This window comes from Fundulus heteroclitus, chromosome 1 (assembly GCF_011125445.2).
Source record: "Fundulus heteroclitus isolate FHET01 chromosome 1, MU-UCD_Fhet_4.1, whole genome shotgun sequence".
In the NCBI taxonomy this organism is placed as follows: Eukaryota; Metazoa; Chordata; class Actinopteri; order Cyprinodontiformes; family Fundulidae; genus Fundulus; species Fundulus heteroclitus.
In genome coordinates this window covers 9,771,187-9,843,275 of record NC_046361.1, presented here as the reverse complement: position 1 = coordinate 9,843,275, position 72,089 = coordinate 9,771,187, and the positions used below count along the sequence as shown (strand labels likewise).

Sequence of the window (72,089 nt, the reverse complement as noted above, 5' to 3'; positions counted from 1 at the left end):
TGGTGAAATGAGGAATAAGCACAGAAAAAAAAATACATGAGTTCTGAGTTAGCTTAGCTGAGCTGAGTTAGCTGTGCTTGGTTTGCTGAGCTTAGGCACCCACACACTAAATCTTACACCCTTCATCTCATTACACACACAACAATTTATAAGGTATATCATAAACACACGTGTCAAGTCTTGTTTTAATTATTTTTTTCCAGAATGTGTTTCATTTCTTCACGTTTAGACCAACAAAAAAGTGGTTTTAGAGACGGCCAACTTCAATTCCTGAATTAACAGGGAGCCAGTGAAGACGATCTAAAATTTAGCAATTGGGACTTTTCATTTTGAATGTCATTAAAACTCTCTGTGAAGCCCGTCGGATCAGCTGAACACTTTGGGGGGAATATTCGGTCCTCTCTGTTAAGTAACCATTTATAATCGTTCAGCTTATTAGTAATAAATACATGGATCAACATATTTTTCCATCACTCTAATTTTGGCTACATTGTTTCATTTGTGCCGTTCAGTGTAAGAGACCGTTTCTGTTGTGTTGCCGTCCAAACACAGACATCTCAGTCTTGTCTGAATTTAAAAGACAGCAGACTTGAAGTGCAAAAAATGTTTTTAACTCTAAATACATAAACCTACTGTTTAGACACCGAGGTTGGAATGATCCGGTCTTTAAATGCCACCTCATTTGTTATTGAAGAGATAATTCCCTGTGTTCCCGAATTAATTAACATAAATTCAAGATGCCAGACCTGTTGCTTTTCCTGCTTAACATAATATTATGTAAGGTTAATTCCCCACTCCTTTGAACCGCAGGAGAAAAGTGGAGTTGCTACCCACAGGAAAACCGGCCGAGGGTTCAAATGAAAACTGTTCGCTGTTGCGTGTTCTGCCATAACTGGAATGTGCTGTTCCTGAAAGAAAAAACTACTGTAGCTGCTGGAAGCTGCCATGCTTGTTTTTTTGTTTTTTTGGAACAGTTACCAGTTGCTACCCATGTTAGAGGAAACAAAGCAGGGGCTGCTGAGGATCAACCAGACAGCGTTACCGGTCACCAGACGTTTTGTTCTGCGACACATTTTAGGGAAAACAATAGGGAGACTTTGATAATTCCTTTCCGTCAGTAACACAGAGCCTTTCAGAGGTTAATGGGGACGTTTCGAGAAAAACTCACTGTAGCTCAACCAGTTCTTCACAGCACCGACAAAACAGCTCAGACCTATACTGGGTGTCTGAGCCAACCAGTAAACCTGCCAAAAACCAAAAAACTGGAATGGGAGGCAGCACAGACATGTAACCTCATGGCAGAAAGTCTCTCCCCAACGTCGCTGCCGTTTGGCTCGCTCTGAGTTGCTTCTGATGTCTGTTAGAAATGCTTTATGGGCCAAAAATTATAATTATTTTTGAATAATTATATAAATGTGGGAATTAGAACACAAAATTAGGTGATGCAAAAAATTTGACCTATTTCCACTCAATAAAACTGGGACTTTTAAGGTTGACAATTTTAGTCAACCAGCACCTCTGAACAAAGGTTTATTGAACGGATAACTTTGTCTTCCATCTAAACTACATGCAATTGTTATTAAAAAGCGAAAGATGAGAAATCATCCACAGGAAGATGTCTAATGTTATCCTAATATGGCGACAAAGTTCTGCGTATTGATGAACTAACCTAACCTGATATTTTACATCCTTGTTTCAGCCAAATTCTGATGGGAACCTTGGGCTAAAATGTCTAATTTTTGCCCAGCGTTTAAAAACTGCTGGGTTAAAATCTAACCAAGCTAAGTTGTTTTGCTAACACAACCCATTGTTAAATACTGATCCAGGCTTGATTTAGCAAAACAGAATTGGGTCATGGATTTGACCCAATTGATATGCTTGGGGGTTACGTTTTCGACCACAAAAAAAGGTTAGCAAAGTGACTAATGTGTGATGTTTAGAGCACTAAAGTGTGGGTTGAAAGGAATAGCCGTAGCCTTGATTACTAAACAAGTAATACTGGAGTTACATTTTCTATACCTTTTTAACCCTTACAATGGAGAGAGCTGGGACACACCCTGTACAGTCAGGATCCTTCACAGGGTGAACCGTCACATATATCAAAGGACAATTAAGAGCGGCTAATTAGTCTGATGGTGAAAGGAACCTGGAGTACCCAGAGAAAGAACCTAGAACGTCCACACAGAAAAGCCCCATCCAGGTTTTGAACCTAGAACCTTGAATGAATGATTTTGCAAAAATAAACCCTGTGATATACCTAATAGGATTCTTCATGACGGATAATTGGACCTGGGTCAGAAAATTCACACTAAACCTTTGTAAATGACTGATTCGATTTTTTTTTGTCTGTGTTTACTGGGTAAATTATGTTAAAAAATATGCATCAAACAAATCTAGAACTAGCTAGCTTAACAAGTAAAAGGCTAATGTAACCTTAAATGAACAGACGGTCTCCAGTTCTGTAGTGTTAATAAAGTCTTTAACACGACCCACTGACAACAACTGTGGTCTAATTTGACCTTTTTTTATATAATTCTCTCTCCATTGGAGCATGCTTACTTAAGTCTGGCAGAATGTGAATCTGAATCAGTAAGTCACAGGTCTCTAAAGGAGTCGTTAACCAAATCCAGTTCAGGAAGCGAACCCTCCGGGACACACGTATCTGAAACAGGAGCCTAAACAAAAACTTTCCCAGTGTTGTTGTCGGTTCTCTTCTAGCCTGCAACCAAATGAAATGATTTCCTCTTATTGCATTTCTGCTCATGTGGGTGACTTTCCCATAAGGGAACAGGAACGTCCGACCACGCACCCGGAACACAAAGCAAGAAATTCAAAATATCAGTCAAAACTCAACCCCCCATGGAGAAGTTGTGTCTCTGGTGAACCAAATGAACCAATACACCGTTTAGCCACGACAGCAAGAGCGGCTCATACTCTTCACCTGTCGGTAACGGTCACTTAGAACCACAATAACCACAGCGGCAGGTAGACCATCAATGTCCTGCCTCATGTTGAGACTCCACCAGAGAGTGAACAAGTTAATTTCTTCTACACACTGAACTGGTATAATAAAGTAATTTGTAAAATTTCTTTGAAGAAATAGTTTGGAGATGAATTTCAAACTATGAAACGTCTTCTATACGCCCCCACAATAGATAGTGAAACTCTTTACTGCTCCGATTGTGAAGAAATTTACATTCCTGCCTTGCCTCTTGCATTGAGCACAATTTGCTCACCTGCCTTGAATCGCATGTGGACTTAAATGACCTCCCGTTCCTATTCCATAGGGATCAACAGGACGTTAGCCACCCTTTGCAGCTAGAACAGCTTCAATTCTTCTGGGAAGGCTATCCACAAGGTTCTGGGGTGTGTTTATGGGATTTCTTGACCATTTTTCCAGGAGCTCATTTTTCAGGTCAGACACTGGTGTTGGACAAGAAGGCCTGCCTTTCAGTTTCTAATCTAATTATTCCCAAAGGTGCTCTGTCTGGTTGAGGACAGGATCTGTGCAGCCCAGTCATTCACATCAAACTGTCTCATCCATGTCAGACAATACTGTTCTCCTGGCAACCACCAAACCCCAGACACATTCATCAGATTGCCAGATGGAGAAGTGGGAGCCACTCAGCTATGGGAACCCATTCTCTACGCGCCGTTCCTGAGCTAATCAGAAGGCCACATGAAGTCTGGAGGTCTGTAATGATTGGCTCTGCAGGAAGTTGACGACCTCTGCACACCAGTTTAGGTTGCCTCCCAGTTTGTGGTTGGGTTGCTGTTGTTCCCAATTGCTTCCACGTTCCACGTTATGATACCACTAATAGGTGGCATCCTATCACAGAACCACGATGGGATCTATTGAAATCACGACCCATTCTTTCACAGATGTCTGTAGAACCAGTCTGCATGCATGCCTAGGTGCTTGATTTTTTACATCTGTGGTCATGAAGTGAGCACCAGATTTTGATCATTTGGCTGGGTGAGCAAATACATTTAGAAATGTAGTGTTTGTTTTAATATAATTTATAATTATTAATATTATATATTTTTCATATTATTTGTCTTAGCTATAAAGTCACTTATTCATACGCTGTAAAAATGACTGAGCAGAGTTCATTTTCAGTGATCAAAAGATCTGTAAAAATGGGGAGTTTTATTCCATTAAAAACTGCTGATAGTTTCAGACATGACGAAGCTATTCAGCCAATCTGAAAAAGTGTTGCTATCATGGAACCATTTGAGGAAATGGTATTGAGAAGAAATAAAAAGGGAGAAGTCTTTGGGGGGAGGGGGGGCAAAATCCACCAGCCATGGATTTAGCTCAAACTAGGCTATAAAGGGCATTTTTGAGATAATAATCTGTGGATGCAGAGAAGAATGCAGCACCACAGTGTTTGTTAGCAGTGAGAAGAAGAACGTTCACTGGAAAACACGGTGGAGGTGCTGTCATTACAGACTCAGTGTGAGCTGAGACCTTTGTTTGGACCTTTTAACAGTTCAATAACAGGAACAGCCATCAGCACAAAAACATGAACTATAAACTATACAGCTACGAGTCTAGATCTGGATGATAAGAGATGTTCTCCAAAAAAAAAAAAAAAAAAAGTCATGCAGTGTCGACAATCAGTAAAACCGAGCATCTAAATTTTTATGCATTTTATCAAGGAAGCTGTGATTTTACAAATTTATTGTAGATTATTTTCATGTTTTACATTCTAATTTATGCAGATGCTATGTTGTAGAAGAGCACTTTCATATGTTTCCCATGTAGAGTGGTGCAAAATATTGTTCACTGCCTAACAGATTTCTTCTACTTTTGCTTTTATGTCCAAAATTAATGATTGGGATCATCAAACAAGTATTTAATATCTGATAAAGATGACCTGAATTAACACAAAATTCTTTAAGGGGAAAAAAGCTAACCAAACCAACCTGGCCCCATGTGAAAACGTAGCTGCCCCCTAAATCTAATAACTAGTTGTGGCGCTCTGAGAAACAACAACTGACACCAAGAGTTTGCAGTGACTGCCAGTGAGTCTTTAAAATTCCCACTGAAGGATTTTGGTTCACTCTCCATTGTATAAATGTTTTAATTCATACACGTTGGAGGGCGTTTGAGTATAAACACCGTGTTCAAGGTCCTACAAAAGTATCTGAAGCAGATTGAATTCCAGACTTTGGTTAGGCCTCTCCAAAACTACAAATTATGGTCCTGCTGCAAAACCAAACAGACATTAGTTGTTTGTTTTTTTAAGTGATAAGGTCCTATACAGACGGCTGGACATCCTCCTGCAGGTTGTTCTGGTAGGGAGTCAAATTTATGATCTCATCAATTACGGCGAGGCGTCCAGGTCTAGAGGAAGCAAAGCAGCCCCCAAATCACCTTAAAACCACCATGTTTGACGGTCTGTTTCTGAAACTGTTGGTTTTGGGTCAGATGAAACACACCTTCCAAAACGCTCCACTTTTGTTTTGTCAGTCCAGAGAATATCTTCCCAAAAGTCTTGGGGGTGATCCAGACATTTCTTTTCATTGAATGTAAGACTGGCCTCGTTTTTTGTCTTTTTTGGTCATTGGTGGTTTTGGCCGTGGAACTCACCCATGGCGGTCATTTTTGCCCAGTCTTTCGTTCTTTATTGCTAAACCTTGAACACTGAGCTTACCTGCACTGCTTTAAATGTTCTGGATTGTTCTCTACTGTCTTAGAAATGGCTTTGTAACCCATTCTTGATTGATAGATGCCAATTATTTTGTGGGATTTTTTCACTGCTTTTTTATAGTTTTAGATGATATGTTGCTTCTTGAGATGTTTCAACCATTATTTCAATGTTTTGCTTTAATCTGAAGGTATTGATCATGCCTGGGTTTCCCATGTGAAATTGAGCTCGCTTTTCTAAGAAAAGAAAAAAACAACAACGACAAAATAGCTCATTCTGTTAATTAAATGGCAAAAGCGCTTTACGCTACCGTCATTCACACACACATTCACACCCTGACGTTGGTGAGAGTCGCAACAGCTGCCCTGGGGCAGAAGCCAGGCGCCATCGGGCCCTCTGACCACCACCAGCAGGCAATGTGGGTGAAGTGCCTTGCCCAAGGACACAACTGAGACAGTCTGAGCGGGGGTGTAGGTACCTACACAACCTACAGCAACCCGCTGGTTACAGGAAAAACTCCTCTTGTGCCACCGTCACCCAGTTATCCATGAGTTAACTTTGTTTTTTTGTTTTTTACAGATGGGCAAGTCAGTTTGAAAAGCATTTTTTCCCTTAATGAATTGAATCATCGTTTGAAAACTGATTTTTGTATTCACTCGGATGGCTTTGTCCTTTACTGAAATGTGTTTGGTGATCTTAAACATTTAAGCGTGACAACAAAGCAAAAAAAAACACTGTTTTGACCACTACTAAGAACCGTCTCTCTATATTTAAAGTTTGTCCCCCTCTCCTTCTTTATTTTCAGGGTCAAAAAGATGTGAGTCTAAATGTTCAGTTTCAGGAAACGCTTTCGCCATGTGCCTGCCTTGTTCAGGGGAGATAAATGCGGGGTTGTGTTAGGAAGAAGCTCTCGTCCCATTACGGGGTCAGTTCCGCAAACAAGGGCGCCCTCTGCCGGAGACATCGTGACATCATTTAATTTCAAGACGATTTTTTTCTTTTGTTAAGCTACACTATGAGTTCAGTTGACTGACCATAAAACGGATACGAGTATGAATGGACATGTAGACATAACACCATCAATAGGAAACTTATCCAAAGGTGATAAACTGACTGAGAGGAGACAGAAAGTGGTTTGCTGCTGGGTAATCATTACCACACAAAGTTGTTTCTGCTGTTTGTTTGTCTACCACAAGGTGGCGCTGTCTACACATAACCTTCACAATCAGGGGGAAAAAAGGAATGAAAATCCATCAGGGTGCCAGTAGCTATCCTTAGCTCCACATATTATTAGCAATATGACCACTCAGTAATAAATAGGCAGAAGGTGAATCAGTTTGAAAGATTTAAAAAGCGTTAAACAATAACTGGATAAATGTGAAGCTGAATGAATAAAGGTTGCGACATGTTTTGAACGTCAGGAAAGTTGGGCTTTTTCAAACCTGGTGCAGGTGCTGAATGAAACCCTGTCAGCTGTTTGTCACAGGAAGCCCTGCTGGGACACACGACCAGGACAAGTACAGCTCAAAGAATCAGCAGGCTGGGAAAAAAGATGACTGCTCACTTATTTCAGAAAGGAAAACATGCTATATAAATTCATTAGTTAGCTATGTCAAGGTCTTGTTTCTTGTCATTTTGATGAATATGGCTTACAGAAAATGAAAATCCCAAAATTCAGTGTCTCTTGAATATTGTAAAATAATAATAATAATAATAAGTTATATGATATTTTTGGAAAGTTGAGAAGAAGGAAAACGTGCGGTAGGAAGAGGTGCACCAGCAGCAGGGTTAACCACAGCCAAGAAGCTGGGGGAGCTTTGCAAGGAGTGGACTTAGGCTGGAGTTAGTGCATATACCGAGTACTGACGAATCCCACACATGGGCTATAAGCATCTTACCTGAGCTAAGGAGGAAAATAACAGGGCTGTTGCACAATGGCCTAAAGTCCTCTTTTCATGCCAAAACAGGCCCAGTCAAGTATTTAGTGCATGGAAATTAGCATAATTTGCAGGACCCTAACAGTTCAATTTAAAATATTGTGTTTTTTATTCGTCTTATGCAAAAAAATATTTTTCTGAGTCACTGAATTTGGGGTTTTCATTATCAGCACACCATAATCATGAAAATTACAATGATTTACAGCTTTTAAATATTTCATTTTATGTGTAACAAATCTGGTTCCCTCCAGGTACTCTGGCCTTCTCACACAATCCAAAACCTTGACTTTTAGGTTGATTTGTCTGTGTAAATTGGTCCGTATGTGTGAGGGCATGGTTGTTTGTCCTGCGTGCCTCTGTGTTGCCCTGTGACAGACTGACGACCTGTCCAGGATTTATCCTGCTTCTCGTCCAATGACTGCCACAGATGGGTACCAGCACCATAGTCGCTCTAATCAGATGTAACCTACAATCAGCTTTCAGAGCTGCATGCAAAACAGTATCTATAGCGGCAAATCACCCCGAACATACCATCCCCACAATCAAACATGGCAGTGGCAGCATCACGCTGTGGAAAGGTTTCTCTTCAGCAGGTACAGGGGACCTGGTCAGAGTAGATGGAAGATGAACGGATCTAAATAAAGTGCGATCCTGGATGAAAGTCTGATGAGGCAACAGAATACGACAGCCGGAAGCAGAGGTTCACCTTTCAGCAAGATTACAACCCTAAAGATGGTTTAGACGGGAGAACCAAATCAAAGCATATTCCTGTGTTAGACTGGCCCTGATAAGGCCTACAACTAACTACAAATGTGAATCTGTGGCACCTTTTAAAGATTGCCGTTCACAAACACTCTCTCTTGAACCGGACTCAGCCGGAGCTAGTTTGCAAAGAAGAATGGGCAACACTGGTAGGGTTATACCCTGAAACACCTAGAGTTGTAGCTGCAGCAGAATGAGGTTCAACAAAGTATTGACTCAGAATAAAAATGCACTAAAAGGTTTTCCACTTTTTTGTCCTTCTAGGATTGCCTTCGACCCCGTGGTTAGGTACTACATCGTGTTGTTCTGTCACATAAAATCTCACAAAAATATATTAAATATCGCGGGGAGGCCATGACAAAATGTGTCAAGCCAGTTCAAGCCAGTCAAGGTTTATATTTATGATTGGATTAGATATCCAAGTGTTGCTGCAGCTGAACCCTTCAGCACCCTCAGAGATTTGGCTCTTGGTTGAAAAGCTGCTTGTGGTGAACTCTTCCGTGGCACTTTCTGATGTTTCATCAACACGATCAAGGCAGTTTTTCTCAATTTGTTCTCAGACATTGATGGATGTGGCTGTCCTAAGGTGCGAAACACAGCAATGCCTGATTAAACCTCACATTTCAGAAAACAGAAATTACCTGCGTGTGAAAATTAGAGTTTTTTTTTTTTTTTTTTTGCCTAACAATAGAACTGGGAGATGTGTCTCACTTCAAAGAAAGAAAGAAAAAATCCATTGGGCAGAAACACAATCCCACAGCTAAAACCTGATTCAGGACAGAGTTGACTGAATGTAGCGCTTCCAGATACGTTCTGACCCACCAACACAAATCTGCAATGACAGTGAGTTCTGGGCAACTTACCAGCTCATATCATGTTTCCAAGGATGTTCAGTGACCGCCCTGTAGCCGTTCTCACTCACGGTTACAGTCCGCTTAAAGTCCCACATGCAAGAGAATCAAAGTTCACGCAGAAAACGAACAGCGAGAAAATTAACAAATCCAACGCAACATCTGATTTCCCACCACTCACTTTAGAGAACAATCAAACCCCATAAATCTACCTCAGAGCTACTCTACGCTCTCTTCCTCTTGTCCTTGTTTCTTTTTTAGTCAAAATAATAAATCATAAAGAGGAAAACCACTTTTTATTTTGTCAGACATGCAATTTCTCATTAATCAGCTATTTTAAACCGATCAATGTATCCTAGATGGGCTCTGATCACTGATTGGCAGGTCAAATAATGAAAGACTTAAAAAGTAAATGCACAGAAATCATCTTCAGATAAAGATCCAGCCAGCCTTTGAAAAACAGTTCCGTATTTATTGCAAAATATTTTTGTACAGAATTCAACAGAAAAAAAAAAAAAAAAAAACATCAACAGAGGAGGAATGGACAGTAAGGCCAACATCAGAACTTCGAGAGTTGAACTGTACAAACACCAACAGTAACATTTGCTGCTTTATTTGACAACTTTTATACAGAGACCGTTTAGCCGCGCTCACAGCAAAACTCCTTAAAGGAGGAAAAGAAAATTAAAACAATTTTACACGTTTTTCTTTAACATTATTGCCTCGCCTGTAAACCCTTCAACTAAGAACACCAAAAGGACAATCCTTAAATACTGAAACTTCTGTAAGAAACATGTCCCATGGTTGATAATGTGTCACAAAATATAAATATATATATATATATATATATTATATATAAGTATATAGCTGTAAAAAGCTCCAAACAGATCATGTTTTGGGAATGAGAGTAGCATCACCTGTCATGGAGGTTCAGAGTGTGACCGCTGAAGCTAGAAGGCTAACACCACAAACTGCAGAGATAATACTACTGATCCAAAACTACGCTTTGTTTCACTTTAAATCACGCCGCGGGAATAATCAAGCTCTCCGAGGTGGGATGGGGGTGGGGGCAGAAGAGTGCGTCTGTGTAGTAACGGGCGTGCATGTTCATGCACATCCTCATGCGATTTGGCACTGATGTAAAAGTTCCCTCCTCATAGTAAACCACGAGGATATTCTAGCTCTTTTCTTTGTATGTTTTTTTTGTTGTTGTTTTTTTTCGCACATAAAAAGGCAGCGTGAGACAGGATACATTATCTCCCCTACTAACATTCAAATGTACATCTTTAACATTGGCTCTCCCGCAATCTGGGAGCTACTAAAGACATAAAAACCCTCCTGTCTCTGGAGGTTCCAGATCTTTTTTTTATTTTTATTTTATTTTTTTATTAAGATCAAATTAAGATTTGACTAGATTTATTTATTTTTTTTGTCATATATGCATAAGCCCTTCAAGAAAACACACCAACACACTAAACAGGACTAAGCTGAAGTACAATCCAGAACTCCAGAGGAGAAAAAGGGACGGCTTGCTTCTGACATAGTTGACTGGTAAGACAAGCTATGGATCTTAGACAGAAACGTCACGGTTTTTGATTCAACATTGCACAATACACCCGATAACAACTAAAAGATAAAGAAAGCATTGATTAGCCTGTTTTAAAGGGGGGATCCAGTGACAAACCCAAAGGAGCAGACCAGCGCAGCCAGAAATAAAGTTTAGGGGCCCTTCTTGGATTTATTAGCGATATTTCATTCTGTTAAAGCAGTTCGCACCTGGCAATAACATCCGTCCTGAACAATCCCACCACACCAGGACAACCCTAAATACAGGTGTGACGCGTTTTTAAAACGTTTTAAGGACAGATTTCCTCAGACCACCTCAGTAGGATTTAATTTATCTGCATTAGTCTTAATTTTCCCCCCTTCAGGTCTGATCGACCACAAAGCCCATGTGACTGAAATGCAATCATCTTTGCCGCTGGCTGTGTGCACCGCCAGGGACGCTGATAGCCCCAAGGAAAACAGTGCTTGCTCCTCTGTGAGGTCCAAGTGGCTCACATTCACAGGTGGAGAGAGGTATATCTAAGCATTTAGTTTAGCAGTCTGAACAAAATCCCTCCTGGGAGATTGAGAAGTCCCCCCCCCCGCTGAGTTGACCCGATTCTGCTAGAAGAGCAGAGCTACATGGACTACTCCCCAATTAGAAAAAAAACAAAAAACAAACCCTTCTTTAAACAGTGTTGCCATAATCAGCAATGTTTTCACCAAACATGATTAAATAGATGTCTAGACTCTATAGATAAGATTTTCTTGGTTAGATTTTAATAAACTCAATAAAAGATGCCCTCACATAAATCAGTGTATATCAGCTGGAGTTAGTGCTTCTGCACTATATAGTTTGCTTATTTTAACACCTTTTCTGTTGTTGGAGTTGACTAAATCCACTGGGGTCACCAGATTATAAAAGGACTCATAAAAATCACATATAACCTTTCTATATGTGTCACATTTACGCAGCATAATGTGTGCACTGCAAAAACGGAACTAAAAATAAGTAAAAATTTTCTTAAAATTAGTGTATCTGTTCTTGATTTGAGCACGTAAATAAGATGATCTGTCAATAGAATAAGATTTTTGCACTTAAAATAGGAACAATTTATCTCCATTGTCTTAATTCAACTGCAGGATGTCTAATTATTTTAATTTAAGGGTCAAAATACTAATTCTATTGGCAGATGATATTATTTACCTGCTCAAATCAAGGATAAAAACACTATGTTTAAGAACATTTTGCTGATTTTAGATCCGATTTTGCAGTGTGTAGGCTAATAAAGGTGTGTGGAGCAGATGCTGGCTGCCAGCAAGCCGCCAGCAAGCCGCCAGCAAGCCGCCAGCAAGCCGCCAGCAAGCCGCCAGCAAGCCGCCAGCAAGCCGCCAGCAAGCCGCCAGCGCTGTGCACTTGGGTAAAATCTTTAGTGCCTGTGCGCTGGTGCTAAATTTTCTTCATTATTTACTCTCCATCTCTCTATAATCATGTATGTTAAGATAAAAACTCATAACGAGTTTAGCAGAAATAAGAAAGATATAATCAAAATGAATATTCACCTCGTTGACAACAACGTAGCTGTCTATTGGTTGGTTTGATGACGGCCCAGCTCCATCACGACTGCGTGTCGCATATAAAGCGGGTGACTGGGATCTGATCATTCAGGACTGATTTTAATGAAAAGTCTGAATGGTCGTAATTAGCAAGGCCTACTTTTACCTGAATCAGCCAGGACGGGTATTAAATATGAGGCCAGAAAGTTCTGGATTAATTTGTTAAAAGGAAACATGAGATGCTTGGAATTGAAAAGATAATTAACGTTGATCCAGGCCATGATCCCATTATGTGAATTTTTCCAATGTGAGATCAATAAAGCCTATCTTATCTTATCTTATCTTATCTTATCTTATTCCTTCATTTGGAAAAGTTTGCAACTTCTCGCATCTTTGTCTAGAAAGTTTGGAAAGGAAATGGAATATGTTGCAGAAACTGCCCTGCAACTATCAACGTTACAACTGAGATTTACGTGTGTGTGTTTTGTGTGTATTTTAGTCATTAACAGCAAATCTAATACTTTGTTCTTGTTACTTTTCTTCCCCTCGGTGAGCCACTACAACAATTGGACACAATGCGCTGTAATGGTGTTAGTGTGAGAGTCTGGGAAAGGCCTCTTTAAACATTTAGAGATATTCCGAGTGATTCCAAGATGCAATACCCTGAGTAGCGGACATAGGCTTGGGTTGAACCTCAGTAGAAATAAAACAAAAATCTTTTTTTGCTAAGCAAAAAAAAAAAAAAAAACATAACATCCCCTTTCACACATAAATAAAACTCTGTAGTCAATGGTATATTGACAGCCACAAACGTAACCCTAAAGTCAAGAAAACATTTTATGTGACCAAAAGTAATTTTCAGCTTTACAATATGCATAAAGTCATGCATATATAGTGTCTGTCCCCCACTGTAATACAGACAGAGGTGTTTGGGGTCTACGTAGAGAGCTTTCAGCTATACCTGCTCTCTGGAGAGCCTTGCGTTGATAATTAAGAGATAGTTGTAAATTAGAGCAATACACTTCACGGGCTGAGCAGAATGAGGACAACCACTCATCTCTGTGCAGACTTGTAAACAAAAGAGGCCAAAAAAAAAAACACAGAGGATGATGGGTAACAGACATCCACTTAAAGCAGCAAAGATGGGACAAACTACAACAGTCGTGGGAGGGAACAAGAGACACAAGGAGGAACCGCTTTTTTTTTTTTTTTTTCCTTTCCGCTGCTTCTTTACCAATCAGAGGATTCAAAGAGGAGGCGTCGCATCAACTCTGCCTCGCGTGATTCCTCGCAGGCTCAGCAAAGAGTCAGTCCTGCTGCAGGAGCTAAAATTAAAGCAATGTTCCTGCGCTGCTCGAGATGGAAACGAACCAACATGTAACAGTGGACTCTGAGCAATATTAAGCAGGGTCTTTTAGAAAAAAGTTGTGTGAATGTTTAATCAGAGGCGCGGGGAGGCTGCAGCGGCCAGAGAGGAGGGGGACGAGAGCGCTGCGCCTCTGCGGCCCTTCCCGCTCAGACAAACAGCTGGATGCGCTCCCGGATGGTCTGCCTGCAGATCGGGCAGGTCTTGAGCGCGGCGCTGCAGTCAATGCAGGAGGCGTGTCCGCACTGGAAGACCAGCTTGATGTGGTTGTCGATGCAGATGGGGCAGGTGATGCGCTCCTCCATCTGTCTGTAGCGGGACTGTAGCTGCTCCAGCAGGTTGTGCTGCTCAGAGTTCTCTGTGCCAGGGCTGCAGTCCACCTCCGTTTGGTCTGTGGAGAGAACCATCGGCAAGAGGTCCCTTTTTAGTCAAGTCAAGAGAAATGCATGCTGGTGGTGCATTATTGTGCAAGACGAGACGGGTCTGCTGCTCCTGTGAGCTACGGTCTGAAAGATGACGGGGGTTTAGGCTCCAGAAATGGCCAGTGGGACACGGCTGCTTTTACAGCGTCTTTCATCCATACGACTAGAACTTTGTAAGATTTTCCATCATTAGAACCACAAACCTCAGCCTGTTTTAGTGGGAATTTACAGACACACAGAGTATTGAATGATTGTGCAGTGAAAGGAAAATTATGCATGGGGTTTCGATTCCTTTTTTTACAATATCTGAAATCTGTGGTGTGCATGCAGCCACTATTCTCTGAGGAATTACCTTTCACTGCAATTACAGCTGTGGTACATCTCTACAAGCTCTGCACATTTAGACCCATTTACTTCTGCCCCCTCGTCCTTGTAAAATAGCTTAAGCTCAGTCAAACTGGATCGAGCACAAGAATGTGGTTTGATCTACAGCATTCTACTTTAGCCCGCACTATATTTTTAGGGTTTTCCTGCAGGAAGGTGAAACTCAGCTCAAGTCTTGTGGAAGGTTTCTTCTAGGATTGCAATGTATTTAATTTTACCCATCAACGGCAACCAGCTTCCCTGTACCTGCTGAAGGAAACCACCCCTGCAGCATGATGCTGCCCTCCATCGCCATGTTTCTGCATGGGGGGCGGTGCATTCAGAGTGATAAGCAGGTAGTTTTTCCCAACACGTTGCATTTTCTATATTGACAGTTTTAGTTGACGAACCAGAACCTCTTCTTTCACTTATTTAAACGTAACAATGCTACTCTTCCATAAAGGCCAGATCTGAGGGCACAAATAATAGTTGTCATATCATTCTTCCTCCTGAGCTGAAGCTCCTCCAGAGTCTGCATAGGCCTCTAGGCCTCTGTTAATAATGCTCTCCTTTCCTGGTCTGTCATTTGAGGCTAATCTAAGACGAGGATTGAAAAGTGCTGAAGGAGATCCTTGGGAACAACGTATATTATTTTATACCCTCAGTCTGCTTTAAACTTCACTGCCACTTTTCCCCTGACCTGTCCGCTGTGTTTCATCATCTTCAAGGTCCTTTTTGCTCATTAAAGCTCTCTAACAAAGCGCTGAGGTCTCCACAGAACAGCCGCATGTATTCTGAGATTAAATGACACACAGTAGGGGACTTTGTTCACCGATTAGGTGACTTCTGCTTACGCTGGCTTTTGTTTGGAGGCATCGGGAAAAGAGGGCCGAACACAAATGTACACCACACGTTTCAGAGTATGTCTGCAATAAATTTTGTCGATCGATCACATACAATTCTAATAAAATACAGAAATTTGTGGTTGCCACATGACTAAAAGTGAAACTCTTAAAGTAGTTCTTATACTTTTGCAGAGCACCGCATTTAAGAAGAAAAAGTTGAGTCTCACTGACGCTTTAAGATCGTCGCATAACAAATCCAGTTATGAAGGCAGACAACTGACAGTAGATTTATCTACTAATGACACAAAAATACTCAGACATGAACGGATGACTAGTGTCACGTCTGAAAGCAATCATGTCCCTATCATGTTAGGAATTTAACCCATAACAAAAAGAAAATGCCTGTGATCTCTTCTCACCTTGTCGTATCTTCTTGGTTATCGTCACCTGGCATTTGATGCATTTCTTCATGCGATGAGCGCATTCTGTTAAGACAAGGTGAGTGTAGCTGATTACATAGAAGACCAACACCCTCCCCAGCCCCACAGCAGCCTGCAGACTTACCTTCACAGGCCACGCTGTGCTGGCAGGGGCAGAAGAGAACCAGCAGAGCGAGCTCAGAACAGATGAGGCATTCACTGGGACCAGGCGGCGTGGGAAAAACCAGGTTGGTCATGGTGTTGGGTGTTGTGTGGACCCGCCGCATGCTCGCGCTGCTCAAGCCCTGTCCACATGTGATGGCCTGCAGACGCTGCAACCTGAACGACAGCAAACAGCCGAGAGAGCACATCAACATAAAACATTATTATTGTGGTAAACCATGCCACAATAATGGATTTGTTTCTAGAAGAATTTATCTTTAGAACCCACATTTAATCTCGACTTTGCTTTGATTTAGATTTTTACAATAACATATTAATTATTATTATTATTATTATTATTATTATTATTATTATTATTATTATTATCATCATCATCATCATCATCATCATTATTATTAATATTAATTTTATTATTATTATTATTACTTATATCAATCAGTGTAACATGCCGTGTAGCAAAAAGTGTTATCCTCTTTATGAGTTTCTATTGTTTAACTTTTTTTAAATGAAAGTATTTTTAATATCAGTTGAAGTTAACTGAACACAGAATTCAATATTAAAAATATATATATAGTTATTGAAGCAAAAAATGACTGGGCTAAGTTATGCATAAGATTTTTTTTTTTTTTTAAACACATTTATACGACATGAAATAGGTTAAAAAGATCCTAAGAAGCAAAACACAATGCCCCAACCAAAACAACAGTCACTATAATTTAGGGCTGGATGATATGGCCAAAACTGATATCAGGATATATTTCTTAATTTGTGTTGATACAATGTAATCATGATATCAATATCAACAAAATAAAAGCATCAGGAAGACTGCAAAGAATGCCCACAACAGATGCCTGAATAAATTTATGATAATTAATTTGCTGTGTTTCTAAAATAAAATTACATAAAATCCAGAACGTCAGTCAGTGACAGATGCTGTAAACATAGACTGTAACGTATATTGAAATATTGAAAATGTCATATCACTTTTAATGAATAAAGTTATATCGCAATATATATTGATATTGAATAATTGTCCATCCCTGCTGTCATCTCTCCATCTGGAAAGCGATGCAAAGCAGCTTTTAGGGTTTTGGGACTCCAAAAAAACAAAACAGTGAGAATGAATGTTGAGTATGTAACTCAACTACGGTTCTATGAATCCCAGGTGACAGCCAGAGATCCAGGGGAGATCAGGAAGGGTGAACTAATATAATAATAATAATTATTATTATTAATTATAATTAATTTAATTAATAATTAAAACTAGAACTATTATACACAAGTGGCAAAAAAATAAAACAGCGGTGAAAATTCCCACGACTTGCTGGCCAACCCAAAATTACGGCAAGAGTACTGCAGCTACTCACAAAAAAACCTGGAGCAATACCTAAGAAAGTGAAGGCCTCACTTTTATGTAACCATACGATGCTTGATGTAACCATAAGTAATGGTCTCAACCTTAATATCCTGATCTTTATTCAAGATTGTTCCCTTTCACGCTAGGTTTGTGAACATGTACCTGTGCTTCTCAGAGAAGTTCTTGATGAGCTGCAGCATGGTGCTGTCTGCCACCAGGTCCAGAGGACTTTTGCCTTTGTGGTTGGCGTAGCTGATGTCAGCACCCTCCTGGGCCAGAAAACAGGCGATACCCATGCCAACGTTTAGCTCGGCGTTCCCCAGGAGACCCGAAGAGTTCAGCTGTGGACATAAAAGATGGAAGACGAGAGGATAAGGAGAAGGAAGGGAGGAGCAAGGGGAGTGCAAACTAAAATCATTATGAGTCAGATTGGATTGTGTAGGGGAGAGAGAATACTTTCAAAACAAAGTCAAGCATGAAGGAGAACTAAGCATTACAAAAGGTACAGGAAGTTAAATGAGAGTGATCCGGATTTAGACGGTACATAAACCCACATCTAATCAGCACAGAAGAACTTAACAATTAATCTGCTGACAGTGGCCAAAACAGCCCTGAGCACTTAAGTCTAGCCACCTTCATGGCTGCGAGTGACTGTGTTTTTTTGTGTGTGTGTGTGTCGACTCAGAGCCCGGGATGCTGAGGAGCTGCACTGGAAGCGGTCATCTGAAGCGATAACGATGTTTTTCAAATGGCGACATATTGATCCTAAGCATGTACACACCTGCGTTAAATGGCAGATTTGTTTTAATGTATAAAATAAAAAAGTAGGGCTGCGTTAAAGGATGCTTACTTGACTATCGTAATTCCTAAAGCTTGATTTACATAACCAAAGATCGAGTTGGAGAAAAAAAGGTATTCACTGTCCTTACAGCCACCATTAACTCCTATTACTTTATTAATTTGCTGTTTAATGTTAATTTATTACTAGTATCAATATGTTGCATAACTACACAGTCCTGTAATTCAGGTAAGAGCTAAAATAATGCTTTTAACGGCAGCAATTCTAATTGAGATTGGAAAGATACGAATTCTAAATCTTAAGAATCGGGATCGAATCGATTCTTGAAATATGAATCGATACCCAGACCTAAAAAAATAAAATCAATTTAAAAAGACTACCATTTCCACCTTTATGTGACCAAAGATGTCTTATTCTGTAGAGTTCAATCAAACAACAAACAAATCTATTCAGAATCTATTTTAGACAAAGATGCACAGAGAAATCGGCTAATGACCGGAAATAGATGATTTGATCAAAACTAACCAGGATAGTTGCAAACCAAAACCAATTTTTTTGTTCTGATTGGTGAATGCACCATTCCTATGACACCCTGGGTCGTAGTAACACTACATGAAGAAGAAGCTTCAAAGTCAGTGGATTTTATAATTACACTGGTCTTTTAGTACTGTTAGCCATGCTTACTAAGCTAATGGCTAACATGCTTGAGAAAATTATAAACGCATTTCTAGTTTTACGATGATGGAATCGGTTCATTAAGTTCATAAAAACGTTTTCTGATCTGTGTAATATCTCTGGGATGAGTGGCTCTTGTGTCCAAGTCTCTTACATCATGATTAAGACTTCATTTGGGGTAAAAATGTTTTGTTTACAATGCTCCCCCCCCCCCTTCAAAGAAATAATTCTATATCAAAAATGTTAACTAAAGCACCATCGTGGCTTATTTTGATATTACTGGACTAAGTGGGTCGTCTTCTCCTCTGAACCCTTCAGCACTTCCTTCTGATTTTATTCCTAACATCACTGTGGCTCTCTTAAAAATATTACCTTTGAGAGAAAGAGCAATGTGTGAGACAACCTTTATTTAAAGAAAATAAATCTTTTATGCTCAAGCAAAGTAAAAAATCACGTAGAAGTTTAATTGTACCCATATTTTTACGCCAACGGTCCAACCTTATGTGAATCTGGGTCCTTGTTACCTGCTTACACAATGAACTGAGGTCCTTGTGCTCAGATAACCCTGTTGAAAGCTGAGCGACCTAAATAGCCCCGTTTGCCTCCTTTCACCTTTCATCCCGCCGTTTACCTGGAAGCCAATTAACAGCTTCATCCTAAACATATCCCAGACGACTAAACATACACTACAACGTTCATTACAGCGGGATTTGGTTGAGGTTTCTACTGCGTTTCCCACTATGTGCTTCGCAGAGTGTGTTTTTATCCCACTGAGAGACTATATTTGTCTCTTTAAGGCTGCAAGAAACAGACGTCTCTATTTCTGAGTAAATCGGCAACGTCTGGTTACGTCTTTACAACCTCATTTAGCCCATGATCGCCTCTCGAGGTGTTATTATTGTTTCTCTTTGTGCTGTAACTGTCACTTCAAGCTCTTAACTACAGTCTTGTTAACTTGGTTTATTTGGACCAGGTTCAGATATTAGGACTTCAGCAGACCTTAGTCAAGAAAGGGCATATTTGCTTGAAATGAAGAAGTAAAGGCCTGTCAGACAACAAGCTCAAAGCTGGAATAAATATCCAGATTTTTTTTATTTTTTTATTTTTACCTTCAGCATTAATTCCAGGTATCAATAGCTTCCATCTAATAGAGTTTTGTGCATTTTTGGGACACTTGCTAAAGGTTTCGATGTAGTTACGGGATTTAGAAATCTCTCACTACATCCGCGGGTTTTGAATGTGTTTTTGTTTAACAATGCCTCTGCACCTTAATCTACCATTTAATGAAAAGTAATTTCCATTTCCCATCAGCCCTCACCCTGCAGTAGAGCGACGTGGACGAGCAGCCCTCGGTGCCCTCCTCCGTGCTGCTGCTCCCTGCTGACGGGGTGAGCATGACGTTGGCCAGCTGCGGGCGAAGGAGGGCCACGTGCATGGCCGTGTCACCGTCCTCGTCCTCCATGTTGACGTCGGCGCCCTCGTCCACCAGCAGCTGCACCAGTTCCGTGTGGCCCTGTGTGACGGCCAGCTGCAGTGGCGTCTGGTTCCGGTTGTTACGGATGTTGACGTCACAGCGCCCCTGGGAAAGAGAGGTTCGGCGAGGTGTAATCTCGTTTATCAAATTTGGATTGAATAAAAAAAAAAAAAGCACGCTAAGAGGCAAGAGGGAAGCCAATAGCACGCGTCTTGTTTGCCCTCATTTGCAGCTCACCTCCTTGATGAGGACCTCGGTGACGTCTCTGTGGTTGTTGAGAGCGGCCAGATGCAGGGCAGAGAAGCCGTCTTCCTTTTTGACGTCCACTAGCTGCCGAGCTCGAGCCAGGATCTTTTCTGTGGCCCTGAAGGCAGGAAAAACAGAAGAGCAGGAGACCCTTCAGCTCAGATTACACCGTGTAAGACTCCAGTGTTGTACATTTTTTTAGCAACTATGTCCACTGGTACCTATAAATTAAAGGATATATAGAATGACCCAGTCAAAGTTTCGACTTTCCGACCTAAAATCTGTGGCCAGTCGTTAAAACCAATGTTAATTGGCGGCAACACAACTTTTTAGGGGCTCGTAGCAAAGGGGTGGATACAAAAACACGTCAGTTTCAGTTTTTTATGGTTTTTATCTTTGTTTTATATCTATATTTTTCATTTCCTTTCACCAACTTGGACTATTTTATGCACATCCATCACATAAAATAAAAAAAGGTTTTAAATTATCGCTTGGAATGTATCAAAATGGTTGAAAAGCCAAGAGGTGCGTTTTGCAAGGGATTGTACTTTTCATAACAGGACGGCCTTATCATTATGTGTCTCAGTTCCTGACATCTGAACAGAGGTGAAGCTGTTTTAGAAGCGGTTAAAAAGGCCTTCTGTGCATAAAACATGCTCTTTACCATGACGGACGATAACGTCCCAACATGTTAACCTTCCTTGTTTGGCCTCCATCTGGATTGGTCAGGCTGCGGTGCATTGTGCTGAGTATCAGTCTGTATTTCATTGCGGAGCATTATGAGGTCTCAGTCAGTAAAGTGAGACCATCACAACTTTGTTTGCGTTTAATGCAGTGCAGGTCTGGGCTGCGCCGTTGAATACTCTCTCCTCTTTGGCTGAGTGGGCTTTATGAAATGTGAAATTGAAGCCGACAGCCTCAGCGAGCGCCCGGGAAGCTGGCAAATCACCACGGCGGCATTAGTGTGACATGAACCAAAACTTCTGGAGGAGGCTGGGTTAATTTACTGCTGCCTCTGCAGGATTTTACAGTGTGGAAACACTGGTGGCGCACACGCTGCCCATTATTTTAAAAAGCAGAATAACAAGAAAAAGGGTGGAAAGCTTTTGTTGTAGTTCACCGACGACGTGCAAAGATTTCTGCAGGTTTTACTAATATGATGAATCTATTCTAAAATGAACTGAGTCGTTATTTGCTTATTGCTGGCACATTCAGAGGCGTGGACTGAACACATTTTTTTTTTGTAACATGATCAGCCAGATGCGACATAGACTGCCTGGGTGATTTAAAGGCATCTAAAGAACACGTTGCCAGAGGTCACAGCTACCTGCATTGCAGATCTGTAAGCTTGTGGTCCAAGCATTTATGGAGGCTGCTATACAGCAGCGCCAAATTTCAAGACCACATTCAAAAGCTTAAACTGTTCAGTTTATTATGTGAAGTAGCCTAATCTTATCTGTACCAACTCGTCCTGTTTTCCGCTTTATTCATAGAACTGATACTGATTGTCAGACCTAGCTGACGTTTTAAGGGCCGTTTCGCTCCAACCTGCCGTCACCAAACAGCCAAAGGGCATCAGCAATGACTGTCCTGGAGACTGAAGCCATCATTTTATTTTTAGCTGTTTGGATCATCCCTGTTTAAGCTTATTGCGTGATCAAAGCTGAACGAAAGCAGGATGTATAATGCAGATGTAATAGGTCGGACTCCCATTTAAAGCAGGCTTGTTTTTGTTGGGTTTTTTTTTTTTTTTTGCTTTTCATAGATTTCCTTTTATGAACATTATCAATGTGACTAAGCATGCAGTGAAATCTGACGGGGACACTGCTATAAAAAGATGCAGCAGTAAATGGGGAAGAAGAATAAAAGTGAAGCTATAAAGAGGAGAAATGCCAGAATTCAGGAGGCATTAAAAGCCGAGCAGCATCTCTTTTCCAGTGAAAACGGTTAACACGTTATTCATCCCGTACATTTGCCTCCTAAGAAGACATCTGGCATCGTGCCGCGCTCCTTCACTTTCCCAGGCCTCTCTGTGAACTTGGCACATAGCTGCCTTTTTCCATTTCCTCACACAAAATAAATAGGCTGATAAACAAACCCTTTTTGTCTGTCTGTCACAAAAAAAAAAAAAAAAAAACAGATGTGCACAGCTGCTCTGGGGATGTCTTTCTGGAAGGTCTTTAGTTCAGAAACTGGAAAGCAGCCTTCCACTTATCTATACAAGACAAAACATCAACAGATTTACAGATTGTTTTAGTTTGGGATAGTTGTAAATAGAGCGCTGGGTTAACTGTGAATCCTCAGCAGAGATCATAACAAGAATCAGAGCTAACACACATTTTCCATGTCCTTTTAGGCCCATATTAAAGTGTGATTACAAAAGTTCACGGTAAAAACGATAGCAGATATTGCTACTTAGGTAGAAATATGGATGTATGTATGGATGGATGGATGGATGGAATAATACGAATCAACCCTGTAACTCATGTCTCTTTTCATTGGCTGCAGCAGCTGGTGTCAGGCTGAATGAATGCTGAAGACTGCAGCCCGTACTCACAGACCTGCGCATATGACTGGTGTCAGAGCAGATTGAACATTAATTAAATGACTGCCTGCTCTGGTTCCAATTCTCCTACACTGTTCTTGCTCACCTGCAGCAGTTTATCATCTATTCTGTGCACATATAACACTCCTACACAATGCTGAACAGAGATTTTATGTTTTAAAGCATTCAAGAGTGTCCTTATTATTTCAACACGGTCAGACTTCACTGGGCAGTACGTAGAGTATGAACGGTATAAAGAGAGCGCCAATAGATAAAATTAAAAAAATTAAAAAACAAGAAAAAAAAAAAAAGGACAAATAAGGAAAGAAATTGTCTGGAGTGGAATCAGACAATTTTCAGCAATTTGGAAAGTCAACAACCCCATCTTTTTCTGATCAGTGAACGCAACACAGTATTCAGTAACAACATTGAGACCCGTGTCCCGCAGCCCTCGGTGTGGATGCAGCTCCTGAGTGAAGAAGACTCGAAGTTCAGCATCAGTGAAGAGTAAGAATATAAAGTTAGAGGAAACATAAAAGCTTTAAGAAGCTATTTAAAATTAAATTGTTTTCTACTTGATCAAGGTTATTCGTGCAGCTACAACAGCGCTTCAGAATCTGCTGGTCATTCTGCTCCCTCACCAATTCATACTGTTGCAAACAGTTTCTTATGAGCTTTCAACGTCTGTCAGGAAACATCCTAAATTTGGAAATGTTAACTACCGTCTGAGAATCTCTGAGTTTAAGCAAGGTCCTACAGGAAATACTGACCAACATCTATAGTTACTAATTATATATGTGGTAATTGTGATCTTCGCTATTATAAGGTTACCTCACCGGTGGGAGTTTAAAACGTATTTCTTATGCCTTTGTTTCTAATTGTATAAAACCTTGCATGCTAAAGGAAAATCCAAGTCATGCTTTGGTTTTTCTATTCTTACTTCCTTTCTTTCTGGGGACTTATTTTAAAAGAACCAGGGACAATTTTCCATGACATAGTTTTGCTATATTTGGATAGGAAAGTTAATAGTAAATCAGAAAGCTGCCATGAAGTACAAATGCAGGAATCTCCTGTTAAGGAAACTTATAGCAACAAGTCAGACATAAGTTACATACATGTCACCGATATAAAACGGGCCCATATGTGTTTGAAGATCTTTAGAGAATTATAAAATGTTAAAGCTCATGCAAGAAAAGTTTCCGCTCTGATTTTTCTGGGTTTTAAATTTTCAATAGTTCCAGCATATGGACATGTCAAAAAGTTGGAAATAAATAAATAAAGTTCTTAAAGCGGCAGCATGTAACTTTTGTATAACTGTATTTTTTACATATTTGTCACTATGCCCTGACAGTAAAATATAAGACAGCTCATTTGTGAAAAAAAAAAAAAAAAACAATAAAATCAAACTCCTCCCAGTGGCCCTCGTACCATTAGGAAAAACACACAGCTCCCAGACAGAAACCACCAATCAGAGCCAGGAGGTGTGTCTGGCTCTGATTGGTTGTTAGCAGTGCAAACACATCTTTAGGATTCTGTGTTACACTGACTAAAATTAAGTCTCATTTAACCAATAGAAGCTTCTCGGTTCATATAGGCAAATATTCTTCCACAGCAGCCACTTGTACACAGAGTTCCTCAAGGTTCTATTATAGACCTCCAAGATACGGGTTTATTTAGGCCCGAGCAGCGAAAGCAAATATCACCACTTGCGATTTAGTTATTTCTGGGATTTATGGGTCTATCTTGAGCAAATATAATGCTCTTTTCTGCTGCTTTACACAACATCTCATTCTGTCTGCCAAATTAACGTGGGAGTGGTGGCCTAGTGCTTTGAGAGCAGGGTGCTTGAACCTGGAGACGCTGCTCCTCTGGGTCCCTGAGCAAGAGCCTTAAGCTAGGTTCATACTTGACGCACTAAACAGGGCGCGAGGGTGTGAGCGATCCAAAGGTGTTCCCATAGTGTCATGGTGCAAGGTTGTGCACTGCATAATTTTTGTAGCTTGGTGCGCATAACGCACACAAGTTTTGTTCAAAATGGGGGAATTCAAAAGAGCCCTCGCTGAGCAAGTTCGCCTAACCTGACTCTAGCCAGGCGGTTGTCTCTCCGCCTAGCTTCACTCACATACATCTGGGACATCTCCCATAGAGAGTGATTTCTCCAACCAATTTTATTGTCCAGCCAATCAGGACGCAGGGCTGGAGTTTCATAGATGTGACGTAGTGGAGAAGCGACCGTGACGTGAGACAGATAGCAATGGCGGCTCACATCGAGGAAGCAAGCGTTAGCATCAATGCTAAAGCGTTAGCATTGATGCTGCCATTTCTTCCGTGTTGTCCAATCTACCTAACATTGTTTCATTTAAAGAACATCAGAGAGCAGCTCTGAAGGCTTTTGTTGGTGAAAACGATGTTTTCGCCCTTCTCCCGACCGGAGCGTCACGGGTTAGCTTCGGTGTGAGTGGTTGAAATAGCACGTCGATAAAGATAACAGACAAGTGGCTTATCCAATCATATGCAAGGATTTTTGATAAGGCCCAGCCTTCAATAAAGGCAATTCCTATGGAGAGGTCCCAGATGGATGTGAGTGCAGCTAGGCGGAGCAACATACATCTGGCTAGGGTCAGGTTAAAGTTTGCCTGCACTGACATCAAAGTTTCAAACGTCAGAACTTTGTTAAATGCTTTGTTGTTAATGTTTGTTCTGGGACTGAAAACAGCATACACAAATTCCTGCCATACTTTCAGGGCTGAGTTTATCGGCCAAGTTTCTGGGTACAAGCAAGGATTTTCATTTCTGTTTCCATCACTTGCAGCTCAAATCAAGTCTAAAACATCAACCCACATTATGAAAAACAATCAGCTTTTATTTAGTAAAGCAACTTTTTTTGTTAAACCCTTTATTTAAAAAAGATCCCTTCGGGCTTTACACTCAGGCTGTATCCCCTATCTTCACGTCTTCGTGTACGGGTGAACACACCGCCTTCTTCTACGTCTTAGCTGCCACAAACACACCAACTATTCTTCATGATTGTTTACGATACAGCGTGCGGCCAGTTGGGGTGTGCGACATTCACCGTTTCTTTTTTTGTTTACTGCATTTCCACTGGTTATGTTGAGTACTGCCCCCCTGTGTTTTTGGAGAATACTGCACCTACGTCCGCATCAAGTATAAACGCATACAGCACTTCTATGGGCTCACACGTGGTCCACACAGATCTAGAACCTATAGACTCTTTAAACCTGAATAAAATACCAACTATGATAAACTTATGTGCATTCACTTTGCCGGTAATCGCCTGTTCACACTGATGGCTATGATACGCACCAACAAGAATAACACACACTACTTATACCTTTCAGGGACAAGATTTTAAGCAGCCAGGACAAGAAGGGATGGCATTATGTTGTGTTGTGCAAGCTGTGGCTAATCACAGAGAGCATAACACTCAGAGATACCTAGTTTATTGTTTTTTAGATCAGCAGTAGGCAAAGACACAGATGAAGAAAGAAGAGATGAAAAAAGGAAGTTCAATGATGGCTGGCAGAGTAAGAATAAGAAATCCCAAAGTAATCATTATCCTAATATGAATCACATGAAGATCCAACTGAATGGTAAAAAATATTAGCCAATTATCTAAATACCATTCAGTCAGGTTCTTTATTACAATGTAATTGATGACAGAGAAAAATGCTTTAGAAGTTAACGAGGGGATAAGGAGTTAAACTCATTAAGAAACTAAAACTAACTTGTTTCATTGCCAAAATAGATGTCAATATAACCTTTTGAAATGGAAATATGGGTGTCTTACTTCCAGTAATTTAGATTGTAACATTTGTACAATTATCCATAAAAGTTTTAAAAGGTAACAATGTGATAAGGGGGTCAAGAAACCACAACTAAGTTAATATAGTACACGTCTGTCTGAAGCAATCTTTTCACTAAAGCTGTATGCTGTGCTTTAGATGGAAATATTGAATTGTATATTTTTTCTTTTCCAGTAGCTATATCAGGTACTCATCTGGTGTCAATGTTTGCAACATCAATATCTCCTGAGAATTTACTGCATGTCACATAATAACCGTAAAGTTCGCCAACATGATCATATTTTGTATCTTGTACTAATATCACACCACTCTATGGCAGATGATTCAAAACACGACTAGTGTACATGTTTCTGGTAGAAAAGGGAAGCTGTGCTCACTCTTGCAGCCCTGACAGCAGAAGCCTCATTAAGAAGCAGAACGTTGCTGCTTGTTTTGTTGCCTTTCAGTCGATAAATCGCTGCCATCTGATCTCAAACCGAATATGAAACAAACTCTTTGTGAACGCAAAGGTCAGATCTAGTTTTTTCTTTTTTTTTTTGCTAAACTGAAGAACGAGTAACACAACTAAAAGCTAAAATTAAAAAAAGTCTGCTTAATGTAAAAGCAATGTTTTATTTCAAGCGCCGCCACTGTCCTGTGAAAAAGTCGTTACCCCTTTATAGATTTTTTGCTTTGTTATTACTTTTTTGTCTTAATATTTGTGATTATATAACAACTCTGCCACATTTGAGGGTTTTCAAGCATAAAGATCTAGCTCGAGGTCATTCCACAGCATCTTAATACTTAAATCCAGACCTTCACTAGGCCACTCAGAAACCTTTATATCTAGTCTTTTTTCAAAGGTGAATTTGCTAGTGAGTTAAAGATCGTCGCTCTGTAGTAAAACCCTAGTGTGCCTGAGCTTAAGGTCAACGCCGGATGGAGAGATAATGTCCTTCAGGATGTTCTTCAATTACAGCAACACATCGAGATCACCTGACATCTAAGTGTGCCAAAAATGTAACTAAAAAAAAAAGACAAAGCAGTAATGGGGAAATTACTGTTCATCGAACCATCCATGGCATTTAAAATAAATATAAAAGTCAGAAAAGCAAACTATAAGGTTTTTCCTTCCTGGGAAGCATTCTCTGTGACTGTATGAGGTTGTTTGGATTATTGGAATATTTTTCCCCTCATGAATCACAAATTGAATTTGACCCCCAAAAAATGAGGATACTGCATATAGCCTGGGAACAACTTGGTGGAGAAGTGTGTACATAGTGAGGCACAATGAAAAAAATAAAGCGTGCTGCATTTCTGACTGATATTGACTACCAGACTGCTGACAGCAACGGAAGCTTTGTGGGAGACAAGCTCTCTGCGATCCATCTGTAACAGATAGTGTTGAGAGTTGACCTTGGACTCTGTTTGAACCCACAGGGAGAGATTCCCACACACCCAGAAAACTGGCATTTCTAAACATGACTTACATGCATTAAAACTACTGAGATGTTGCACAAGACCGGGGCACAGAGCGATGGGAAAATGACTACAGGATGAAAATCCCTCGGTATTTAGCAGACAGACCGTACAGCAGTGGGTGCACACGTTCTAGCAGGACAGATGGAGTCAAAGCGCATGCTGCTTCATCAGTCTAACTAGGAACATAAATTGTTAGTTCAGGGTTTTATATGGGGACTCACAGGATACCTGACAAAGTTTTCTTTATTAAAAAGAAAATAGCTTTGATTTCACTCCCACTGTGTCCGGTTAACTTAAAGTTTAGGCTCTGAATGTAATTCCCACTTACAGTTTGTTCCCTTTGAGAGCAGCGTGGTGAAGCAGGTTGAAGCCTCTGTGGTTCTGCTGGGTGAAGTCAATGTTGGGCACCACCACCAGGATCTCGATGATGCTGCGGAAATCCTTGGCAATGGCGTCGTGAAGCGGCGTGTCCCCATATGAATCCTAACAGAGTAAGAGGACGGGAAGCACAGTAATACTGTAAACCAAGAGAAAACTGGATCTGGATGTTTCTGAACATCGACTAAAAACGTACGTTTCCTTTTAGTCTGAATACCAGTGAATGCGTTCCATTAAACAGTTTAGCGATCTGTAAATGTAAACTGATGTTGTTCACATTTTGTTCTTCCGAGCCAGAGCACAAACAGACATAGAAATAGACCATATGCACATTTGACACAGATAAAAACACAAACATACTCCAGGCTGGCATGTTTTTTTTTTAGCTGAGTAGCCACGCTAGTCAAGCAGAATAAACTGAGTTAGTTAGTCAAATCTGGGCCAGGCTGCAGGCATGTCAGACCATCTGAAAATAAATTCTGTTCAAACAATTACAAAATTATCCTAATGAGGCAGTAACACCGGGTCAGACAACTATAAACAGATTTGTATATCCACAAAGATTGTAGAGTTTGTTTGTTTTTTCATTTCAAAATTCTACAATATGCTTTCAGACCCAATTTTTCTTGAGATTTTTGCCCTTTATGTAAACATTTTTAGATCCGTTACAAGTGTAATTACAGAAGTTAAAAACAAAGCCAGATAGAAAGCGAAGGAAGGAAGGAAGGAAGGAAGGAAGGAAGGAAGGAAGGAAGGAAGGAAGGAAGGAAGGAAGGAAGGAAGGAAGGAAGGAAGGAAGGAAGGAAGGTAGAAAAGAAGAAATGAAGGAAGGAAGGAAGGAAGAAATGAAGGAACGAAGGTAGAAAGGAAGGAAGGAAGGAAGGAGGAAGGAAGGAAGGAAGGAAGGAAGGAAGGAAGGAAGGAAGGAAGGTAGAAAGGAAGGAAGGAAAGGAAGGAAGGTGGTAGAATGAAGGAAATAAGAAAGGAAAGTTAGAAAGGAAGGAAATGATAGCTGAAGGAGAAGGATGTGAAGGAGGAAGGAGGAATGAAGAGGAAGGAAGGAAGGAAGGAAGGAAGGAAGGAAGGAAGGAAGGAAGGAAGGAAGGAAGGAAGGTAGAAAGGAAGGAATGAAGGAAGGTAGAAAGGAAGGAATGAAGGAAGGTAGAAAGGAAGGAAGGAAGGAAGGAAGGAAGGAAGGAAGGAAGGAAGGAAGGAAGGAAGGAAGGAAGGAAGGAAGGAAGGAAGGAAGGAAGGAAGGAAGGACACAGATGGATGTAAAGAAGAAGAAATAAATAAACAGACAGACTGATCGATGGATGGATCAATAGATAGAGAAACGGATAGATGGGTGGACAGACGGAGAGACCTTTCCACACTAAGCAGGGAGCCTGTACCCATGACTATGGCTCACTTTTGCGACACCTGACTAAGGGTCATAAAGTGTCATTGTATATTAAAATATATGTTTTTCTTATGCCCATAAGCCTAACTTTGTTGTCTTTTATGCCCCAAACTAACTCAATACTGACTGTTGTTACAATGCTTGAATTTCTTCCCAAGATAACAAATTACAACAACCCATTTTTTTTATTTATTCAGTGCATTAATCAGTCAATACAGCTGAAAGAACAACCAAAAGAAGCAAAAAAAAAAGTTTCTTAGCGCACACGTGTAGTACCACATATCTCGGTTAATTCTGCACTCTGCACCCGCTCACCTGGAGATTGACGTCAGCCGAATGTTCGGTCAGCACTCGCACCACGTCAGTGAAGCCCTTGTTGACAGCAATGTGGAGCGCTGTACACATGGAGTTGTTCAGTACGTTGACATTCGCCCCTTTGCTCAGCAGCAGCCGAGCGATCTCAGCCTGGTTACTGAATAAAAACAAACCAACACAGGTAAAACCATCCGTTTAGGTCGGCAAACGATGGCTGATGCACATCATTCAAGCAGCCAGATGTTTTACAGCACACCGTCACACCAGATTAACGCAAATAAAAGTAGGTTAGCGTGAACGTTACTTTTCTCTCTTCTCTACATGGAAACATTGACACGTGTGAAAGCAGGAAGAGAACACGAGCGCGCCCTCACCCAAAGGCAGTGTAGTGTAATGCCGTGTCTCCATCTTCATCCTTAACCTCGACCGAGCTGTTGGCTTGCAGCAGGGCCTTCACCACATCTGTGTGGCCTTGGTGAGCGGCCACCTGCAGAGCCGTCTTGCCTTGGTTCTTGATATCCACCTGCCATGAGCGCAGACACAGTTGGAGGTTCATCAGGAGCAGAAAGGCGCTGCACGCCAACAGAGCTGAACAAAGACTGGCAGGAAATAATCTGTGTCGGAACAACAGGCTGCTCATCGAACACGTGACGGAGATAATCCCGCCGGACGCTGCTGTCATAGCACAAGGGAACTGAAGGAGCACAACAAACACAGTACCTTGCAGAAGTATTCATACCTCTTACAGTTTTTCCACATTTTCTCACGTTACAAGCACAGACTTCAATGTACTGTGTTCAGGTTTGAAGTGGTAGGACATGATGGATGGTTTTACATTTTGTGTGTGTGTGATGAGCTTGTATTCAACCACTTTAATTTATTTTCGCCGATTCTTCTGTGCAAAACAGCCACAGCTCGGTTACAGTCAGTGCAAACCTCAGTGAGTTTCACATCTCATTGGTCTGATCCAGGATGTGGACGAGTCTGCAGAGAGGAAGGAAGTGGATCGGCTGGTCCGCTCAGATCCACCTGGAGCTAAACCTGCTCAAGACTGGAGAGATGACGATGGACTTCCGGAGAACTTCTCCCACACTCACCACCCTCTACAACGCTGTTTGCTGTGGATCCCTCCCAGTAACTAGGAACCACCTATTTTGGGGACCTGAGCTGATCCTCACACATAGACATGGAATTCGTACCTAATGTCTGTAAGCTGCCAGTGCTGTAACTGGAGTCAGATTTCCAGATTGTGGACACAATCATGGCCAAGAAAGCTGATTCTGACTAAAAGGGGAGAGTAATTTAAATCGGGACTGGGCCATCCTCGGTCTAAACCATTCTAATGTATCTGTGGCTGGATGTTTAGGATTTTTATCCTGGAACGTAACCATTTGTAGCCTTAAACAGGCTTTCTTCTAGGATTGTCAGGTATTTAGCTCCAGCCATCTTCCACCAGCTCTGACCAGCTTCCCGGCCTGTTACTGAACAAAAGCATCTCCACAGCATCATGTGTATGACAGGGGTGAAAGTGTTTTTTTTAGGGTGATGTGTTAGTTTTCAGGGACACAAAAAAACTAGCATTGTAGTTCTCGTCTGATAAAAGCACAACATCAACATGTTTGCTTTGATCCGGACAGGGCTTGTTGTACACTGCAAATGGGAAATGTTGCAACGCGCTTGACAAAGGCTTTCTTCTTTTCACTCACATTCAGGCCAGATTCCCAGAGTGCAACACTAATAGTAGTCCTGTCAGCCACCCGAGCGGTGGATCTCTGCAGTTTACCTGGACTGCCACGCTTTAGTGGGTTTGAAATTGTACTACTACTTTTAGACAATGGATCAAATTTTTTGAGATATTAAAAGATAAGAACATTGTTTTATAATTTAGCCCTGCTTTAAGCTCCATGATTGCATCCCATTAAATCTCAATTTAAAAAAATGATAAATGTACCGGTAACGTGACAAAATGTTACAAAACATCCAAGAGGTCTCAACACTTTTGCATGGCCCCATTATACCGACACTCATTTCAAAAGCACTCCTCAAGTATAAAAAATAATAATAATAATAATGGGACTGTCCTACTTAAACATTTGTTAAGGAGAAATCTTATTTGGAAGTAAATAGACATAAAGATGACCAAAACTAATAAGAAAAATCAGCATATTTAACGGGTTTCTCGTCAAACTAGAGCTTAGACTGTCGGGGTTTGTGTAACCTCGGTTTAGAAATGACGCTGCAGCACTTGGCCTGTGTCCAACCAGGCACAGGGCTGTCCCCCCCCCCCCCCCCCAATCACTGGGGAACTACGCACCGTGTCCGTCTGAAGGTCACACAGCTCCAGTTATGAAGTCCGTTTAATTCTTAAAGAAAGTTTTCCCAGCACATAAATAACCGCAGAGATGTAAGCGTTTGTTGATCGCCGCGTGTGCAAAGTGACATTGCGCATTACATACAGAAAACAACACCGTCGCTAACAAAATACATGTCATAATTCAGCAGAAAGGAATATAGACCAAGAAATAAGGTAATCTTCTAAAACATTAACATAGAGTAATGTTTAGAGAGGGAAAAACAGGGATTTAATGGTCCTTTCCACAATGTTTCTGAGCAGAGTATTGAGCCCTTCATTAAACATGCTTCTGGTAATTAGAATCAGTCTGGTTGTTTTTTTATTTATTTACTTATTTTATGACTTGTTGGGGGGGGGGGGGTCAAAAGGTTTTGAATTATACTTTCCCTTTGACCCAGTGAACCAAACCCTGGACTGCAGCAAAGGGAAGGTGTGCCGCACTAACCTTGTCAGGATACTTTTGCACCAACTCGCGCACTTTGTTGGCACTGCCGTGGGCTGCCTCGATGACGAGCCTGTTGGGGTTGTCCTGCTCTGTGGACTGAGACAGCAGCTTCTCCAGCACCGAGATGACCGTACCTGCAGAGATAAAAAAAAAGGGGGGGGGGGGAGACGTCAGCTTTCTTTACTCCACAGTAAAAGGACATTCACGGAGGACGAAATCTGAAACTTGCAACAGTTAATGGACTTGTCCGAACTGAACCAAACCACAGGAATGAGTCAAAATGTCCTTCCATGCAGAGTGAATCTGACCACATACACATGCACACACGGCGACATGGACATCGTCAACCTTCCATCGACTCAGGTGAACATAAAACATGTATGTCATGATTAAGAGACTGCCGAGAACCTCTGACATTATGTCAAATGTCCTGCTGAGCTGCCAAAGCCTCTTGCTGTCAGCACGCCGGATCATAACATGCTACAGAGAGGAGCGCTAAAACAAACGGGCACCTTGTTCGCACATTAATGGGGGGGGGGAAAAAAGACAGGCCCTCATTGGCAGCGTGGCAGCCTGTATGAGGAAGCATGCAAAGCAGAGAGAGAGAGAGAGAGAGAGAGAGCTAGAAGGAGGGTTGGAGAGGATGAAATAGTATAAAATGAAGGTGAAGCTGCAGCGCTTGAGATGAGCCCCCGGTCCCTGCAGAGGCCTTACTTCCAGATTCGTTGGGGTTCTCGGCTGTCATAAGGTTTGCATCGACCTCTGCAGGCTGGGCTGAAAGGCACGCTGGGTTGAACGTCCACGTCTGGCCTCCAAATGCCACCCGTAGGTCACCATCTGCATATACTTTCAACACCTTTCCCACCTGGCCAAGCACCTACAGAAAAAGCACTAAGTTAAGGAGGCCAAAGACCCCAAAATCCGGCAGGATCTAATTGGTCAAGTTATCAGGTACTCTATAATTTATGTAACCAACCAGACAACAACAACTTCAACAGAGATTTTCACTTCTAATTTGGAAACAGGTCAGATGAAGAACAGATTTACTTTGGTAAGTGAAGAAGTTTAAATTATTAGACATGCGCCAAGAAGTCAGACGCCAACCCGAACGGGCCGACTCCTCCTGATCGAACCTGACTGTACAAACTCTCCCCAGTCAGTGGATGGCCTTTACCTAAGAGCAACTATGTTACAATAACAACAACCATCTTTAATGCGGAAGCTGTTACTGAGAGAAGAAAACCTAAAGTTATTTTTTTTTTTCAATATTAGTAAGGCTTTAGAGGTTTCAGAGGAAGAGGAGAGATGTAACAAGTTATTTTTAAGGAAACTTTATTTTTAAGTGTCAAGACAGATCTGTGGTTTATTCAGGCACCGTGAGAGAAATTGAGTGTGAGAATTTAAACAGATAACAGGAAGGCTGAATTAATTACAGCATTACTTTGCTTTTATCCTTTTCAGCCTTCATCCTCTCTCTGCCACAGATCATGTTTGATTTTAAAATGTTGGCAGCTTTTTGGAAATATCAGAATTAAGGAGAGAATATTTATTATCCAGTACACAAACTACGGCGCTTTCATTTTAGTTATGCTGGCTGCTCTAACAGCAGCTATTTTTAACGTGTACGACGCTAACAGTTGAAAATGTTATCTTAAAATAGAGTAGATCCGATTTTAATGCCTCTCCCTGATCTTAATTTAAATAATCACAGCAGGAAGGATGGATAAAAATATTTTCAACATTATATCATAGTTCTTTAAAAAAAGAAATAACTCTATTCTGAAATAGGTATTATTGTAAATAAGGTTTACAAAGATTGAAGATCAGATCTCTGTGATGGTTGCATTTCTAAAACTTTTGCTCACAGACAGAAACAATGAATAAAGCAAGTCAGACAAAGAAAACAAACAAGTTTAAGTTATAAAAAGAGAAGCAACAGCTTCTCACATGAAAGTACTGAATATGCACACTTCCAAAGGAAACTTTTTCATATCAGAATGTGGGCCTGCTACCAAATAATTTTATTAAATTACTATCTGTGTCCCTTTTAATGGGTCCCTGCATTAAATGGAACTCCAGGCGCCAACATTTCTGTCACGTTTAAGTTTTAGTTCACAGCTTCACTAGACCAATAAACTACAAGTGTATAAAACTAGAGTTGGATAAAACTGATCATACAGGAGTCATGCTGTCTGTCCACTCTCCATGGCCAGCCTGAAGTCTCTTCACGGTTTCCAGCTCGTCCAATACTTTAACCAGCTCACCCACTCCAAAGGTGTTCACCTGATAGAAGGAAAGGGGGAGAGAGAAAGCATTCATAAATCTGTGAAGCTTTATTTAAAATCCCACTGAAGCTGCTTTCAAAGATCTTCTGGCCTTCTGTAATTAGGTACCTTGGTGAGAGCTCCCGGGTGGAAAGTCCAGCGGATGTTGTTGCTGTACTGGACGCGGACGTCTCCTCTGTCAGTTATTCTATGAACAGTGCCGATCCGACAAATGTACTGCAAACATAAATGGGCTGTGTCACCCTGGGTCCCCCATCAGTGTTGCTCTGACCTTAACGCTGCATTGGCCAGCTGCGACTGAAAACTCAAACGCTCCGTTTATCATTACTTTATTAGAGTTTCACTCTGAGACACTCGTATAAAGATTCTGTGAGCCCAGCAGACAAACACGCTCACTGCAAAAACGGAACTAAAAATAAGTAATATTTCCTTAAAATGAGTGTATCTGTCCTTGATTTGAGCAGGTAAATAAGATGATCTGCCAATGGAATAAGACTTTTGCACCTAATATAGGAACAACTCATCTCCATCATCTTATTTCAAGTGCAGGATGTCTAATTATCCTATTTTAGGGGTCAAAATACTGATTCCATTGGCAGATAATATTATTTACCTGCTCAAATCTGGGACAAAAACACACATTTTAAAAACATTTTACTTATTTTAAGATCCGTTTTTACAGTGACTAGTGATTGCCCACCACAATATCAGTGCATATGCGGCCACAACATACAGCAGTACATTTTCTGCTTTATCTTCCATAAAAACTGAGCAGAAAGTTGAGCAAAGCGATTATTGTTTCTCACTGAAGTGACGGTTCTCATACCTCGGCCATTTTGGGGTTCCACCCTCCGTGTCCTTCCTGCATCTGTCGCAAAATGTCCACCTCCAGCAGACATTTGACTTTGTCTCCCTGCTGAAAAGAGTGGCCGTCAGCGCTCTCCTGCCGCTGGAGCTCTGCATGCTCACCTGGATAGGAGGCAGTCAGCAAATACCATCAGTCCCAGTCTTCAGGGTTTAAAGTAGACTTATCAACAGTGCCTTGCAACAGTGTTCATAACACTTATTATATTCTTACACATTTAGTTGAGTTACAAACGTAAAACTCTATATATTTTATTGGGATTTTACATGACAGACCTATACAGAGCAGCAGCACAAAGTTGTGAAGTGGAAAGGATAAATGATACATAGCTTTATTTTTTCATATAGAGATCTAATCCATTCAGCCAGCTTTACTCCTATAACCATAAAAAAAGATTCAGTGCTCTAAACTGGCTTCAGGAGTCGTCTAATTAGTGAAGAGAGTCTACCTGTTCGTAATTCAATCTAAGGATAAACCCAGCTGTTCTGTGCAGACGGAGGAGTTTTTACAGATTAGTGAACAAACAGCATTACGAAGACCAAGGAACACAGCGGGCTGGGGAAGAGGCTGTGGAGGCGTTTAAAGCAGGGTCAGATTATAAAACCGTTTCCCAAGCTTCAAAAGATCTCCGTTAGCGCCGTTCATACCATTATCTGAAAATAAAAAGACTAGGGTACCACTGAAAGCCTACAAAATCAGGGCATTCCCAAACCCACAGGGCAGAATATGGCTGTATTAATTAGAGAGGCAGTCCAAACAACCGTGTCGTCTCTGGATAAGCAGCAGAAATCCACAGCTCAAGAGGGAGAATCTTATCTACGTGTGATTCAGGTAAAAAAAGAGGTAGCCTTTATAGCAGAAAGGCTACCTCTGATGAAGACGGGGCCAAATGCTGGATGAAAACTTGTTAGACGCTGCAAAAAATTTGAGATTATAAGTGGAGGCTCATTTTCTAGAAGGACAATAACCCTAAAAATACTACCAGAGCCTTAATGGATTGGTTTAGCTACAAAAAGTATTGAAGTGTTAAAAGGACCGAGGCAGAGTCCTGACCTGGTCCCAGAATCTGCTGCAAGAGCTGAAAACTGGAAAAATTAAGATGCAAGCCCCTGTTTAGATATTTATTTTAAAAAAATGTTGAAAATGATCTAGCACTTTCCTACCACTTTACAATCACACACTACTTTGTGTTGGTCTATTGCATAAAGTCCCAATAAAATGACAAGCTGAAAAAGGTACGAATACCTTTAGGGAGACGGTGTGACAGAAACCTTATAAAGAGCTGCCATGCTTACCAAGCTTCGGTAGGTGATCTTTGTAATAAAAGCCTCCCTGGCCATCCGACACGTACTTTAGGTCTACTTTGCCTTTGTGGCCCATTCGGTAGACATTGGTGGTGCCGTTGGACCAGGTGACACTGGCCACGCTGCGGCCGGACTCCGTGTCCCAGCCACGAATGTCCACCACTTTGCCAACCTTACCCTCCCCACCTAAACACACAGAAACACACAAAAACAAACAAACACACAAAAGACATGGCAAGAAGCACCCCTGCATAAGTCCGTGGATAAAAGGAAGAAAAGCTGACCAATACATTTAAAAATAATGACATTAAAACATGTATAGGGGTTGATGGACAGAGACATGCGACAGATAAAGTGTCAGGTGCCGACAAAACACATTTATTCATTTTTTTTCCCTCTTTCAATTACATTTTCAAACCATATTCAGAACACATATTTGTATGATTTTTTAAAACTATTTATTCCATTGGTTGCTTCATTTCTAACCAACTGCAACTAAATCATTGAGCTAGATAATGAAAGGGGAATCTGAGGATGCCCAGAAAGGCCCATGTGCGCTGGCTGCGTACACCATTTAAGCCTGATGAGTGAGTTCACCAAACCCCAGGGCAGAAACCAAAAGGACATTTTGACTCATTCGGACTCAGACGAGCAAACGAAAAAGACTCCCGTCGTTCCATGAAGGGAACATTCCCAGGCTTTCATTCAGCGCGCCGGTGTGGAAGATTGTTTTTCGTTCGTTTTGTCTTTTTTAAATCAGTTCTAAACCCAACTGAGGGAACACTGAAGACATAAAGCCACATTATGAAACCAACATGTAAATGCAGACGTGCGCAGACGACAGCGGACACACAAACAACTGCACCACAGAGCTCAAGTGATGCCCCCCCATGTGTAGGGCTGGAAAAGAAATGCAGAGAAGATGTTATAAAACGACACAGAAAGGCTGGCACATCTGTGGGACAGACTCGGGTGACTCACTGGCAATGTTAGTGCACACAGACGGACACGGGAAAATACAAACTTTTCCAGGTTAGTGAGGCGTGAGGTTGGAACGGTATATTCACATGGTGAGGCATTTCAGCTCATACAGTATTTTGTGTAACGAAACAGAACAAGACAGAGGACTTTCTGAGTGAACAGAAGAATAAATAATAAATAAATAATAAATCCCACCCACCGCCACACCCAGTCACAAACACACACCACTCACCGTCTTGGTTCCCCCAGTCCCAGTCTGGTCCACGGACTACTTTAACCCCCTGGAAGATTCCCTTGAGGATGACGCGCGGGAGGTTCTGCCTCGGCGTCAGGTTCACTCTGCGACAAGAGCACCAAGATGAAGGTGAACTATGACCTAAACAGATCATTTAAACGAGGGGTTTTTATAACAAGTACGGTCTGAGTGAACATTAAGCATACCAGGTTCCACTATATTGACAGACATTTTTTTTCAATGGGTTACATCCTACATAATAATGATGAATTATTGGTTGAAGGATGCGGTTTCATTACGATTAAGTTCAGTTTATTTGTTTTTAGTTCTCCTCTTGCCTCCTCTTATTTGTCTGAGCTGCTTTCCTCTTACATGCCATTGTGTGCTCCGAGACTGGCTGACCAGATGCTTTTATCAATCCAGAGGAGACAGAGCATTTACATCTTTGGCTGCCGCTGCAGGCCAGGCAGGCTCCATCTCTTGCTGTTTTTAAAACCCGTCTAAAAACTTTTTTTTCCCTCTTGGATTTTAACCCAGAGTGCGTTAGCATATGAGTGTACAACATGTTGTTTTTTTAATGTTTTAGAAACCAAGTGGTAGGGTATAAATCCAATATGGCTGATTAGAGCATATAAAACCTGGGGATGGCTCCAGTAAAAGAAAAAAAATATTTTTTGCAATTATAGTAATTGCTATCGTGTCAACTCTTTCCAATATGCTACAATGAAATATTTTTTGTGAACGTGTAACTAGGGTGTTTGACAGCAAAAAACAAACAAACATTGACGAACTTTATTATCAGCACATCTCTCTAGCAGATAACATTTTAAATGGGACTTGTCAGAAGCACTTGTTCCTGATTCACTTTTATCTGTTTTCACACATTGCAAAACTGTATTTCTCCTTTCAACAGTTCCTGTCTAAAGCAAATTTCAGGGAGCCTGAAGGACGCAGGAATTCGGCTGCCTGTGCTTCTAAAGTACCACTAACAGGCACTTGGTGGTTTTATGGCATCCAGGTATACCAAGGATTTAAAAAGCTGTGGTTTTAAAACGGCTACATTTTTCTTCCAACAGTTTACATTTCTTTAGTGGGACACCAGAGAAAGTGTAGACTGGGTGGAACATATGGTGGCGCTACCCTCCCCCCCACATGTTGCTGTGTCCTGTTAGTTAAGTGGCTAAAAGAAAGATACTGGATTATTTTCACAAATAATATTGCCATGTAGTTTTTAATCCCACTTTGATAATTACTTTGCCAGTAGGTTGCGCCACAACACCATTGGTCCTTATGATGTACAAGTGCATCCATGGCGGAACGTCACACCCATACTATATCCAGGGATTAAATCTGATGATCCTTGATGACTGAGTGACTTGTTTGCTTTCAGATACAAATAAGTGGCCATAAAAACATCGTTGCACATATCTCTTTTGGGGGTGGGTAACATCTCTTTATTGCAAGTATTGAGAAATGGGTTGAACAAGTAGAGTGAATTAGGGTTGCACCAATCATGCAGAGATAGAAATGTCCCAGCAATGTTTTATTGGCTTTGATTAGCGATTGGTAGGTCGTTCAGGAAGTTGGACTAGATTGGGCCTATTCTTTAAACCAATCAAAACTGAGAACTCCCACCATATTTCGTCCATAAATGAATTAATTAACAGTACCTTCTTTGATGCACTTTTGTGAACTACAAAAGAAATTCATGTAAAGGTCAGGGAGACCTATATCTATCTATCTATCTATAACATATATATATATATATATATATATATATATATATATATATATATATATATACAAATCACAGCTCCATGTCTCTACAAATCCATATTATTTTGGAGAATAACTGGTGAAATAATGCGCAAGCACAGTAAAGCAAAGTTGGATTTATAATTTGAGAAAAATCTCTCTCTATGTAGTTTTTGAGTCTAGCGCAACACTCATGAATTTATTCTTATTTTTTGCTTTGCTTCCTTTGAGATATATATATATATATATATATATATATATATATATATATATATATATATATATATATATATGAGTCGATATGTCAGACCTCAGTAAACACGGCCATGAAAAGTCGACCATTAAAAGTCTGATCACTGCGTCTCTATTGGGAATACATCACAAAAACCCACGCTATTAACAACAATCAGGCATACCTTATTGTGAAGATTTGATCAGGCCTTGTTGCAAAGGAGCTGCCTATTCCCATCCTTCTCAACAGGATCCAGCGCCAGCTTCCATATCAACCAAACAGCTCTCTGACGGACGCAAAATCTTTTAAAATCCAATGAGATTTTGTTTTTTTAAAGAGAGCTATTTTTGAGCGCTCTTTCTTAAGGCGTTTCATAGACGTTTTTTTTCCATAACAGGTCTCTCTCGTGCTAAGGTTTTGTTAGGCATACTTGTAGGTTCCGCTTAGCTACGGCGAGGAATAGCAGCCTATTTGGCTCGTAAAGCCAACTAACAGTAAATCTCAGTGTGGGACTGAGCCCGGGCGGTGTTGTGCTCAAAACAGTGTGTGTCTGAGCAGAGCTTTTAGCCTAATCCTAGACAGCAGAGCGAACAGAAAGCCTCAGGGCAAGTCATAAACATGCACATGTTGACAAGTAAACGTGTTCCCATTCAAGTACACATATACACCTTCCATAGAAGAAAACAATAGTGAGGCTATTTTTAGAGCTTTAAAGTAAAAAAATATATATATTTTTAATGAAATTAAACTGGTCATGTAAAACTGACGGGTAGGACAGTCCAAACAAGAGTAGCACTGTTTACCATAGAAAAGATACCTTATTAATAACAGGAACTCACAAAAAGTAAAAGGTAACATTAGTTCAACCTTTGAGCAGATGTAAAGTGACAGATGTCCCAGTTTTACGACAGAGAAACATGACCTCAGGGCTTGACGTTTGTTTTTAATTGCAGCCTCTCTTCCGAGGGATCAACATTTGTAATCCCGCTGAACCAAATGTCGGCCCCGATCACAGAAAGGATCAAGAGCAAAGACCTGTATCTACTGACACACAGGCAGGATCAACTACCACAGAAAGGTTAACTTTATTATTTCTAACAAACACACTGGAGCAAAACGCACAGCCATACTCAGACTAAAGAAACACAAACCTTGTGTCTGAAGCTACTTATCTTAGGTTGAGAGTCTTATTTTGGGAGTTGTGGAGTGAGGTTCTGCATAAAAGGTATGAGCGGCTGATTTTGTAAACTCTTTTGGTGACTTCATGTAGTGTGAATCTAGAGTGTCACTCAGAGCTGAAGCCACCAGCTAGTCAGAGACGGGCCAAGTCATTTCTGCCACAAGATTTGCTTTTTTTAACACGTTTAACTAGAGCTGAATATTATACCAGAGATAACAATGGAAATGAGAAGCTTCATGAAAAACGACGAGAACCAAGCGAAGGGACCCAATAGTGTCCTGCCGCCAAATGAAACGGAATATTACAAAAACAAAAGTTGAGCTTAAAGGTGAGAAAGACCAGAGAAAATCAGCCCCCAGTTCTGGGTTTGACGTGAGCACAGGGTGGAAAAACAGTGTGTTGTTGCAGCGGTGTAACTGCTTTATGTGCAGAGAGAAGGATTAGGCAGCGACTTGATCTGATAGGTTGCCGGGAACTGCATGTGTGTTGTTTGTGTAAGGAAGAGCCGATTAACTAGCTGCATACCAGCCCAGCTTCTTGTAAACATATGCTCCACACGTATGCCCCCAGACGCATTGTCCTGTAACTTCATAGATGTTCCACAGTCCTATTCAATATACAGATCGGGACAGAATGGATTGCTGCAAGAGCTGCCCAGAATACTGAATCTAATATAATAAAGCTTTTAATAAATAAATAAAATACATACACAGACACATATATACATACATACATACATACATACATACATACATATTAGTCTTGCACCAATGCCATTTTTTGGCCCCAATACCGATACCTGGCTGTGCAGTATTGGCCGATACCGATACCATCTGTTTGAAATTGATGTGTGTGTGTATATATGAAGAACTGCACTCTACTTAGGGTAGTAGAACCTTTTTTTGCCTACCTGGAATGGGTGACAATAGTTGAATAAACTTTTGGCTCTCAAAGGCCAAAATAGTGCAACATTCGTGAAATTATAACATGTATAATAGTAGTGTAACAGTAAGACAGTAAAATTACATTGATAATTGAATAATCTCTTTTAAACCCTGAATTTTGGCTCTCAGATGGCAAAATAGTGCAACTTTCATGAACTTATATAACATGTATAATATTAGTCAGGAGAGAAAAGGCTGCGTTCAAGTAACAAACATCAAAATGGTATCTGTCCCCTATTTGTTGGTACTCGCCGATACCGATACCACCATTTTAGTGCTCGATCTGGGCCCCGTCTGATACTGGTATTGGTATCGGTGCAACACTAATACATACATACATACATACATAGTAATAGTAATATTACTATTACTAATACATACATACATACATACATACATACATACATACATAGTAATATTACTATTACTAATACATACATACATACATACATACATACATAGTAATAGTAATATTACTAAAACATACATGCATACATACATAGTAATAGTAATATTACTATTACTAAAACATACATACATACATACATAGTAATAGTAATATTACTATTACTAATACATACATACATAGTAATAGTAATATTACTATTACTAATACATACATACATACATACATAGTAATAGTAATATTACTATTACTAATACATACATACATACATACATAGTAATAGTAATATTACTATTACTAATACATACATACATACATACATAGTAATAGTAATATTACTATTACTATTACTAATACATACATACATACATAGTAATAGTACTATTACACACACACATACATACACACATACACACAAACACGCACACACACACACACACATAGTAATAGTACTATTACATACATACATACATCCATACATACATACATACATAGTAATAGTACTATTACATACACACACACATACATACATACATACACACATACACACATACATACACACACACACACACACATACATACATACATACATACATATGTGTGTTTGTGTGTATAAAGTAAGAGTGGGAATATAAAGATGTCTTGTCAGCATCACATGGTCGTATGCCTAACTCTGGTCATGATTCGTCTCCTGTTACGCCCTGCATATCTTCTAGGAAGTTGAAATTCTTAATCCGAACATCTTAGAAGGGTAGCATGCTAATCCATTTAAATCTGATGTAATCACAATGGAACACTTATCAACAGTACATCCGGCTCAGATCTCACGCTATGTTTACTATAGCGAGATTCAATTAACCATCAGGACACCAAGAAAATCTTCAGCTGCTGCTTCATCTTGTTCATTACCTACAACTCTATAAATTTCTATAAATTTACCTCTAAGGTATCACACATGCTTAGAGAAAAGAAGTCTTTTTTAACAGCACTTGGTTTTGCTTACATAAATCTTTCTTGGCTCTATAATAAGTCACGCATATTAGGAAACCAAGCTAAATTTGGCTGTCTGGGCAGACAGCAGTGTGTCTCATGATTGCCAGAGTATAAATCGGTCTTTTGAAATGCTGTCAATGAAATTTGGGTCAATCTGGCCTGAAAATAAAGAGACGCTGTGTGTTAGACAGGGAATACATATTGTACACTCTTTGGCCGTTTCATTTATCTGACAAGAAGTGACTTTCATGTGATGCTGGAACAGATGTAGAATCTGTTCCAGCGCCTGATAAAAAAAAGAAAAAAAAAATTATATATATATATATATATATATATATATATATATATATATATATATATATATATATATATATATATATATATATATATATATATATATATATATATATATAAATCACAGCTCCATGTCTCTACAAATCCATATTATTTTGGTGAAATAATGCGCAAGCACATTAAAGCAAAGTTGGATTTATGATTTTAGAAAAATCTCTCTCTTTGTAGTTTTTGAGACTAGCGCAACACCCATGAATTTATTTTTATTTTTTGCTTCGCTTCCTTTGCTTTGGTGCCACTTTTTAGCGCTATCCAGCGAAACATTGAGTCCTACTATTTAGTTACAATAATGTTCTGGCTCTGCTGGAGTTAAAAACAGCTTTATTGGAGGCACCCTGTGGCCCAGTGCTACAGCAGGCTCACTGTATGCTGAGGCGACGGTTCTTGACCTAGCTTTTCCGGGTTTAAAGCCTGGTCCAATTACTGCACGTCTCACCCTTCTCCCTCTGACACTCTTTCTATCCAGCAACTAATAATTAAAGACTATAAGTGTAAAAAATCCTTAAAACAAAAACAGTTGTATTTGTACACATGCTTACTGAACCAAAATGCCTACCAAAATTTTTAATTTAGTCAATGTATCAATATTCAAATAACAATGCATAAATATTACACATAACATGACCACAAAAGTATTTATATATTTCTTTACCAGGATGAGTTTTTTTAACTGAAATATCTTAATCATGTTATTGATTTATGCTTTGAATATTTGTTGTTAATACCATGATGCACTGCTATGCTGTGATATTTTTACACTGAGTGTATCTTGGTTATACAGTGAGAATCTCATACTGGTCCATGCCTGCCGTGTACAAAGCCAAATTAAACAAACATCAGGGAACCAAATCTGGAACATACCGATTTAAAGCTTTCATTGCCATTTGCAACAATAAAACACAGTTCCCTTTTCTGGCAGCATAAATAAATAAATAATTTCCCTTTATAGTCCCACAGAGGGAAAATTGGTCTCTGCGTTTAATCCATCCCTTAAGGAACAGCGGGATGCCCCTCTGAGTGGTGTATGGAGAGCAATCTGTTGTCAAGGGACCCGGAGTGACAGACTGAGATTTGAACCTTTGCAGCCTCTCCAAGAGGCAAAGCCACAGTTCCCTAACCATTAGGCCACCACTCGCATAAAAGTCACCTTTGCAAGAACGCTAATTGACAGAAACCCTGAGTGTTATCAGACATGGTGATGACAAGTATCTGAAAATGGATCTTTTCAAGTATTGTTTCAGTTAGAGCAAAAGGGATTAAAAGAGACTCTAGTATTTGTAAGGCCATTAATCATGCCATCGATATTGAAATGATTCAGTTTATATAAAGTAGAACTGCAATGCTTTGGTCTGAAATCCTCATTCCCCCTTTTACCCTGTTCTGAGGTGCGTCTGAGAGCTATTTGTTTTGGTGCTGACTCTTTAAATCTAAAGGAGACACTTTACACTCGCCGTGATAAAAAAAGTGGATTTTGCATGATAACTAAAAAAAAAGTAGGTTTCCTAGATTACTTTTTAACAGATCCATCTTTCCTTTGGTAAGAAAGTGATTCAAGTTTAGCCAAACTGCAATGAAGGTAGTCTAAAGAAGCTATTTTTTCTCTCTTCCTGTATCACAAACAAAAATAGAATAATGTTACTACTGTAAAAGATACGCAAATTCAGAAAATGTTCTGTTGATATTGTAAAATACTTATGAATTTTAAATTAAAAGTTTCATTAGTAGCGGTATAAGAACATTTAGCCAAGGTCAACCTTGTCTTTATCTGATGTTTCATACCACAAGGGTATGAGATTAAAATCAATGCTTTAGTTTTGTAGATTTGAATAGAAGCACTAGTTAAACAACTTCAACCCAATCTTTTTTCTGATCTCTTATGACACCATACTAAGCCCTACCAGGACAGGATGATCTTAACATTGCTTGGTGTGAAAGTTGCTACTGCAGGAAAAACTATTTTCATTATATTTTCATTATTGCTACAAAATGATTATATTTAATGAAAAACGTAAAAGCTTCACTTCAGATCTTGTTGTAGCTAGTGTTGATTTCTTTCATCAACCGTCTACGGTGAAGAAAGACAGAATTTTCATCCAACTCAAATAAAAAAAGAGAGAACTTTTGAAAGTAGAATCCCATTATTGTACAGTGTCAATAGGCCCTGCTTGAAAATTAGTTTGTGGGTCTCAAAGAGGGTAAACTTTAAGTAAAAGAATACAATAAAAACAGGCATAATCAGTGTTGCTGCTTAAATTAAGGCAGACCTGGTTGTGCTGGAGGAGGGATCTTGCTAAAAAGGGAGTAACCAGCTGTACCATCCATGGTCTGGATGTGGATCTGAATGTAAATACACCCTCATTTATGATCAGTTGGCTTACAAAGCTAAACACTTTTTTCTTAGAAATGAGTGAAATGTAGACAGCATAATGCAATTGTATATAATTATCTGAAAACTTTTGCTCTTTATTCCCACATAATTAAATTCTGATCACTGCTTGGGTTAGATGGTTCATTGACTATGACATATAATGTCTCATAAAAAAAAAAAAAAACATCCTATATGTAGATATTATTTACTGGAGACGCATACCTACACTTCCTTACAGTAAACCGGCTACATTATAAAAATGTATTTGAACCTTTGGTTACCAGGTACAAAATAGTAACTGGAAATGAGCAGAACTGCATACACCTAGATTTGAATTAAAAGTCTTTACTCATTTTTCCAAAAAGCCCTCAGATCAGCTTCTGTTTTGGATTTGCGTTACATAAATACACTGCTGCTCTTCATAGTCATTTAATTATTTCATTAAGTTTGTACTTCCTGGCTCATCCCAGTTGGCTTGTGACTAGCTTCCAACCTTCTGAGGGGCAAAAACAAACTATAAAAGGAAAAACAACAAAACCTGGTGACTCGGTCACATTGAGAAGAGCAGTGAGTCATGATTCTTACACCTATTTGCAGCATTCGTCGGACAGCAGGCTCAGGGAAATAAATGGAACGGTGCTGGACCTGGACCAGGCTAAACTCCAGAAGAAATCTGGGTCATACATATTACCTCGTTTAAATGAGAGCGGGCCATCCAGCTGACATTCAGACAGCGCCGCGAGCCGCTTGGAGCGTTACTGTGAACTGATGCAGAAGAGAGGATTCTAAAGGGACAACTCACTCGAGTAAATCTGGGTTCACAGGACACTTGCAGTCAGCTCACTAAAGATTTATGCTAATCTAGGTCACATGTGCTTCGTCAAAACTGACAAAACAACAAAACTCTTTGAAAACAAGCAACAACAAAAAAAGAAAAACAATAGAATAAATCCTACAATTAGGATGACTACTTCAACTACAGTGCAGGAGAGTGTATTAATAGAGACTTTGGCTTCTTCTTCACTGCAGAATGAATCCAGGATTGCTACCTTTTATTACCACCTTTATTATAAAAAGGAAGGATTCAAACAATGTTTCCCTTCAACTCAATGCATCTAGGATGCCTTTTTTTGGTAATATGAACCAGGATTCATTATTTACTGGAAGGAAATATACTAAAATACATCACTATGGATCTCAGCAAAACCAGGAAGAAAAAGAGGTGATTAATACAGTTTTTATATATATATAAATGGAAGTGCTTATTTGCCTTCCAAAATCCTGTTCCTTCTCCTCTATATCAGCATGAGTCCTTTCTTTGCAACTGTAGTTTTCCACCCTCTCTCAAGGTTATTTATATCTCATGCTGCTTAGTTTTAAAGACCACCGTTCTTCTCACTATCAGTCCTTAAGCAAATGTGATCGCAGCAGTCTCAGAGAGACAACATAACAGTCCTACAGCGTGTTTCATTATTGATGGGCCGTTCTTTTCCTGCCTTGTGAGCAAAATATATATATTATATTCGAAATTAAGAGTTTTATGGTGCACTTAAACTAAATACCCCTGGGCTTGACATAGTAGCAGTTTGAATTTTATTTTGTGAAGTTAGCAAATGTTGCATGATTTAATTTTATATTTTATAAACTGCTTAATAAGCTGTTAAGATACTCTTCTGATTATTTAGAAACAAACTTAATTCCAACCAGCTAGCAGCTTTAGAGGAAAGCTGAAGGAGGCAGACATGAAACACAATGGTGAGCTGACACAAGAAGCATTGATTTACTTGTAATAAAGGCAAAGTTGACACAAGGTGTGCCTGTATGCGTAACAACTGCTTGGTTACAGAGTTAATTAGGGTACAAATCACTAACATTCAACAATACTTGTTGTATGACGAGTCCTTCCTTCGCTCTGCTTAAAATATAAATAATATTGCTAATGAGTTACATTTATATTTTACAAATAGTAAAGGTTTCATAAAGCAGGAACCAGTGTAGAAGAATTCAGTCCAGGTTTGACCTGATGATGTGGAGAGGCTTTTATTCTGCTTTCTCTCAACTCTGATGGAACCTCACGCCTGTTTTATGTGGAATAAGTCTCTATTTAGGGCAAAACAATCAAATCCAGGTTTGATCAGTTTAAGCATTTCAGATTTTGAACTAGAGATAATCAAACGCTGTCCAGAGTCCCTACAAGCTGCAAAACTGGCTTTTAATTTAGCAGCAACCAAAAACCTGTGAGGCCGACGCCTTTCTCTGCATCATCTTTGGTGTACACCTGTATTTTCTTAAATTTCTTATGTGGTGCATCAGACAAGGGTCCCTCTCCACAAAGACTAGACATGCAAACCAGGAAAGAAAAGCTAATGGACAGATGAACCACTGATAACAGCTTTATGCATGTGATTCTGCATCATCGATATCGAGAACTGAAACTGTTAATACAGTCCTTTCTTGAGCTGAAAAAGATTTGAGCCATGAAAAAGTCTTTGGAGAAATTTAGACGACGTTATAACAAGGGGTGAGGGGGCAGCGTAGTACTCACGGCTGGGAATGGGCCGTCTCATAGCGTTCGAACGGATGACTGAGGTCGTGCTTGTTGTTCATGTAACACTGGGTGCACAGGTCGTAGTCGAAGCACACTTTGCACTTCCATCGCATTCCCATGATGCCATGCTTCTTGCAACTGTCACAGATGATATTGGAGTGACGGACCCCTGCAAACAAGAAGGGGTTAAAGAAAATAATGGGGGCCCGCATTCCTGACATTTCAGTTTTTCTTTTACATTTGAAAGAAACACCGTTTGACTTATGTTATGTTGTGAGAAGAAAATACCATAAATCAATTACCTCTCCAACTAAAATGGCAAAAATATTAAAGTCATTTAATATAAAATGCAATATGTCCATTATAATAATACCTAATTCCAAGAGATAATGAAAAACAACAACGAGACTCAAACAGCTCAACAATACACTCCAAGCCCCATGACCTCTTTTTTTGTCTTTCACTTAATTAACAGGACGAGTTTCTGAGGCAGAAATTTGTTGTTTTAAATGGAGTAAATGGTAATGAGACTTGCATTAGAGTGTACGTGCATGAGCACGCATCAAGTCCCAGATACAACTGGGTGGGTGATGACAGCCGCCCTCAAAATGGGTCATGGAAAGGCTTCAGGAGCCCAGACGATGACCAACAAACAGGAAGACAAAACCAAAACATCGTGATCATCTCAGGAAGCAGAGACGAGAACGTCTTTTACATCTTAGTAGGATGGAAAATGTGCTTTCAAGTTAAAACTTAAGACGACACTTTCTGATGTGGTAACTGTTAGCGGGGGAACTCAGAGTTAGCCCTATTAAGTTAGGTGTTTAAAAATTAAAGGTATAGAGAACGATTTTCTTTCGGCTTCAGGTTCTGGGGGGGGGGGGGGGGGGGGTCACCTTATCTATTGGTTGTCCCACATGTCAATCATTGTGATGTGCACACCTAACACCAAAGTGTTTGCACATTCCTTGCTAGTTTCCCATTGCTGCGCATGCGCACTTCTGGTGTTTATGTATCCAGCGGGCTTCGGTTTCAGCCGCTCATTGTAGCGCCGCTGCCTCACCGTATAGTTTAGAAATGGCTGAGAGTCACAAGAACCAAACTCTCTTACAAGTTTATGAGGAGAAGAGGAAGGCCTCAGAAGAAAGAAATAAGACCAGAGTGTATTTGGGAGATTCTTTTCACATGATCCCACTGAGGAGCACAAGAGCAGGTAAGACAGTCTTGCCCATGCGCAGTTATCCAAAAAGAGACCTGGGCGTTTCTTAGCTACATTTCCAGAAAAAATCGTCCATTGTACCTTTAAGTCAAAGGAAGCACGATAGAAGCTCAGCTATTTTTGACATGTTGAGATAACTATATTTTATTTTCTGGGGCTCACACTGAATACGGTGCAGATACAGTTGCAATGCTTGAAGGAACCCAAATAATTAAAAATCAATGTTTCCACTAACATCAACAGTTGTGGGTTCGGTTACGGAGGCCGTGCGGCACTGCAAAGAATCAGCCATTAGGACGTTTGACCGGACGCCGCAGTGGTTACCGGATCAAGCTCCCGAATTTTACGACCCAAACAGGAAATGCTGAGCGCTAGACAGGATGAGGTTTGGTGAAATTCAGAATAAAATCACCCCACCAACCCTTGTTGACTAGTGTAAACAAAACGGCGACACAGAAACAGGCGGAGACAGAGGGGCTTTTGGAGGATAAAATAGGATATTTATGTGCACTGATAACTGATTTTGCCCTAAGAAAAGGAAAACCATGGCTGGTTTTTAATTGTTTATGAAGGATAGCAACAGAAAGGACCACAGATGAACTTCTGTTCTCGCCAGCGCCATTTCCGCAGCCGCATCTGGTCCAAGGAAGAGTGTGAGTGGGGGGTCAGGATCAGGACCGCAACCCGCACTGTAGTCAGTGTGAGCCCCGGGTTTAAGCTGCACGAGAGAAAGCAGCAGAATGCTAAACAGTACAACTAAGTTAAGTAGCTCGTTTCCATCCTATTTGAGAACTATTTTACAACAGTTATGTTTCAAGCTGTTGTGAAACATGCTAGATTTGGGAAAGTTGGCAGTTTTTTGGAAATCTTAGAGCTAAGGTAAGGTGCTACATTGTCCAAAGAATAACCCCAGAGAATGCTGTTTTAGCACTGCTAGCAAGGCTACCTGTAAATATAAGATGCTAAAAGCAGTTTAACAAGACAACTCTGTGCTCCACAACTGAAAGCAGCTCTAATAATTGTTCAGTCTTTTCATCATGGGTATTATCGGGCCATATCCTGGTCATAAGTTTTACATAAGTTTTTTAGGATCTTCAACCTGATCTTCAGCACTTACCAATTTGAGCATTATCATACAGCAGCAGGTCGTAGGCACCCTGGTAGCCAGTCCGGTAGTTGGTCCGTGTGCCGCTGTCCCACTGAACTACCACCGTCTTGTCTGGAGTCGTCGTGCTCCCCTGCCGACCAATCTCCACCACGGTGCCCACGTGGCCCTCGCCGTCGTCCTGGTTGCCCCACTTCCAGTCCAGGCCGCGCACCACTCGCATGCCCACCTCCATGCTGCCTCTTTTAGGGCCCGGCCTGCAGGTCGAGGGCGGAGGCCGAGGCCTGGCAGCACAGTCACCTCCGCTGCTGCGCCTCCGGGCCTTGTGAGAGGCGGAGGCGGATCGCGCAGAGGGTATCGCCGGGAGGGACGGCACCAGGGTTGTTTCCGGGAACAGATCAGGGGTGACTGAAAGAAAGAGGAGGCAGAGGCACGTGAATCCTGTTAGAAATACAGAGGTAACCGCAGTAAAGCGGAAGGAATGAAAGTGACTGGAAATGTCCTGCATTTGGCATCCATTGGGAAAAAAGACGTGATACAATTTAGATCCTTTCCATCACTTTTAAACAAGTTAACCTTCCAACCTGTGGGCACTTTCGCACAACCTGCGCACGACTGCTGAGGGACTCAACACACAACCTGCCATATGTCTCATTACTTTCAGAGCAGAGTTCTGTTGGCTAGTGGACCATTCACTGGAAGCCTCGCTGTGTGTTATGGCGGACTTCTGCAGAGAACAGCTGGACTTGACTGCTACGCCCTGCTGCGCTAATCAAGCCCTGACCTGCCACAAACGCACAAAGACACACTTGTACTGACATCCTTAGCAGGATTCACAAGTATTTTTGAACCTTTTTGGCTTTTTAGCCAAACCACGCAGCTAAACAAGCACACCCTAAGGGCAAGTTGCTAAATGTAGACTATCATTATGTTTTTTAATTCAGAAGTTTACATAAATTAAGATTATATTTTACAATATTCTGGAGAGCCCAGGTGATGAGTTAACAGGTTAGATTGGCTAATTCGACATTCGAATTCTACATTTAATTTCATTGGAGGTAATACCTCAAACGAATCACTTCATTTTTGTGACAAAAATGGGAAAAATCTAAAGAAACCAGGGAAGAAATCAGGAAGAGGCTTGTGGACCTCTGTAAGTCTGGAAATTTCCAGATGCCCTGAGGAATCACGCTCAACTGTTCAGTTATATGAAAGTATAAAAACAGTGGGAACGTCCAGACTGGCGACCTGTCCAGGGTGTACCCCGCCTCTCGCCCATTGAATGCTGGAGATAGGCACCAGCAACCCTCGTGACCCCACAAGGGACAAGCGTGAGGGAAAATAAATGGATGGATGGATGGATGGATGGATGGATGGATGGATAGATGGATGGATGGATGGATGGATAGATGGATGGATGGAATGTCAAGTCATCTTAATGTTCTGGATAGAGACCATCTCTGTGTCCAACAGATAGACATATAAGGATACAAAATGCGTCAATCAATCTCAGCACAAAAGTAAACGATCTTGTGAAGACGCTGGCTGACGCTGGTGAGAGTCAAACGAGTCCTCTACAGACAAGGGCCCTTAGCAAAGAAGAAGTAATCACACCAAAAGAGTAACCATTTACAAATACAGAGAAAAAAAACACGTTCTGTGGCCTGTTGAAACTCAAATGAAATCAAAATGTCTTTGGCCATCATGACCATTGGTACATTCGCGGGAAAAGGGACAAAGATTGCAACCTTGAGAACACCATGGCCACTTTATAATACGGGGTCGGCAGCATCACGTTGTGTGGGTGTCAAGCTGCAGGAGGGACTGACGCACTTCATGAAACAGCATCAGGAGTAAAATATTGAAGCCTACTCAATACATCAGCAAAAAGGTTTTAGCTTGGATGAAAGCAAGTCTCCCAAATAAACGGTAGGCCTGAACATACCACCAAATTCGTTATAAGGTGGAAGTGGACGAAAAAAGAAAATATTTTAGAGTGACCATAGCAAGGCTCTGATTTCAGTCCCATAATCCAAAGATTTCCAACCCTGGTCCTCAGGGACCTCTACCCTGCATGTTTTAGATGTGTCTCTTCCCAGCTCACCTGATTCAAATGATTGCAAGACCTCCTCTGCAGCCAGCAGGTGCTGCAAAAGCCTCTTAAGGCAAGAAGACACTGAAAACATGCAGGGCAGGGGTCCCTGAGGACCAGGGTTGGGAACCACAGTCATAGACCACCAGTGGACAGAGATGAGGAGCTCTCTGCGAGCAAGGCGCCCTACAAACCTGACTCAGTTACACCAGTTCTGTCCGAAGCAATGGGCCAACATTCACGAAAACTATTACAAGGAGAAAAAAAAAATAGGTCAGGTGTCTTGTGATGGTCTGGTTTCAAGGGCTGTTCAGTAAATTGCTTAACAAACGGAGGAAAAGAAGCCTCGCCACAATAAGGGAGATTCAAGGACTCTTGTTTCAAACCAATGACAAAGCGCACCAGTGGTTTTAACGAATGCCGCGAGTGCTAAGTGCTAGAGACAGGAAATAATACTGAAAGGAAGCAGTATTCACAGGATATGGAAGCTAGAGTCAGCAATACAGCAAGAAACTTCTGCTGAGGACCATAATAATGTAATTACACTCATTAATCACACATGATGCATTGAAACATTCATTCATGCACTTGCTGTAGTTTTCTTCCTCTCTGATGGGTACAAAGAAACGTTGTGGTCCTTTAAACGGCGTAGGGTTTCTCTGCAGAGGCGTGCAACAAGAAAAAGCTGAAGAAACAGAAGACGGCATGAAAAGGCACCACAGTAGGGCTGCACAATGTTAGTAAAAGTTGTGAAATGTGATAACATTGGGAAGTGTGACGATAGAGCTTGCGATAAATACAAGAAAAAAATGGAATACGCTCATTGTGATTTTGTGACGACTAATTTGAAATATTCATATTTTTGTGCAGCTCTGCACCAAATTATCATTTCCAGCAGAATGTTAAAGTTTTAAACAACAACCAAGAGTAACCATTCAATATTTGACTGTCTGGTTGTTAACTTATCATAAGATTAAAATAAGAACAGAAAACATGCAAACCTTCTTCCAGTTGTCCAACATCCCACTAAAGCAAAGTCAGGTTTTTGGGTTGTTGTTTTTTTTTGTTTTTTTTACACAGTTGCTCTGCAAAACACTGAGCTATAGCTTGAAGCAAACGTGCAGAGAGAAATGTGAAATGTGCTCAGAGCTGTCGTATTGAGACTTAAAAACACGAATGCAACTTCAGGCTTGAGAGCCCCAGTGATTGGTGCACAAATACATGAACATTTTTGAATTTCGTTTGAATGCTTTTGATAAATCCCACCTAGGTATTCTCACACAGTATGCAGCATTCTGAACCGAAAATCCCTTCACCTCCATCTTTTCATGCTCATGTGACACTACTGATGATGATGATGATGATTCCTCCCTCACAAGCGGGGTTGAAAGTGATGGAGGAGATGCAGAAACGCCCATGGTGCAATGTTGGGCATAGGATTGCTGTGGAAAAGTGTTGCTGATGTGTAGAGTGATGATGGAGTGATGACAAAGTGATGGATAGCAGAGACATAACTGGTGATAGTCACTGCTAACAGCATGAAAGTTTGTGTTTGCAAAAGAGATTTTCTAAATTTGTTGCGGTCAAGCCACATTTTCGTTAATCCTAGTAAAAGGTAAAATGGGGCGTGCTGTTGGCGCAGCGGGTAGCGCGACCCATATACGGAGGTCTTAGTCCTCGACGCGGTAGACCCGGGTTCGAATATGACCCGCGGTCCTTTACCGCATGTCTCTCCCCCTCTTCCACCCCCCTTCCTGTCAGCCTACTTTCAGAATAAGCGAGCAAAAAAAAAAAGGTAAAATGAATGTGCATGGCGCATACCTTAACTTTTGTGTGCACACCAAAAGGGTTTTTATTATTATTATTGTTATTATGGCAGAATTTTTAAATTATATTTTGCATTAAGGTTTATGAAAAACATTGATTTATGACTAAAAACCATTAAATCATAAATTTTTTGAAAAATTTACCATTTTTGAACTTGGCATGAGAGCCAAGTTAATAAAATCACAGTAACAAGATGGACAGATGTCTGAAAGCAGCAAAGATTACACACACGACGTCTTCATCGGGATTATAAGGTCCGTCATTAATCTGCCTCAAGTTTAAGCTTGAAAACATATGGGATGTAGGGGTTTAAAGAAGAGAAAGTAAGCTGGTTAGATGCTGTTATACGTCCAAAATGACCCTTATTATGCACAACAACAAAAGAATCCAGAATTCAGACGGAGGCGTTGTCTCTGATAGGAGGGGTTTACACGATGTTCCTTGTGATAGATATTCTTTAAGTACTAGAATTTAAAAACCCTTAAAATTGGAGTAAAACGACACATAAGTGTGTTGAAGCAGTCAATTACTGAAAGACACGCATTTTATAGAAGGCTCTACTTAACAAGGTTCTGGGAAGTAGTGTTAAGCCCAGAATTATTCATACACCTGGCAAATTTGGGTTTTTAGTATTGTTTTCATTTTACAAGAATCCCAACTTCAACATGATAGAGAATATGTGGAGTAAGCTGATTAGGGAGATGGTAAGGAGGCCTTCCACTCGCTAACATTTTGGAGCTCATAAGCACAGATAGAGAAATGATCTGAACACCAGTGGAGACATGCAACTAGCCGGTCAGGAATTTTAAGGAGAGTTTGATTGCTGTAACACCATGAAGATTTTCTATTAATCTTTGAGAGGGTAAAAATATCATAAACATATAAATATTTTTTACTAAAATGTAAATTAAACAAAAATAATTTATTTCAAAACTGAAGTTCCTTTTACCTTTTTTTGTTATATTTTGAGAGAAGTCTGTCTCATGTGTTATCAGAGAAAAACATCTTGGTTGAATAAAAATAGTTCATCTAAATCCACCAGGGGTATGAATAACTTTGGGCTTTACCGTAGCTTCTCCTTTTATTACAACGGAGATTCACAAATACAAAAGTCCGACACAAAAACGAGGGCCTTTTTAATGAATCAGCCACAAGGGAAACCAAAACTTTCATCATCAACAGAAGCGACTGATCCGTCCAACCACTTCTCAAAAGCTTGTTGCAGAAGTTAGGAGCAGATCCACGCTCAGAAACCAAAACAGCAACTACAAAGTGCATTTGTATGCATGTATGAAGTTTGCCTATTTTAAAATCTTGAGGGAAATTTTATTTATTGAACAGTTTCTGCATTATAAAACGTAACGTCAAACAGTAAAACTATTAAACGGTTACTGTGAGTCACTAGAACAAAATAAAAAAAAACATACACTTGCTACAATCAGACTGGTAGGTGTTGTATAGTGATTAAGTTTAAATAAATGTTGAACAAAAAAAACTAACAAAAAAACAGCATTTATGAGATATTAGGGATTTAGGGGCATCTAGCACATTTTGAGCCAACAGGTGAAGCTGCTGTGGCCTTTCGTTGTTCCAGAGGTGGGCTCTCCACGGCGCATTGCCTTGACATATTTCTCCACGTGTGCTTGTGTGGGTGTCATGACCAGGCCACCTGCGCTGATGAAATGTCACTGCCAATCTGCAACAGAGGGCTAGGACATACGGGATTACAGCTCTCTGCCTGCAAATAACAGATGGGTTGGCTTCCGTCACACACACTGCCAAGGGCCGGTCTGTGAGGCCACCGTCAACCGCCTTCGCAAAAAAAAAAAAAAAAAAAAATTATTAAGCTGCAATGCAAATACACCCGTATAAATATAAACACAAATGTATTCAGAACGAGCAGATACTTTCTATAAAAGAAAGATGGGCAGCAAAAAGCAACAATTTCTTTCTCTATATAGGGTTATATGAGATGTGCTTCAGTTCACAACTGGCCAGAGCTACATAACCACATGAACTGTAAATGATTTTGAGAAAGCAAAACTAGAAGAAGCTCCGTAGGAATGCCCCACTTCCTATAAAAATGGGTTTCCTGAAGCTGGAAAGTACAATGTGGGTACTGAAGATTTTATTCACTGCACCTTACTACCATCCACCTTACTACCATTGCCTAGAGATGATATTTCAACACAAATGATTTGGGCCATCAAAGAAAAAAAATAGCTGAAAATTGTCCCCCCCCAAAAAAAAAAAAACTTTATACCTCTAAAAACACAGCTTAACAGGAGTATTGCAAAAGTATTCATGGCCCTTGAATATCTTTCCACTTTGTGAGGTGACAACACCCGACTTCAAACTATATAATTCAGGAGTTTATTTGCTTGCGTAACACAAAACTAGCGCTTGATTCAGAAGGGGAAAGAAACGATAAATGATTTTCACACTTTTCATTTTTTAGAAAGGCAAAACTGAAAAGTCTGGCATGCATTTGCATTCAGCCACCTTTACTGCGATACCCGTGAATATATTCCAGCGCAGCCACCTGCCTTCAGAAGTGTCCTAATTGGTATTCAGTATTCGTCTGTAAGCAATTTAATCGCAACATAAATACATTTAACGCAAGGCCTCAGGAATTTCTTACAGAACATTAGTGAACAAAGCATCACAAAGACAAAGGAACATCCACCCTGGTTGAGCTTGCATTGTTTCACATAGATTGGGCAACACTTTCACCCTCTACTTGTGCAAAGAGACATGCATCAAATGGCTTACAGCTGTGATTGCAATGACATTAGATTCAATAAGTTACTCATTCTAAAATTCCATTGACTAGGGGCCGAATACATACTTTTTAGATTTTTTTTAAGTAAATCATGTATCATTTTCCTTTACTTCACATTATTATATTGATCTACTACATAAAATCCCAATTAAATACACTGAGATTTCTGCCTTTAACAAAACAAAATATGGAAACTTCAATGGCTGTAAATACTTTTTAAGGTTATTCGTGTGTACAAAAGAGAAATACATTTTTGTAGTATAAACTTGATCTGGACTGGATTAATGTAAAATCTATAGTTTGTACTGGTTACCTGAACACTGCCAGATGAAGTGATATAATGGGATTGAGATCCCACCAGTGCCACAAGAGAGTCTTTCATAAAGAGCATTTATGAAAGCAGACAGAAAGAATTGGCTAGAATCAACATAATTAAATAGTTTAAATGTCCATGCTTGAAAGTTTTAATAATTCTAAATCGGATGAGTTTCCTGAAGGGGGGACACGACTAACTGAAGACTTTTAGGAGACAAAAAAAAAAGGCTGAACCCAGTTTTGTTTTAAATAAATCAAAAGTTGTAATACTACATGGTTTCTGTGCCAATACATATCTAAAGTAGCATGAAAAGGTATTTGAGCACTTTTCAGAGTTTTCTGTTTTTGCTTTTTGTTTCACTCACATGTTTCAGATCATCAAATAACTTTTAAAATCAAACCTTTTCAGAAAATCCATCCATGCGTCTTCTCTGAGATCGGGTCATGGAGGCAACAGATCCAGGAGGGAAACCCAGACATCTCTCCCCCAGCAACATCTTCCAGCTCATTCTGGAGGACCCCAAGGCGTTCCTCGGCCAGCTGGGATATGTAGTCCCTTCAGTGAGAACTGGTTATTTCCCAGGGGTCTCCTCCAAGAGGGGCTGGCCCAGAAACCACCCAGAGGAGGCGCCATGGGGCCATCCTGATCAGATGTCAAACCACCGCATCAGGCTCCTTTCGATGCGGAGAAGCAGCGGCTCTACTTTGAGCTCTCCCTGATAACAGAGTTCTTCACCGTCTCTCTAAGGCTGAGCCCAGCCATTCTCTGGAGGAAGCTCATGTTGGCTGTCTGTGTGCTGGACTTTGATCTTTTGGTCATGATCCATACCTCATGACCACAGGTGAGGATCTGAGCATAGACAGGACAGTAAATCGAGAGCTTTGCTTTTAGGCTCAGCTTTCTTCACCATAACAGATCAGAGCAACACCCGCATTAATGCAAACAAAGCGTGGCCTCAGACTTAGAGGAGCTGGCTCTCATCCCAGCCTCTTCACACTCTGCAGCGACCACTGGAGGCTTTGGTCCGAAAACGGCAACAGGACCACATCATCCCCATAAAGCAAAGATAAGATCCTGAAGTTCAACACACACTGGGAGGACGTTCAACTTTGCATCGAGAAGGCAGACTCAGCTCTTGCTTTGGGCACAAAAGGATTGTACGCCCCTTAAAAGCTGCCCAGATGCCCCCTACTCCTGCAGCACCCCCGTCAATACCCTGGGGGATACAGTCATAAACTTACTCCAGATCCACAAACCCACATAGACCAGAGAAGCATACTCCCCTCACGCCCTCAGAAGGTAAAGACCTGGTCCACTGTTCCAAGGCCAGGATGGAAGCAGCGTTGCTCCTCCTGGATCTGAGCTTCAACAATCAGTCAGAGCCTCCTCTCCAACACCCAGAGTGATCTTTCCCAGGGAGGCTGAGAAGTGTGATCCCTCAATAAATGAACACATTTTCCTGTCCCCTTTCTTAAAAATCAGGACCACCACCTCAGTCTGCTACTCCAGCAGTGTTGTCTCAGTCCTCCATGTGACATTGGAGAGGTGCGTCGACCATGACTGACCAACAATGTCCAGAGCCTTCAGAAACCCAGGCTGAATGTCCTTCTCACATGTCACCCTGCTGCCTGGAAGCTTTTCAACTACCTCAGCCACAGTGACGGTATCGCATTCTCCTGATTCGGCCCCCTGTGACCCAATTGAGGAGAACCTCAAAGTGCTCCTTCTGCTGCCTGACAATGCTCTCAGTCCGGGTCTGCAGCTCTCCTCCCCAAAGCATACATAGCTTGAGATGGTCTCTGTTGTCTTTTTCTGAGTAGCCAATCAGTTTTCCAAAACTTTATTAAGGCCAAAGTTTAAAACTGCACACTGTTCACATGAACCAGATCATCGTTTTTACAGCAAAAAAATAGGTTTTGTATTGTTTCAATTACACTAGCCAGATTCCTGCCGGACCTGTAGTTTTAAGGAGTCGAGACAGAACCTGTCTGAGGCTGAAAGAAACTCAAAAAACAACACATCATGCCCTGAACTAAAAAATAAACAAAATCCAGAACTGATAAGAAACAAAGGAATTGACAACTCTCTGTCCGGAAAGGGTTACTGAGCCTCTAACTCTTTGGAACCATTAAAAAACAGGGAGCTTTGGTGAACCTTCCCAGAAGTGGGTAGCCTTCAAACATTACTCCAAGACGGCATTGATGGCTCATCCAGCAAGTCACCAAAGGACGCAGAACATCTAAAGCACTGCAGGCCTCACTAGTCTCAATTAAAGATTTAAAATTAAACAATTCTGCTAAGAATAGTGGGTCAAAGTTCATCCACTGCGATATTAATGAATCATTGTCAGCTATTGTCATCAGTTGATCGATGGCATAACCAATAATTAGGTGTACATGGCATTTGTATTTTCACATTAAGTCGAGGTTGAAAAGCCATTTTCCTGTCATGAGATAAAACAGGTTTTTGTTTTATTTTACTAAGCTTATCTTACCCAATAGTAAAATGTGTTTGATCTGAAACCTCTATCTTTGCATCTTGCTTGGATGTCACTTTAGGAGCAATAAAAAGGCAAGAAGAAATACAAATGTACTTTTCCACAGCGCTGTAGAACTCTATGACGCAACACGAGCTGTTTTTGTAAAGAAATAGGTAAAAAGCTGCTGAAACGGGCACCAATCGAACCCATCTGGTGCCAGAAGGGAAAAATCAATAAGGATCTAGATTAAATAACGTGCGTACTAACACTCTTCTACCACAGCAGCAGTCAAGCCTACCAAAAAAAAAACAAAAAACTCTTGAGTTCTTATTGAAATAATTCTTATTTATAAAATCAATTTATTCTTGTCATGGACGCAAAACCAGTGTGACTGTATCCATAAGATGAATGAGCAACCATAAAACAAATCCACAGCTCTCTACGCTGACATCTTCCAGCGCCAATCAGGGATACTTCGAAACATGCCTTTGAAAGCCCGACAAAAGTCTAAAGACTTAATATTCACTCATAATCCCTAGAGCCTCCTTCAAGGCAAACACACAAAAAACCCACCCAGACATCCGCGTAGCCCCCAAAAAAAAAACACTTAACAGAAACTTGATGAGATTAGGCCTTTATCACGGATTATCATACTCACTCCCCATAATCTTCATTCCACTTTTGAACATGCCGGGAGCTGTGTTGCACTTTGTCTTGTCACAAGCTTAGCCCTGCTAATATCCCTGCATCTCTCAGCAGCAGGAACCATCTGAAATCAGCAGCTCGGTGGAGCAGTCGTCCAAACTAAACAGGGGACTGAACCCTCTCTGGCATCATCGCAGTATTTGGTTAGCTGTGAACTTTGAGCCACGCTTTGGAACATACTGTTTCCCCTTCTGGTAGTTTTTTTTTTTTTTTTTTTTTTTTTTTGCATGTGTGTGTGTGTGTGTGTGTGTCTATCTGACAGATGTTACTCAAGGAGTGTACAAGTTGGGTACCTTATCTGGACGAGAAAGAAAAGAAACAAAACACGAGACCTTATTGAGCAGGGCAAACAAGGGGAGACGTCTAATCCAATGAGAGGATTGTGTTTTAGGTAAATACATTACTGTGTAATGACGAGCATTGTCGTTTCAGTGGGGAGGGGGGAACTTTGGCCACTTGTTGTTTGATTGCTAATCACTAGACGACTCCGCTATAAATAACTCCATCAGGCTTTCTAGCCCAGGCTTAAACTTCATGTAAAACATTTTAAAAAGTCAACGCCGCTACATCCACATTAATCCGTAAATTTATACCAGAGGAAGGGGGGGAAAAAATCCATCAGGATGTAAATTACTCTTACCATCATAGCACCGAAACCCTGGTTTTATTACCATTTATTTATGGTTTTGGGATCACCGGATACCAAACGTTTTCATGCGTTTGCCGAACACCACTTCCCTAAAAACGCACCGTGATTCAGTAACCCAAAACTACTTGCACAAGTTTGGGATCACATGCCGTAGGCTGACGCGATAAAGAGTCTGCAGGCTGAGACAGGAATGTTCGTCTCCAGTTTGTTGGACAAAACTGGACAAGCCTCATGCCTTATGGAGGTGAAACAAACAACAAGAACCATACTGGCTGGGTAAGGTGGGGAGCGTGTTCACAGTGAGCCATTCCCCTGTAAAACAGCAAGCGAGGGCTCAAATTTATTCACGCAGATAAATGTAGGTTACAAATAAACTGAGGTAAGCTGGAAGAGTTGTTTTTGTTTTTTTTTTACATCATCTTTTAAAGCATACTGACCTTCGCTGCTTGCCGTAGAAATCATGACGTCATTGCCTCAGGTTGGAGCAGCTTGCCACCGTGTCTTGCTTCTAGCTGTACCGTTTTCTGGTAGAATGAGCAGCCTTGTCGTTTAAAAGCAGTTCTTTTAATTTACTGTCATAAAGTTGTAAAATCTTACTACAGATTTATAGGCTAATCTAGGCACGAACCAGACGCTGAAAACTTTGCTTTCATTATTTGGGGGACAACTCTCCTGCAAGATCCCTTGTCGTAGTTAAAGTAATACAACATTTCAAACGCTGATGCATAATTCTAAGTTTCAACAAAACCAACTGATGTAGTTATAGATACAACATCTTAAAATAGTATTTATATCCTTAGATGTTGTTCAACAAGTCTGTCATGTTAAAAACACTACCTTCAATGTGTGTCTTTTAGTATTTTATGTGATAGATCAGCACAAGGTAGCACATAATTGCTGTGCTCCTTGGTCTGAGGTCCTCACAGGTGGACTCTGTTTAAAAATGAGATAAGTAGTGGATTCTGAAGACCGTTTTTGTTGCAATGGATTTTATTTGGGGGCATCAGACCAAAAGGGGTCAGACTTTTCAGAACAGCTTTTTGCAAAAATGGATGAGAACCATGCTTTCCACCGGTTGATTGCACTCGCACACTGTTGCTCTGTCACCTAAAACCTCTACTGAAACGCTTTTTGAAACGTCTCGTTGTTACGGTAAATAATCTGCAGAGGTTCAGATGGCGTGAATCCTTCTGCCTGGGGGCCTGGTTCGCGTCGGTCAAAAACGAATCCGCGCACTGAAACTCCAGGGTCAACTGTGACGTCACGTACCAGCCACTTCAATGCAGCACGGTCAGGTACAGACTGGGATAAAACAGGATCCCCCCCCCCAATTTAATCAGCACAGCTCTTGCTACACAGACGGCCACACTTCCAGCCAACGCAAACAGCGAACTGCTTACTTAGCGCGTCATCTAGCTTTACTACGAACCACGCCGACATGTGTGGCAGCGTAACCATGGGCCGACACCGGCGGCACACGTGCTGCCTCTGCTCTTCCTACCTATCCTACCTGCAGACACGTCTCCGACAATTATGAGGACGTGACGTAGTAATAAGACCCATTTCAACAAGGAGGGGGGTCACATCTGCCGTGCAGCCCTCTGTTAAAGCCTCATCTGTTGAGAAAAGCAAACTGAAGAACCAGGCAGACACAGAATGCAGAGCAGCTGCGCGCAGACAGAACTGACTCAAACTGGATCACCTGATAAATAAAGCATGCATTTTTTTGTTTGGCTGCGTTACCTGTTGGCATACAGATGTGCAGCCGGGCGACCACAGAGCTCGGCAACGACGGGATGCGAAAGGAGGCAGCCCTGGTGGGGTTAGCTGCATAAACCCACCAGATGTGGAGAAAAACGGCTAGCCACCTGTAGTCCCATCATCTCCGGGGGGGAAGATGAAACAGAAGGGAACGGGAAATGGAGAAAAAGGGAAACGCCTCTTAAGGTTACAGCCCTGTTGTGATGCTCGCCCTGAATGAACCAGCCGAGCTGGAGGAGGAGGAGGAGGAGAAGATACGGGGGAGGGGGTGGGGGGCGGAGGATTAGAAGAGCCAGGCCAGGCCAGCATTCCAGGGATGTGATATACAGATGCAAGTCCTATTTAAACAACATCCCAACATGCAGACAGACATGTTGGCGGTATGGGATTAGAGCTGAAAGAAGAAGGAGAAGAAGAAGAAGAAGAAGGGACAGAGCCTGGCTGCTGGAGGATGCAGCCAGCATTTAGTCCTTTGTGCGTGGTGTCAGCAAGGATTACCACCGTAGAGGAGGAGGAGGTGGAGGGGGAGGAGGAGGAGGAGGAGGATAGCCAGCAGAGCGCTGCATTCAGCCTGACGTTTCGCTGCTTACGTATAAAACTGGGCCAGTGGGCTTTGCTCTGTGCATGCTTCCCAGGATGCTGTAGTCCATCACTGGGAGGGGGGCGTGAGCATGTGAAGCAGACACACTGCCTTTATGGGCCAATATGTACAAACACATGCACATCAAGATGCTCTGCATGGAGATGTACTGCCTCCCCCCCCCCCCCAAGCCTGTGGGGACACTATTCGCCCGACTGCCAACGAGAAGACAAGCAGGAGACAGAGAGGAAGGGGGAGGGGTTCACATTACAGGGGCATGGTTTTTTTTTTTTTTTTAGGAATTGAATGCTTCTGAGGATGAGAAATAAAGGGTGTGGCTGGACACATGAACGGACACCTGCCAAAATCCTCATTTTCAGGCTCAGAAATTATTCTTTTATTTTCTACCATGGCCACCGATCGCCTCAGGCAGCCCACAGTCAGGAAGGAGAACCTGGGGAGACCGTGCCTGCAGGCTTCCCAATGCTTTCGTAGCCTTGGAATATTTTCTTTAATGTGGCCACAGCTGCAAGAGACGACAATATGGGTCCACAAAAAAAAAAGGGGGGGGGGGAGAGAAAACAGGCAACGCAGCACTCTGCTGATCCTGGCATGCACACGTGAACATAGAGCTGGTATTGGCAAGACATGCATTGCCAGAAGAAGGAATGGGTGCTTAAGAAATGGTCATAATGAAGTTTATTACGGCACGCTCCAACCCGGAGCACAGAGCCACTGCTGGCCGTGTGGAAGATATGAAGGGTGGCAATCATCCCCACAGCTCCTCGTCGCCATTAAAAATAGAAACAAGCATTTCAGGAGATGTCAGTCATCGGAGTCGGAGGGGAGATTACAGGTAAATACCAAAATAGAAATGAAATAAATAAATAGAAAGCTTCGATGTTGGGAGATGGCTGCAAAGGAGAAGGATTCCAAAGATTTTTCTGGCGCTCCAGTGTAGAGTCAAAAGAAGAAAAGGGGAACCGTGGCCTGACCAAAGTGGCTTTGATCTAAGAAAGTAGAGCACATCAGCCCGGTTCTGAATGTCCTCACACTGGCTCCCTGGGTCTCAGAGAATAGACTTTAAAATACTCCTGTTAGTCTATAAATCACTGAATGGATTAGCACCTAAATGCGTCACAGATTTGTTATCAGTGTATCCAGACCACTCAGCTCATCTGAATCAAGTCTACTCTGCATACCTAGAACCAGAACCAAACACGGAGAAGCAGCATTTAGTTCCTTTGCTTCACTCTGGAACAAACTTTGAGTAAAAACAATACAGATACCAGGAGCTCTACACACACACACACACACACATAAGGCTCCTGGTATCTGTAGTAGAGATGCACCGAAGATACGACTTGCCAATTCCAGTTCTTCATGAGGAATATTAGACAAAGAAACTTGTTTATGCCAAGTTTCTTCTATGCTATCTACAACTATGACACGGAGGCAATGTTTACATCAAAGTTATCAACGTACATTGCTGTTCACTGATGTGTTTGGTGACTGGAAAACGTAGGAGTTTACAGTTGCGCTGCATTAAACAAACAGGACCAGAATAATGCAGATTTTCCAACCATCTGACCTGCTGGAGTCAAAGAAAAAAAACTGGCCAACTGATTGGTGCATCACCAGCTGGAGCTTACAGCTGTTTCCTCGTTCTGTAAGAACCAAATGTTAACAGCAAGATCCCAGATGCTGTGTGATGCTGACTTTCTCCACAGAGCATGACGCGCCGCACTCCCAACCGTCAGCTACAGGAAGAGCTTGCCCATCGCCTGTCTGTTGTGAGACTGACGTCCAACGAAATGCTGCGCCCTAAATAACCTAGCGCATGCTTGGCTTGGAAATGCAACTGGCTTCATATTATAAAAGGCAAGACGAGCCTTTTATTACAGAGCGGGGCAGGTAACACAACGCAGTAGCACCAGGCAATCCGCATAACTCAAAGAAATCCAAGCGAAAATATTATCCCTCAGGCATGTTTTGGGTCAAACCCGCGACGTCCAGATAAGCGGTTCCCTCCATGTTTACTAGCACGTGTTAACGCCGAGAAGCTTCTTCTCCTGTTCCTAAGAAGGAGCAAATTCACCCATGGGCAAAAAGTAATCCCAGACACCGGTTTTTAAATCCCATTATTTATGTCTGTCACTTAGAATCCAAGGTGAGGTGAAAGTCTGCCACTTGTAGGCTGCGTGCTTTTGTTCCCTGATAGACAGCGCAGATTTACTAAGACACTCCTAACTGGATCGAAAAACTCATTATCTTACCGTCAACCCAAGAACAAAGCAGCTTTTGTCTTTTAACTGTTACGGGTTTGATCATTTATAACAGGAATCGTTTTTTTATTATTTGGACAGGATATTAAATCACAATCATCGCTGCAAAATTATTCTGTGTAGTACTGCATTCACAAAAAGGATTGCTCGGGTATTTTTGGATATCAAAAATTCTTCCCATGAGGGGCTTTTATAAGATTGGCAGGTTTAAAAAAAAAATGAAGACATAAAATAAAACATACTTCTCTAGTCACAGAAATCACCGAAACTATAGACTACCACCATTTTTGGACTACAAACTAGGGCCGTCGCGACAAAAATTTCAATCTCAATACCAATACTAAGGAAAACACTTGATACTCGATACAAATTTACGGCAGCAACATTTTTTTTATTTTTTTTTTTTTTGAAAACACGGGGTTATTTTTGGTTAAGAGCAAAAATTATGATTAATTACAATATGACAAACTTAACTTAAACTTACTTTATTCGGGTAAAACCAGTGAGCAGGGGACGATGCGGCCCTAATTTAGATAAATACACCATTTAAGAGCCACTTCCCTGTTTGGCAAAACAGCAGACAAGATGACACTTGGTATAAGTGTTAATATCCTTTATGTAAGAAAACAGTATTAATAACTTACCATTGATTTAGTCATGCAATTATCTTAATTTCATTTCAATTGCTCATCTTGAGTGTGTCACTGCGTGCTTCCATTTGCCTGTCAATTTGATGTTGCTACAAATATATTTTACTACTGAGGACCAAATAAATAATCATTCTATACCAAAAAAAATGTGTTTCAAATCAAAAATGGATCTAGTGCATACAAATTACACATTTTTCCATAGCAGTCCATGCAAATGTACACAGCACCAGCCCTGTGCAGTTTCTTCAGTGATCAACAACAGCGGCGGGGTAGATTGCTACGGGTTCCTCCTTTTGTTCTGCTCCAGTTGTCAGCATTTCGTTTTATTCTTGTCACAGCGTTGTACTTTCATGTACTTTTTGGGGGGTTTAGTCAAATTCAAATGATGGGAGTTTTGGGGACAAAACTTCATCATTGACCCTACCACATGTCTTTGCCTTTTATTTATTATAGTCAATTTACAGAAAAAAAAATTTAATTGGTCAAAATCGTTATTAGCACCTCAGAGCTAAGAAGACAACAAAACAAAAACAGATAATCTGGAAACAAGTACCGGCCAACGTATGTTTGAATGGTGTAGGTATGCAACAAATATATTTTTTAAATGTATTATCTTTGTAATAGTCAATAAAAATTAGAGAAATTCTGTTCATTCTGAGAGCATCCGAGAACTGTAACTAACATTTTTAAGCAGCTTTTAAGAGTAATTTCTTCTTCCTTGCTGAGTGGCCTTTCAGCCCATGGACTTGTTTCCCTGTAGATCAACACAATGTCTTCCCAGCTCCAGCCAGCATCTTCACCAGTTTGCTTGCTTTGTTATGCGACTGATTGAGACATTGGCTATCTCTGGGACACAGAACCAGTCTCTTTCCTACAAACTAAGGTGTCAGAACATTTTCATGATGTTCATACTTGCATATCATTGTTTGAAGAGATGAATATGGCACTTTCTGGCATCTGGAAATTGCACTAATGGATGACCCATGCTTATGGAGGTCCACAAGCCAGTTCCTGATTTCTTGACTGATATCTTCTTATTTTCCTATGTTGCCCCACAAGAAAGCAGCGTTTTCAGAATATGTTAAACTTCCTCACTTTGAAGTAGGGCTGGGCGATGAATTGATTTTAATTGATTAATTAGAATTTGCAACTCCTGAAGATTTACTTTTTGGGAAAATTAAGATTTTTTTTGCACTATACCAGTCCTAAAAGGGGAAATTGTTTTGGTTATATCATTCTACGTTGAATATATGTTTAGAAAAATATATTGTCAAAATACACCAAAGAGGAAAACCTTTTACCCTAAGACGAGACCTTTTAATTTATTCATTTACTTATTTTTTAAGCTGGTGTGAAGTTACACAAGTGAAGTGATGCCTGTTCTTAGATGTGTAATACAACCAGCAAACATTTTGTGTTATATTTTCAATACTTACTATGGCGGGGACCTACCACCTTGTCTTATATGCATGTTTTACAGCTCCTAATAAGTTGCACGTTGAATTAATGTCAACTGCCAGATGAGATTATTGAAATAAAAGTGAGTTTTTGAAAATCATTTCAGCAAATTGTTTATACGAAACAAAAAAAAGGGAAGAAAATCGATTCAGCGGATTTGTCTGAACAAAAGAAATTGCAGGTTTTATTTTTAAGCCGTATCGCCCAGCCCTACCTTAAAGGGACTTCTCTTTTGAACTGCCGCTTTCCTGTGCGCCGCCATCCAAAATAACACAACTGCAGACTCACCGTACATTTCCCCTTTTAGTTCAATTAAACATACTCTGCTGATCATCTCTGCTTCTCTTAGACATCAGTCATTCCGGTGGTTAAAAAAATAAATAAAAAGATGGTGGGATTATACATATGTGAGTCTAGTACAACAACGGCGATGACAACAAAACCAGCAGGTTATTAACATTTCCACCTCAACCACGACCATGATCAGCTTTCTATCTGGACAGATCCAGCCAGCCAGGCTCCCTCACCAACATGTCTGCTGTACCCCAAAACGTGATGACAGCATCATCTGTAAGGTCCAGAGAGCTATTTTTAATCAGGGGGTGGAGGGCTTTTGTGTGTGTGTGTGTGTGTGTGTGTGTGTGTGTGTGTGTGTGTGTGTGTGTGTGTGTGTGTGTGTGTGTGTGTGTGTTTTCCCACTTGCAGTCAGGTGACAGTCAATGCACGTCCTTTCTAAAAGACAAAGGGGGAAGCAGAGGCATGCAACTCGGCCAGTCCTGACAGGTATGACCCCCCAGTTCCAGCCCGCCTGCCTGCAGCCTGCGGAGACAACACCTTCCCCGGTGACTGCCAACACAAACACATCCGCAGCTTTTTTTTTTTTTTTTTTTTTTTTTTAGCAATGCATTCATCGCGCACGGGGCGAATTTCTGAATTGAACAGCTGACGTTAGCGGTCACTTTAGGAATCAGTAAAGCAGCTTCCACGACAACACGCCGCTGCCAGGATTGTGATTATGAGGATGAGCCATTTTTTTTTTTTTTTAGTGGAAAATGAACTGCACGCCTTTTACATCTCCAAAGCAGCACGCATTGATGATGATAATATAATAATAAAAAATAAAAAAATAGGACGCATATTTGCGTCGGCCACAGAGGTGCTGACACTCTCGGGTACATTAGCCCGCTGTGGTCCGCATGGCTTCATAAGCATTACATGACTGTACCTACTGTAGCCGCGCGCCTGTCTAACGTTGACGCTAGCTTGCTAACTCCTGTCTGGCCAAGCCGTCCTGCCACACATTGAACTTCTCCCGCGGCGCGTCCACTCACCTGCTCCTCGTCAAGGATGCTTCACTTGGCGGTCAGAGAAAACTCCATACTGTCGCGAACCGACACCGCCGACCTGCTTTGTTTACGGATGAATATGTATTTACAAGGCTGAGAGGCTCCGCTGCACACAGCCATGACAACACGCCCATGCATTGCGTCACTGGTCGCGCTGCCTTCACGGGCGGCTCGTAAAAAGCGCGACTCGTTATGACAGCTGCTTGAAAAGCACCCACAGAGTGGCCTGTTTGTTCAGCCCCTCCTCGGCATTTTTCCATGTTTTGTACCTGGAATAAAAATGGTTTGTTTGAAAGTTATAGTTTGCGTCATTTCATTGAAAGAGCAGGCCTACAACTTAGATTTTTTTTTTTTTGTGAAGTGAACAATAAACAGGAGAAAACGGCAGAAAACTTCAAAGTGCATAGATGTCTATCCTGTCTAGAGTCAATACTTTTAAGAGACACCTTTTGCAGCAATTATAGCTGCAAGTGTCTTTGGATCAGTGTTTTTGAGCTTGCCTCGTCTTGCCACTGAGATTTCTGCACATTCCTTGAGGCTAAACTGCTCCAGCTCCTTCATGTTAGAACTCAGACCAGTTTCCCAGGCCCTGCTGCTGACAAACATTCCCACAGCATGATTCTGCCACCACCATGTGTCACTGTGGGGATGCTGTTCATGGGAGGAAGGGATGTTGGGTTTGCTCCAGACAGCATGGGAAAAGTTCCTCTATACATTTGGGAAGTTGCCCACGTGCCTTCTTATCTTTAACACTAAGTATTGACTTTTTCTGGCCACTCTTTAACAAAGTCCAGCTTTATGGACTGCACAGCTCATTGTGGTCCTACGGACAGACCCTCCTGTCTCTGCTGTGGACCTCTGCAGCTCCTTCAGGGTGACCTTTGGTCTCTGTGCTTCCTCACTAATTAATGCCCTCCTTGTGCACTCTGGGAGTTTTGGTGGGTGACTCTCTCCTGGCAGGTTTGTTGTGGTACCACGTGCTTCCCCTTTGAAAACGATGGGTCAGATGGCTCTCTATGGGAACACCAATATTTATTTAGAACCCCACCCTGACTTGTCCTTCTCACCAACTTTGTCCCTGACTTGTTTGATGAGCTCCTTGGTCTTCATGCTGTGATGCCTCTTGCTTGTTGGGGTCTTTCAAAAACACTGACAGGTTATGTGACAGACTTCATTTCACTAATTATAGGACGTTGGAAGGTAATTC

General features: G+C 41.0%; 1 protein-coding gene across 7 annotated transcripts; it reads right to left on the bottom strand.

The window, feature by feature from the left end:
- Positions 1-12,805: 12,805 nt before the first annotated feature.
- Positions 12,806-71,030, bottom strand: mib2 (mindbomb E3 ubiquitin protein ligase 2). 7 transcript variants are annotated; one of them, XM_021316097.2, is made up of 19 exons: positions 70,868-71,030; positions 51,965-52,360; positions 49,626-49,797; positions 38,846-38,952; positions 37,624-37,818; positions 36,290-36,432; positions 35,572-35,679; positions 35,357-35,461; positions 33,893-34,055; positions 33,179-33,312; positions 30,755-30,903; positions 30,381-30,537; positions 28,614-28,768; positions 20,447-20,573; positions 20,054-20,314; positions 17,424-17,602; positions 15,867-16,060; positions 15,722-15,787; positions 12,806-14,063 (listed from the first exon to the last, which is right to left on the bottom strand). In XM_021316097.2, exons 2-19 carry the CDS (start codon positions 52,185-52,187, stop codon positions 13,822-13,824), a joined length of 2,880 nt encoding a protein of 959 aa, XP_021171772.2. In that variant the 5' UTR covers positions 52,188-52,360; positions 70,868-71,030; the 3' UTR covers positions 12,806-13,821. The 7 variants fall into 7 exon arrangements, with proteins under 7 accessions (XP_021171772.2, XP_021171773.2, XP_021171771.2 ...); XM_021316098.2 differs by lacking the exon at positions 70,868-71,030 and adding an exon at positions 70,236-70,347; XM_021316096.2 differs by lacking the exon at positions 70,868-71,030 and adding an exon at positions 64,546-65,030.
- Between the last annotated feature and the right edge of the window lie 1,059 nt (positions 71,031-72,089).

Coding starts and splice junctions, on each gene's coding strand:
- mib2 (XM_012861921.3), bottom strand. CDS start 62,137: ATGTTCAAAAGTGGAATGAAGATTATGGGGA. Junction 33,313..33,892: donor GAACCCCAACGAATCTGGAA/GTAAGGCCTCTG, acceptor TTATCTCTGCAG/GTACGGTCATCTCGGTGCTG. Junction 28,769..30,380: donor CGGCTGACGTCAATCTCCAG/GTGAGCGGGTGC, acceptor TTACTCTGTTAG/GATTCATATGGGGACACGCC.